The following is a 72,089-nucleotide window of genomic DNA, read 5'->3' as shown; positions in this document are numbered from 1 at the left end:
CCTGTGTCCAGAATCACCCAAATGTCTAGGGGAAAAAAAAAAAGTGAACACAGAGCAGAAAAAAAAAAAAAAATGATGTCAGAACTCTTTCTTTCCCTCTATTGAGAATCATTAGTTTGGCTCCTTGTACTGTTATGTTTGCTAATGACAGGTGTTATGAAGGCAATCCAGAAACACAGTGTGCTTAGCGATCAGAGCGCACACAGTGATCTGACAAATACCCAAAAAAACAAGAACGAGCTCTGAGACGTGGAAACTCTGTAGACTGCACACCTGATCCTATCCTAAACACAACTAAAAGCGGCTGTGGATTGCGCCTAACAACTACCTAGGCAACTCGGCACAGCCTAAGAAACTAGCTAGCCTGAAGATAGAAAAATAGGCCTGACTTGCCCCAGAGAAATTCCCCAAAGGAAAAGGCAGCCCCCCACATATAATGACTGTGAGTAAGATGAAAAGACAAAACGTAGGGATGAAATAGATTCAGCAAAGTGGGGCCCGATATTCTAGGACAGAGCGAGGACAGTAAAGCGAACTTTGCAGTCTACAAAAAACCCTAAAGCAAAACCACGCAAAGGGGGCAAAAAAAAAAACCACCGTGCCGAACTAACGGCACGGCGGTACACCCTTTGCGTCTCAGAGCTTCCAGCAAAACAAAAGACAAGCTGGACAGAAAAAAAGCAACAAAAAAGCAAAAAGCACTTAGCTATACAGAGCAGCAGGTCACAGGAACAATCAGGAGAAGCTCAGATCCAACACTGAAACATTGACAAGGAGCAAGGATAGCAGCATCAGGCGGAGTTAAGTAATGAAGCAGTTAACGAGCTCACCAGAACACCTGAGGGAGGAAGCTCAGAAGCTGCAGTACCACTTGTGACCACAGGAGTGAATTCAGCCACAGAATTCACAACACATATCCCCATTAGTGTGTCATCCACATATCTGTTGTGAATTCTGTTGTCAAGCTCCCTCCTGTGGTCATGAATGGTACTTCGGCTGGTTCTGTCCATGGGCTTCCTCTGGTGGTTGTGAGTGGAGCTGCGACTTCTGAGTTTCCTTCTACAGGTGACGAGGTTAATTCATTAGCTGGCTGCTCTATTTAACTCCACTTAGTTCTTTGCTCCATGCCACCTGTCAATGTTCCAGTATTGGTCTGTTCGCTCCTGGATCGTTCTTGTGACCTGTCTTCCCAGCTGAAGCTAAGTTACTGCTTGTTTCTCTCTGGTTTGCTATTTTTCTGTCCAGCTTGCTATTTTGATTTTGTCTTGCTTGCTGGAAGCTCTGGGACGCAGAGGGAGCGCCTCCGCACCGTGAATCGGTGCGGAGGGTCTTTTTGCGCCCTCTGCGTGGTCTTTTTGTAGGTTTTTGTGCTGACCGCAAAGTTACCTTTCCTATCCTCTGTCTGTTCAGTAAGTCGGGCCTCACTTTGCTAAATCTATTTAATCTCTGTGTTTGTTATTTTCATCTTTACTCACAGTCATTATATGTGGGGGGCTGCCTTTTCCTTTGGGGAATTTCTCTGAGGCAAGGTAGGCTTTATTTTTCTATCTCTAGGGCTAGCTAGTTTCTTAGGCTGTGTCGAGTTGCATAGGGAGCGTTAGGAGCAATCCACGGCTATTTCTAGTGTGTGTGATAGGATTAGGGATTGCGGTCAGCAGAGTTCCCACGTCTCAGAGCTCGTCCTATATTATTAGTAACTATCAGGTCATTCCGTGTGCTCTTACCCACTAGGCCCATTATTGTCCTTACCACCAGGTCTTAACACATATCCCCATCACAGTGTGTTATCCACCGATACCCCATAACAGTGTGTCATTCACAGATCCCCCATAACAGTGTGTCATCCAAAGATCTCCATAACAATGTCATCCACAGATCCGCCATAACAATGTGTCATCCACAGATTCCCCCATACCAGTGTGTCATCTACAGATCATGTACAGATCCTCCATAACACTGTGTTATTGTCACAGGGTTACCACGACAGAGACAAGGCATAAGACCGCTGGGCTGAAAAGAAGCTCTTCACCTTCTTTTTAAATGTAATTTTCTGTTAGCAGTACAGGGGTAATCTGGTAGCTCTGTGAGCCTGGGCTCTCAGCTGTGCACTGTTAGCCACCCCTATCCCCTATATAATCTGGGTCTTGACTGACACACATCATCAGAGCTAGCTTTTGCTGCATGGCTGGGAGGATAGTTTTTTGGTGGTTAGATGATAGGGAGTTTGGTGGATCAGTGACTGTTGCTTGGGGTAGTAAGTTTGATAATTCCTTCTACTTTGTTTTTTCCCCATCCTCTACTCCCTGGTGCATTCATCTGTTACATGTGAGTGAATATTTGTTTGACTGGTATTTTCAGTTGTCCCTGTTCTTTTTGCCTTCTTCGTCTGGTTGGTATACTGTGGTGCATAGCTGCTCCCCTCTTTCCTGGTTACGGGAAGGGAACAGACAGAGTGCAGCTTCAGGACATAAGGCAAGGTATGTGGCCCTGGCATCTTCACCTTCAGAAGTAACCTGGGGAACAGGGCGAGCTAGGGCACCCCTAGCGTTAGACACAAGGAAGGAGCCCCTGGTCACGGGTCACCCAACAACAGAGTCATGACAGTTATCCACAGTTCTCCCATAACAGTATTCATCACAGATCCACCATAACAGTGTGTTATCTACAGATACCATTCTACCATCCACTGAGCTATAAAATCTTGTGACCCATAAAAGCCTCATATGAAAATGTGTACTCCACAAAAGACCCCTTTAAGCCTCATCACAAATGTCCACAAATGTTTACTACAATATTCAGTATCTTTCCACTGATGCGACCATCCAATGACTTGTTGTAGATGCATGCAAGCTCCTGACTTTTGTGCCTGGAAGCTACAGTCCGTGAAACATTTAATGTTTATTTATGTTCAGACATTACATAATTCTAGAGGCACATCTACCAGTCAATATTTTACACATACCATTCCCCCTACCCACCCAATGCACATACTTGTTGCATGGAGGCTGGTATTTGTGTGCTGCTCAGGCCAGCTGTTACATGTGTTCTTTATTCATACAAGATTCCCAAGATATTTTGGTGGGAAATCGAAACAGATTTGGAAGAAGCAGGTTGCAAACAGCCAAGTTGTAACATACAGAAATGTTCAAAGATGAAAATGACACATGCCACAGGACTTAGGTGAGAAAGATTCCCACAGCAAGTGATAAGACCCATCATTAACTTCAAAGAGGGTCTTTCATATGCCGCACAGCTGGACGCAGAGAAAGCAATTCACATTGCACTAAGGTTTTCCATTCAACATTTCAAAATGTTTTTCATTATTTTTACAGACTGGTGGGAGAACATAGATCAATCTGTGTGTAGGGTCTTATAGTGGGATCTGCTTGGCTGGTCTCTAAAAATGTGGTCTGGACTGGGGTAGGTTTAAGATGCTTATTAGGAAATGTGCAAACCATTTCCTTGTGCTGAGTTTTTGGAAGAGAAACTGAGCAGAATCTCTTCAAATACTCATCAAAAACGTGGAGTTTCTGCTTAGTGGCTATGTGCCAATTCCCCCTAGTATCTCCAGTATTAGATGAGATATACTCAGAGGACTGAAGTATGATAAGCGTTTTGTTACCTCAGCACTCCTACTAAATCCAGCATTAGATTAGATAGACAAGGTGAACAGAGGTGTGAGCAGCCTCTTCTTACCTAGTCACTCCCGGTTTTCCAGTATTAGATGAGATAGACAGGGTGGACAGCACTGTGAGCAGCCTCTTCTTACCTCATCAGTCCTGGTATTTCCAGTATGAGATGAGATAGACAGGGTGGACAGCAGTGTAAGCAGCCTATTTATACTTTGCACCTCCAGGATTAGATAACACAGGCAGGTTGGACAGTAGTGTGAGCAGTCCGTGTGCTATAATGGTGCAAACCTGGTAGCAGCCCTTATGTGCTGTAAGTTCGAAGGGCAGCGCAACTGCGCATGCCCGGAAAAAATACTTCCAGCGCAGGCGCTGGGAATGCTAATGAAGCAAGAGGAGGCGGCGCCCGGCGCACATTCCCGGAGTGACGGCTGTGCTGCGTCTGATTAGGGGGAAAGACCTGTCCCCGGGCGATTTCACGGTATGAGGGTGCACATTTTATAAGCGTTTATTTCAGCGTGTGCAGGGAGCATAACTAAAAGAGCCACCTTGTCAGAATGCAGCATTATTGCTGCACAAGGTGGCTCTTTTAGTTACAAATGCCTGAGGAGAGTGACAGGTTCCCTTTTAGAGTGGTTCATTGTACCAGACAAACTGTTAGTGAAGGTGCAGGAGCCAAGGAACAAATGGAGGAGAATGAGGAAGAATAGGTGATGGGCCTGCAACAGTCAGGAGATGAAGAGGAAAATAATCCCCTTTGTGTTGTCCATGGTTTGGCGGGAGTGGACGGAGGAAGCAAGCTTGACTGTTACCCCTCCACCAACACACCATGAATTTGGACCTCATGGATGCGCCCGGCACATAAGCGCCTTCTTGCTGCACTATCTGCAACATGATGCCCGTATTGTTAGGATTAGAAATAGTTCTGACTACTGGGTTGCCACACTGTTAGATACACAGTACAAGAGAACATTTTTCCAGATGCTTCTCCCTGTTATGATCCGTTCCAGGGTTTATTAGTGTCTGTCCTTTCTTTTTGGATGGATCATGTCAAGGGTTAACTTTGCTCTGCCTCATTCTGGGTTCAGGTTTGCTATTTAGCTCCCATAAATCTTGCTGGCAGTGTCAGCTATAGTTCTGCCTTCGGCGTTTTAACCTGACCCTGCTGGTAGCTCTTGATTTGCCCTGCTGTGAACCCTGACTTGTCCTGTGTCTGTTAACTCCTTCTGTCTGCTCTGTCTGCCCTTTTCCCAGTATTTCTCTGTCTGTTTGTCTGCTTGATTCTCCGGTTCTGATCTCCTGGCTTGGCTATGGACTTTGTTACTGTTTGTCCCTATTGTACTGTATATTGCCTGTTCTTGTTTACTGATCTCTGGCTACGTCCTGACTATCCATCTGTCTAATCCTATTATACTGTCATGCTATCTCGTGCTTTTGACTCGGCTTGTCTGACCACTCTCTCGCCACTTGGTGGCATCTGTTCTGCTATCCTGTGTGTGCAGTCTCACTTTCCTCTCAAGATCCCCCTGGTGGAGGTTGTGCTGTACTGCACTGCAGCAGCCTGACACTCCCCCTGGAAAAGGTTGCGCATACTGTAGTTTCAAAACATGCTTGTTGACAATCTTAAAAGTGTTTATCCTCAAGACATCAATGAGGCACATAGTGAGCATTGCAGTTCTAGACTTCCAACCCTGGAAATGTTGAGTCATCAACACAAAACATTAGCAGCAGCTGCAGTGTAAGTGGCATAAGCAATTTCTGTGAATCATTTCACACATTTTTTACCCGTGCACAAGCAAAACAAAGTACAAGTCTGACACATAGTGAATGACTGGAGAGGATGGTGCAGGAGTATCTCAAGCTCTGTATCGATGCCATCAGGGTTGTATGGACCCTTTTGAATTTTGGTCTTCAAAAAAGGAAGAGTGGCCTGAGTTCGACTGTCACGTCTGCTAGGTTTTGTCATGCCCGGCAGTCAGCATTATCTCAGAACGTGCCTTCAGAGCTGCTAGTCGTGTCCTGACAGATAAGTGCGTACGACCGTCTCCTGAAAGTGTAGGTTGCCTAACTTTCATCAAGATGAAACAAGTCATGGATCTCCAATTACTTTTCCACCTAGTCACAGAGTAGGCACACTAGGTGATGGCGTACTTTTCAGTAAGCTGCTTTGAACTCACGTTATTGCAGTCTGTGACAGCTCTGTCGTGGCATCTTTGGCTGCCATTGCTACTGCTGCTGATGTTACTAACAAGTGCCTTTGTGGCGCAACAATTAAAAGGTTTGTCCACAGCAGTTACTTTTACAATTTGCCTTTTTTTTTTAAAGCACCTAATATTCCTACTATTCCTCCACCATTTGCTTCCACTTGAGTCACGATAAGCCGAATTTTTGGTAAATGGAGACTCTTATTCAGGTCTCCTTGTGTGTTGCTTGTAGTGGAAGTGGTCTCAGAGCACCATTATACTATTTCTACTCTGGGGAAATTGATGCCACTTTAGTGGTTTGTGCCAATAATTTTTTAAATGTGGAGACTCCAAGTTGGGTCTCTATCTGGTGGGTTGACTGTCACTCATCCACCTCTTATTGATCAATTAGCAAGCTAGAAATACTGGGCCAGACCCTGTCCCATCCATCCATGCTATACCATTGTAAAATTTCTACTGTGGTTCAATTGATGCCACTTTTCCTGGTGTCAGCCCCTAATTATTGGAAATGCTTGGACTCCAAGTTGGGTCTCCATCATGTGTGTTTCCTGATTTGGCAGGGCTCTCGGAGCACTAGGCCTACACCAGTCACTCATTCACATGTTATTAATCAATGATTATGCTAGAAATTCTAGTCCAAGCGCTGTCCCAGGCTCTGTCCCATGCATATATGCTGTGCAATTATACTATTTGTACTCTGGCTGAATTGATACCACTTTTCCTGGTGTTTGCCCCTAATTTCAGCTGTTTTCACAGTTTTTGAGCTCCCCTAAAGGTTTTGTCTATGCATTTGAATTGAATTCAATGGGGTTTGGATACATTATGAGAACATTGGGAATTTTGCTGATCCTCACTTCAAAGGTTGTCTCATCTCTTCTCCTTACCCGAACATTCCTGGTATATCCAGTATTAGATCAGATAGAAAGGGTGGACAGTGGTGTGAGCAGCCTCTACCTACCTCAACATTCCTGTTATATCCAGTATTAGATAAGATAGATAGGTTGGACAGCAGTGTGAGCAGAGTCTTCTTACCCCAGGGCCTCCATGATCTCTATCATTAGTTCAGATAGACAGGGTGGACAGCATTGTGAGTGGACTCTTCTTACTTCAACACCCCTGGTATCTCCAGTATTAGATCAGAGAGCCAGTGTGGACAGCAGTGTGAGCAGCCTTGTCTTACCTCAGCACTCCTAGTATCTCCAGTATAAGGTCAGATATGTTGGACAGCAGTGTGAGCGGCCTCTTCTTACCTCAGCACCTCTGGTATCTCCAGTATTAGACCAAATAGGCAGGGTAGACACTAGTGTGAGCGGCCTCTTCTTATATCAGCACTTCTGGTATCTACAGTATTAGGGTACATTCACACTGCGTTTTATGGGGGGTTCAGATGTAAGCCCCGATGGAACCACTGAACAGGTGCCAGAACGCAGTGAGAAAGCACCATTAGCACAGATAGACAGGGTGGACAGCAGTGTAAGCAGCCTCTTCTTACTGAGCTCAGCCTCTTGGTTCTTCATACGTCATGTGCTCAAAGGCACTAATGCTTTAGACATTTTAGAACAGGTTTTTGTCTGTGTAAACTTTTTAATAAACTACATTGATTACCTTCCTAGACAAAACTATTTTGATTTGTTAAGGAAAGCAATCTATTAAGGAATTTATTTAAAATTACATTTCTTTCATTTATCTTTTATTCTATTCCAGTCCAACCCCTTTAAGGACTTCAGAGCGATTTAGACTTTTACAGAAAGCTCTTCAGATGACTTTTACTATACTAACAAGATGGAAAACTGTGCATGTCAGTTTCAGTGCATGTCAGTTTCAGTGCGTGTGGATGTGTAGAAAGAATATCTTGTACTGTAGGATGATACCGTTCAGACATAACATCTTGCAGATTTTTGGATTCTTCTTGAAAACTGATACAATATATGGAAAAATCAATGAAAGCGCTTCACGGAATTTCCACAAATTAGCTACAAAGCCAAGAGATTTCCAGAGGACAAATTATCTTAAATGTAGAGAATGTTACTATGATAAAAAATAAAAAATAAAAAAAATGTAGGAAACCAAACATAGGATAGAGTGTAGAAGATGGGATTAACGAGATAAACATGACTTTAGGTTAAGGGACTTTTCCAGCCTTATATAAAAACTAGCTATTGAACCCGTTCTACGCCCGGGTGGCGAGCATTTATATTGGTATATGGTCTCCATCCTGGTATGTGCTGCTCCATCCTGCGCCCCCATCCTGTCATGTGCTGCTCCCATCCTGCGCCTCCATTCTGTCATTTGCTGCTCCCATCCTGTCATTTGCTGCTCCCATCCTGCGCCCGTTCTGTCATTTGCTGCTCCCATTCTGCGTCCCCGTTCTGTCATTTGCTGCTGCCATCCTGCGCCCGTTCTGTCATGTGCTGCTGCCATCCTGCGCCCGTTCTGTCATGTGCTGCGGCCATCCTGCGCCCGTTCTGTCATGTGCTGCTGCCATCCTGCGCCCGTTCTGTCATGTGCTGCTGCCATCCTGCGCCCGTTCTGTCATGTGCTGCTGCCATCCTGTGCCCGTTCTGTCATGTGCTGCTGCCATCCTGCGCCCGTTCTGTCATGTGCTGCTGCCATCCTTCGCCCGTTCTGTCATGTGCTGCTGCCATCCTGCGCCCGTTCTGTCATGTGCTGCTGCCATCCTGCGCCCGTTCTGTCATGTGCTGCTGCCATCCTGCGCCCATTCTGTCATGTGCTGCTCCCATCCTGCGCCCGTTCTGTCATGTGCTGCTGCCATCCTGCGCCCGTTCTGTCATGTGCTGCTGCCATCCTGCGCCCGTTCTGTCATGTGCTGCTGCCATCCTTCGCCCGTTCTGTCATGTGCTGCTGCCATCCTTCGCCCGTTCTGTCATGTGCTGCTGCCATCCTGCGCCCGTTCTGTCATGTGCTGCGGCCATCCTGCGCCCGTTCTGTCATGTGCTGCTGCCATCCTGCGCCCGTTCTGTCATGTGTTGCTCCCATCCTGCGCCCGTTCTGTCATGTGCTGCTGCCATCCTGCGCCCGTTCTGTCATGTGCTGCGGCCATCCTGCGCCCGTTCTGACATGTGCTGCTGCCATCCTGCGCCCGTTCTGTCATGTGCTGTTGCCATCCTGCACCCGTTCTGTCATGTGCTGCTGCCATCCTGTGCCCGTTCTGTCATGTGCTGCGGCCATCCTGCGCCCGTTCTGTCATGTGCTGCGGCCATCCTGCGCCCGTTCTGTCATGTGCTGCTGCCATCCTGCGCCCGTTCTGTCATGTGCTGCTTCCATCCTGCGCCACCATTGTATTATATGCCCCCCGCTCCAGTGTGTATGCCCCCGAATGCTGCTGCCATATAAAAAAAAATAAAAATACCATACTCACCTATCGTCCTGCTCCACTGCAGGTATGTCTTCAAGAAAATGGCGCCGGAAAGCGGAGACTGTGCAGGCGCCGATTCCGGCAGCAGGAATCGGCGCCTGCGCAGTCCGCGCTTTCCGGCGCCATTTTCTTGAAGACACACCTGCAGTGGAGCCGGAGTGTGTCTTCAAGAAAATGGCGCCGGAAAGCGCGGACTGCGCAGGCGCCGATTCCGGCAGCAGGAATCGGCGCCTGCGCAGTCCGCGCCCTCCGGAGCTGGGAGCAGAGGAGCCGGGAGACGGAGCCGCAAGCAGCGCTGGAACCGGGAAAGGTGAGTATACTTACCCTCCCTCCTGGCGGTCCCTGACTCTCCGGTGGAGATCGCGGTATGCGTTCAGTGCTTACGCATACCGCGATCTCCCGGGAGCGTCGCTCTGTGAGGCCCAGACTGCGCCGGCGCTTGCGCTTGCGCAGTCTATAGAGGCTTCGGACAGAGTGACGCTCCCAGCGTTATATTATAGATAAAGATTACTCATTATATGATAAAAAGCTCTACAACTTTCCAAAACACTTTGTGTTTTTTAAGTCACTTCTCTTCTTTGACTTTTGGTATTTGCTGCCATTTTTTGCACCAAATTCTTTAAAATCGCGCACATCAATTTTTGGACAAACTCAAAAATAGTCTCTGGTTGTTTTTACAACTGTCCAGTTCAAAAAGTCTTACGTTTTTCAAAATGTTGCAAAAATTGTGCCACAATAATTAGCGTACTCCAAAGACATTCCAGGGGGGACATAAATACATTTACGCAAAATTTTGCAACTTTTTAAAAATAATTTTACAGGTTTTTCATGTAAATTCTCTTTTTTTTGTCTTGTGGTATTTATTGCCATTTTTTTGCGCAAATTTTTTTAAAATGGCGCACTTGGTTCCTACATTTTTTCACAAAGTTAGAAATAGTCTTTTTATCTGAGTCTAAGGGTATGTGCACATGTTGCAGATTTGCCTGCAGATTTTTCTGCACTAAATCCGCAGCTGTTGGCAGAAAATGCAGGTGTGTTTTTTATGCGTTTTTTTGCGTGTTTTTTATGGTTTTTTTGCGCAGTTTTGATGCGTTGTTTAGGCGTTTTTGTATGCATTTTTGAAAGCTAAATAAAGATATATTAATTGAGCAAAAAAAAGATTTGTGATGTCATGTCTAGAGTTGAGCGACCTTGACCTTTTTAGAGTCGAGCCGGGTTTCGCGAAACCCGACTATCTCAAAAGTCGGGTCGAGTGAAATCGGCCGATTATTGCGAAATGTCGGGATCGACCGAAACACGAAACCCAATGCAAGTCAATGGGGCAGCATAGTCGGCAGTGAGTGGGGGCCAGGAAAACACCTAGAGTGCCCATTTTAATGTCAAAACCATCCATTCTTCTTAATGAAGCTTGTCAAGCGTAATTTACCTTATAATAATTGGAAGGCATTTGAAATTGGGGGTCATTTGGCTAAAGTTGTGTGGGGTAGGGCTGGTTCAAGTAATTAGTGGGCCCAGGAAATCTGGACCACGTCACGGCAGTGGAGCAGGGAGAGGTAAGTATTTCAACTTTGCAAGTGCTGTGATCCTGAGCAAGCAGGGGGGGCCCACTTGTTGGCATTGGCACTGGCACAGGGCCCCTCAAAGTACAGCGGTGTGTTTGCACGGCGGGGGCGCCTCCCACCGGCAGCAACACTTTTGCGTACTATGAGAGGCCCTGTGCCAGTGACGTCGCCAACTAGTATTCCTCCCCCCACCTGATGAAGGAACCTGCACTTTCATCTGCACCTTCCTCTTTGTCCCCGTGTAAGGTGGTATGGTATGCGGGAAGAGCAACCTGACTTTCAGCAGGGTCACAATGTTGTTGTGTAGCATGCACGGGGAATGTTACATTATGGGTCAATGTACCAGCAGACTCATCTATCACTGGCTGGGCAATGGGCACGATGAAGTGGAAACACAGATATAGGCCCAAAGAATAAAGTGGGCTAAATGCAGTTCAAAATTGGTAACACAGGAATAACCAGGGGGCATTGCAGTGGAGGACAACTGGAATGAGAGGCTGACACAGAGAGTAGGGCCAAATCAGTAAGTAGTTGAAATGCAGTTCAAAATTGGCAACCGTAGTAAACAGGCGGCACAGCTTTGTTCAGTGGAGGAGAACAGCAAGGAGTGGCAGACACCGATAGTAGGCCCCAAACCAACTAGTAGGCCAAATGCAGTCTAACATTAACAACTACTTAACGAGAGCCTGAAAATGGAATTTCAGGACAGGAAACCAGGAGAACAGCAAGGAGTGGCAGACACCGATAGTAGGCCCCAAACCAACTAGTACGCCAAATGCAGTTGTTCCATTTAACCACAATTTAATGAGAGCCTGAAGATAGAAGCTCAGGAAAGGCAACCTGGGGAACACCTTGGAGTGTAACACACCATCTCTCTCCACCCCATACCCATTTTGTAGGCCTAATGCAGTGTACTTTTCTACAACTACTAAACGAGAGTCGGAAGACCGAAGCAATGGCAAGGAAACCTGGGGAACACCTTGGAGTGTAACACACCATCTCTCTCCACCCCATACCCAATTTGTAGGCCTAATGCAGTGTAGTTTCCAAGAACTACTAAACGAGAGCCGGAAGATCGAAGCTCAGGAAAGGCAACCTGGGGAACACCTTGGAGTGTAACACACCCTCTCTCTACACCCCATACCCAATTTGAAGGCCTAATGCAGTGTAGTTTCCAAGAACTACTAAACGAGAGCCGGAAGATCGAAGCTCAGGAAAGGCAACCTGGGGAACACCTTGGAGTGTAACACACCCTCTCTCTACACCCCATACCCAATTTGAAGGCCTAATGCAGCGTAGTTTCCGACAACTACTAAACGAGAGCATGAAGATCGAAGCTCAGGAAAGGCAACCTGGGGAACACCTTGGAGTGTAACACACCCTCTCTCTACACCCCATACCCAATTTGAAGGCCTAATGCAGTGTAGTTTCCAAGAACTACTAAACGAGAGCCGGAAGATCGAAGCTCAGGAAAGGCAACCTGGGGAACACCTTGGAGTGGAACACACCATCTCTCTACACCCCATACCCAATTTGAAGGCCTAATGCAGCGTAGTTTCCAACAACTACTAAACGAGAGCCGGAAGATCGAAGCTCAGGAAAGGCAACCTGGGGAACACCTTGGAGTGTAACAAACCCTCTCTCTACACCCCATACCCAATTTGTAGGCCTAATGCAGCGTAGTTTCCGACAACTACTAAACGAGAGCATGAAGATCGAAGCTCAGGAAAGGCAACCTGGGGAACACCTTGGAGTGTAACACACCCTCTCTCTACACCCCATACCCAATTTGAAGGCCTAATGCAGTGTAGTTTCCAAGAACTACTAAACGAGAGCCGGAAGATCGAAGCTCAGGAAAGGCAACCTGGGGAACACCTTGGAGTGTAACACACCCTCTCTCTACACCCCATACCCAATTTGAAGGCCTACTGCAGCGTAGTTTCCAACAACTACTAAACGAGAGCCGGAAGATCGAAGCTCAGGAAAGGCAACCTGGGGAACACCTTGGAGTGTAACACACCCTCTCTCTACACCCCATACCCAATTTGAAGGCCTAATGCAGTGTAGTTTCCAAGAACTACTAAACGAGAGCCGGAAGATCGAAGCTCAGGAAAGACAACCTGGGGAACACCTTGAAGTGTAACACAACGTCTCTCTACACCACGGAAGGGCTGATTCTTAGGAAGGAAGGCTGTTGGAAATAAGCATTGCGCGTCCGAGGGTGATTATATTCTTATTAGGTATATACTCACCCTCGGACGCGCCCTGCTTCTTTATTTGGAATGAATGTTTATTTGCAATGTGGTGTTGACTTTCTCTATTATTTTGGTAATTAATGATTTTATTATTTTCATTGTTTTGCATCTTCTCGGCAATAATATAAAGAAGACGCGACAGGACAACACTCGGTGGATGCCATATCTGCGTTTTCAATTTAAAAAACCTTTCAGTTAAATACTTGCAGGATAAAGTAATTGTAGCTGGTGGCCATTTTTAGTACTGTACCAGATTTTAGTTGTGTGTTTGTTTTTAATGTTAAAATGTCTGCATTTGATATCTCACCAGTATTTTCTTTTTTATAAGCAAAATACTTTTTTTTTTATTTTATGATGTTGGTTCAAGGGGTACACGGGCAGCAGTAGACAGGTCAGTGTAGGCCTAGTGGAAGGAGGGACCGCAGACAGGCTTCGAAGCCCTAACATAATAAATTGGGCTGCCTGTAGGCAGTTTAAAATTGGGTCCAGGGGAACACGGGCAGCAGTAGACAGGTCAGTGGAGGCCTAGTGGAAGGAGGGACCGCAGACAGGCTTCGAAGCCCTAACATAATAAATTGGGCTGCCTGTAGGCAATTTAAAATTGGTTCCAGGGGAACACGGGCAGCAGTAGACAGGTAAGTGGAGGCCTAGTGGAAGGAGGGACCGCAGACAGGCTTCGAAGGCCTAACATAATAAAATGGGCTGGCTGTAGGCAATTTAAAATTGGTTCCAGGGGAACACGGGCAGCAGTAGACAGGTCAGTGGAGGCCTAGTGGAAGGAGGGACCGCAGACAGGCTTCGAAGGCCTAACATAATAAAATGGGCTGGCTGTAGGCAATTTAAAATTGGTTCCAGGGGAACACGGGCAGCAGTAGACAGGTAAGTGGAGGCCTAGTGGAAGGAGGGACCGCAGACAGGCTTCGAAGGCCTAACATAATAAATTGGGCTGCCTGTAGGCAATTTAAAATTGGTTCCAGGGGAACACGGGCAGCAGTAGACAGGTAAGTGGAGGCCTAGTGGAAGGAGGGACCGCAGACAGGCTTCGAAGGCCTAACGTAATAAAATGGGCTGGCTGTAGGCAATTTACAATTGGTTCCATGGGAACACGGGCAGCAGTAGACAGGTCAGTGGAGACCTAGTGGAAGGAGTGACGGCAGACAGGCATCAAAGGCCTAACATCATAACATTGGGCTGTTGGCAATTTAAAATTGGTTCCAGGGGTACACGGGCAACAGTGGTCTGGTCAGTGGAAGTCTAGTGGAAGGAGTGACGGCAGACAGGCATCAAAAGCCTAACATAATAACATTTGGCTGTTGGCAATTTAAAATTGGTTCCAGGGGTACACGGGCAACAGTGGTCTGGTCAGTGGAAGTCTAGTGGAAGGAGTGACGGCAGACAGGCTAAGAAGGCCCAACATAACAAAATTGGGCTGGCTGTAGGCAAGTTTAAATTGGTTCCAGGGGAACACGGCCAGCAGTGGCCTGGTCAGTGTAGTAGTTGTAGAAAGAACGGACCGCAGACAGGCTTCGAAGGCCTAACATAACAAAAATGTCAAAACAATGGTATTGTCAGTGCCAGGCATTGAAGGATGTCAGCGCATAGACTAAACATTGGTGAAGCTGTGAGAGATAATTTTGCTAGTGGTAGAGCACTGTTTGAGCTGGGGGGGGGAACTGTCTTGTGGCCGGCGGTACAGGCCCAGGGCCCCTCATATTACAATGGTGTGTCTGACGTTGGGTGCGCACCACCACCGCCAGAGACACTTTATTGTACTATGAGGGACCCAGTGGCAGTGCCGTCGACCAAAAGCGGGCACACCCACCTCTTCAGACAAACAGCACTCTCACGGGTGCTGGTGCAAAGTGGCGATACCACGGCCCCGTGTGGGGAGTTTGGCCATTTTGTTAGGAGTAAACATGTCATATGCTGGACAATCAGGTGCAGAAAATTACGAGATTGGAAAAGTCATTCAGAAGAGTCCACAGGCAAGACCTTTTCATAGGAAAGTTAGGTGTCAGCCGGGCAAGGTGGGGCAAATGATTTCAAAATCCAGTTGTGGTTCATTTTAATGAAGGTTAGATCATCTACATTTTGGGTAGCCAGACGAGTCCTTTTTTCAGTTAGTATTGAACCTGCAGCACTGAATACTCTTTCTGATAGGACACTAGCTGCCGGGCAAGCAAGCTCCTGCAATGCATATTCTGCCAATTCTGGCCAGGTGTCTAATTTGGATGCCCAGTAATCAAATGGGAATGACGGTTGAGGGAGAACGTCGATAAGGGATGAAAAATAGTTTGTAACCATACTGGACAAATGTTGTCTCCTGTCACTTTGAATTGATGCTGCAGTACCTGTCCTGTCTGCGGTCATAGCAAAATCACTCCACAACCTGGTCAGAAAACCCCTCTGGCAAACGCCACTTCTGATTTCTGCCCCTCTAACACCTCTGGTCTGCTGGTCCCTGGAGCTCGTGTGAGAACGATCACGGGCGCTGTGTGCAGGGAATGCCAGAAGCAAACGGTCAACAAGAGTTGATTGTTTTGTTGCTAATATTAGTTCCAAGTTCTCATGTGGCATAATATTTTGCAATTTGCCTTTATAGCGAGGATCAAGGAGGCAGGCCAACCAGTAATCGTCATCGTTCATCATTTTTGTAATGCGTGTGTCCCTTTTGAGGATACGCAAGGCATAATCCGCCATGTGGGCCAAAGTTCCAGTTGTCAAATCTGCGGTTGTGCTTGGTTGAGGGGCAGTTGCAGGCAAATCTACGTCACTTGTGTCCCTCAAAAAACCAGAACCCGCCCTTGCCACGCCACCAATTTCCAATGACCCCGGGAAAGCTTCCTCATTAAAAATATACTCATCCCCATCATCCTCCTCATCCTCCACCTCCTCTTCGCCCGCTACCTCGTCCTGTACACTGCCCTGACCAGACAATGGCTGACTGTCATCAAGGCTTTCCTCTTCCTCTGGTGCAGACGCCTGATCCTTTATGTGCGTCAAACTTTGCATCAGCAGACACATTAGGGGGATGCTCATGCTTATTATGGCGTTGTCTGCACTAACCAGCCGTGTGCATTCCTCAAAACACTGAAGGACTTGACACATGTCTTGAATCTTCGACCACTGCACACCTGACAACTCCATGTCTGCCATCCTACTGCCTGCCCGTGTATGTGTATCCTCCCACAAAAACATAACAGCCCGCCTCTGTTCGCACAGTCTCTGAAGCATGTGCAGTGTTGAGTTCCACCTTGTAACAACGTCTATGATTAGGAGATGCTGGGGAAGGTTCAAAGAACGCTGATAGGTCTGCATACGGCTGGAGTGTACAGGCGAACGGCGGATATGTGCGCAAAGTCCACGCACTTTGAGGAGCAGGTCGGATAACCCCGGATAACTTTTCAGGAAGCACTGCACCACCAGGTTTAAGGTGTGAGCCAGGCAAGGAATGTGTTTCAGTTGGGAAAGGGAGATGGCAGCCATGAAATTCCTTCCGTTATCACTCACTACCTTGCCTGCCTCAAGATCTACAGTGCCCAGCCACGACTGCGTTTCTTGCTGCAAGAACTCGGACAGAACTTCAGCGGTGTGTCTGTTGTCGCCCAAACACTTCATAGCCAATACAGCGTGCTGACGTTTGCCAGTAGCTGCCCCATAATGGGAGACCTGGTGTGCAACAGTGGCAGCTGCGGATGGAGTGGTTGTGCGACTGCGGTCTGTGGACGAGCTCTCGCTTCTGCAGGAGGACGAGGAGGAGGAGGAGGAGGAGGAGGGGGTGCGAACGGCTACAGCCAACTGTTTCCTAGACCGTGGGCTAGGCAGAACTGTCCCAAACTTGCTGTCCCCCGTGGACCCTGAATCCACCACATTTACCCAGTGTGCCGTGATGGACACGTAACGTCCCTGGCCATGCCTACTGGTCCATGCATCTGTTGTCAGGTGCACCTTTGTGCTCACAGATTGCCTGAGTGCATGGACGATGCGCTCTTTAACATGCTGGTGGAGGGCTGGGATGGCTTTTCTGGAAAAAAAGTGTCGACTGGGTAGCTCGTAGCGTGGTACAGCGTAGTCCATCAGGTCTTTGAAAGCTTCGCTTTCAACTAACCGGTAGGGCATCATCTCTAACGAGATTAGTCTAGCTATGTGGGCGTTCAAACCCTGTGTACGCGGATGCGAGGCTAAGTACTTCCTTTTTCTAACCATAGTCTCATGTAGGGTGAGCTGGACTGGAGAGCTGGAGATCGTGGAACTAGCGGGGGTGCCGGTGGACATGGCAGACTGAGAGACGGTGGGAGATGGTATTGTTGCCGCCGGTGCCCTAGATGCAGTGTTTCCTACTACGAAACTGGAGATTCCCTGACCCTGACTGCTTTGGCCTGGCAAAGAAACCTGCACAGATACTGCAGGTGGTGCAGAAAATGGTGGCCCTACACTGCCGGAAGGGATGTTGCGTTGATGAGTAGCTTCATTGGCCGAGGGTGCTACAACCTTAAGGGACGTTTGGTAGTTAGTCCAAGCTTGCAAATGCATGGTGGTTAAATGTCTATGCATGCAACTTGTATTGAGACTTTTCAGATTCTGCCCTCTGCTTAAGGTAGTTGAACATTTTTGACAGATTACTTTGTGCTGATCAATTGGATGTTGTTTAAAAAAATGCCAGACTGCACTCTTTCTAGCATCGGATACCTTTTCAGGCATTGCAGACTGAGCTTTAACCGGATGGCCACGCTGTCCTCCAACAGGTTTTGACTTTGCCACGCGTTTTGGCCAAGATACGGGCCCGGCAGATGGAACCTGTTGCGATGTTGATGCCTGCTGCGGCCCCTCCTCCTCCGCTTCAGAACTGCTGCCGCCTGCACCCTGTTCCCCCAATGGCTGCCAATCGGGGTCAAGAACTGGGTCATCTATTACCTCTTCTTGTAGCTCGTGTGCAACTTCGTCTGTGTCACCGTGTCGGTCGGTGGTATAGCGTTCGTGATGGGGCAACATAGTCTCATCAGGGTCTGATTCTTGATCAGCACCCTGCGAGGGCAATGTTGTGGTCTGAGTCAAAGGACCAGCATAGTAGTCTGGCTGTGGCTGTGCATCAGTGCACTCCATGTCAGATTCAACTTGTAATGGGCATGGACTGTTAACTGCTTCACTTTCTAAGCCAGGGACGGTATGTGTAAAGAGCTCCATGGAGTAACCCGTTGTGTCGCCTGCTGCATTCTTCTCTGTTGTTGTTTTTGCTGAAGAGGACAAGGAAGCGACTTGTCCCTGACCGTGAACATCCACTAACGACGCGCTGCTTTTACTTTTACCAGTTTCACGAGAGGAGGCAAAAGAGCTAGAGGCTGAGTCAGCAAGATAAGCCAAAACTTGCTCTTGATGCTCCGGCTTTAAAAGCGGTTTTCCTACTCCCAGAAAAGGGAGGGTTCGAGGCCTTGTGTAGCCAGACGACGAACCTGGCTCCACAGCTCCAGACTTAGGTGCAATATTTTTTTTCCCACGACCACCTGATGCTCCACCACTACCACTACCCTCATTACCAGCTGACAATGAACGCCCCCGGCCACGACCTCTTCCACCAGACTTCCTCATTGTTTTAAAAACGTTACCAAACGAACGGTATTTGTTGCTGTCATACAACTTACACGGTGAGCTATAACTTCAGTATGATTTAGCTACCCCTTTACAGGTGGGTGAGACCACAACGAAAATCAGCCACAATGTTACACACTCTGTTGTTGTTGGCAACAAATGAGATGGCACACACGCAGGACTGTCACTGAAGCGCAAATGTAAATATTTATCTCCCACTGATTTGTGTTTGTTTTTTTTAAAAGGGAGACTTCAGAAAAAAAAAAAATTTAAAAAAAATTATTTTTTACAGAAGAATTTATAAAACAAACAAAATGAAATGATTGTTTCAGGGAGAATTTAGGAAAAAAAAAAAAAAAAGGCTTTGTAGGGCCCACTGAGTGAGAGAGGACGCACACAGGAGTCAGGAGTGGCACACAAGCCCAGAGGCCAATATTAATCTCCCACCGATTGATTTAGTTATTTTTTTTGGTAGATTTTGGAACCCAAATCAAGCAAAAAAATTAATAGGCTTTCTATGGCCCACAATTGGGGAGAGAGAGAGAGAGAGATGGCACACCCAGGAGTCAAGACTGGCACACAAGCAGAAGGGGCAATATGAATCTCCCACAGATTTTTTTTTTTTTTTTTTCAGGGAGACTTTAGAGAAAAAAAAATACAAAAAAAATGATTTTTTTTCAGGAATAATTTAGAAACCAAAGAAAATAAAATGATTTTTTCAGGGAGAATTTAGAAAACAAATAAAACAAAAAATAGGCTTTCTAGGGCCCACTGAGTGACAGATGACGCTCACAGGAGTCAGGAGTGGCACACAAGCCCAGAGGCCAATATTAATCTCCCACTGATTGATTTAGTGATTTTTTTTGGTAGATTTTGGAACCCAAATCAAGCAAAAAAATTAATAGGCTTTCTATGGCCCACTATTTGTGAGAGAGATGGCACGCTCAGGACTGGCACACAAGCCCAGAGGCCAATATTAATCTCCCATTTTTTTTTTTTCCAGGGAAAATTTATAAACCCAATAAAAAAAATAATAATAAATAGGCTTTCTATGGCCCACTATCTGTGAGAGAGAGATGGCACGCTTAGGACTGGCACACAAGCCCAAAGGCCAATATTAATCTCCCACTGATTGATTGATTGATTTTTTCAGGTAGAATTATGAACCCAAATCAACCAAAAAAATAAATAGGCTTTCTATGGCCCACTATTTGTGAGAGAGATGGCACGCTCAGGACTGGCACACAAGCCCAGAGGCCAATATTAATCTCCCACTTTTTTTTTTTTTCCAGGGAAAATTTATAAACCCAATAAAATAATAAAAAAATAGGCTTTCTATGGCCCACTATCTGAGAGAGAGAGAGATGGCACGCTTAGGACTGGCACACAAGCCCAAAGGCCAATATTAATCTCCCACTGATTGATTTATTGATTTTTTCAGGTAGAATTTAGAACCCAAATCAAGCAAAAAAATTAATAGGCTTTCTATGGCCCACTGAGTGAGAGATGGCACACACAGGAGTAAGGAGTGGCACACAAGCCCTGAGGCCAATATTTTTCTCCCACTGATTGATGTTGTGATTTTTTCTGGTAGATTTTGGAACCCAAATCAAGCAAAAAAATAAATAGGCTTTCTATGGCCCACTGAGTGAGAGATGACACAGACAGAGATGGCACTCTAGCAGAAATGTCAATCTTAATCTCCCACAAAAAAAAAAAAAAAAAAAAAAGGAACTGTCCTTCAATTACTATCTCCCTGCAGTAATCTCAGCCAGGTATGGCAGGCAGCAATAAGGAGTGGACTGATGCACAAATTAAATAAAAAGTGTGGACAAACAAACAAGATAGCTGTGCAGAAAGGAAGGAACAAGAGGATTTGTGCTTTGAAAAAAGCAGTTGGTTTGCACAGCGGCGTACACACAGCAATGCAGCTATCAGGGAGCCTTCTAGGGCAGCCCAATGAGCTACAGCGCTGAGGAAAAAAAAAAAAAAAGGAGCTTCCACTGTCCCTGCACACCGAAGGTGGTGTTGGGCAGTGGAAATCGCTACAGCACAAGCGGTTTGGTGGTTAATGGACCCTGCCTAACGCTATCCATGCTTCTGACGAAGCGGCAGCAACCTCTCCCTAAGCTCAGATCAGCAGCAGTAACATGGCGGTCGGCGGGAACTCCCCTTTATAGCCCCTGTGACGCAGCAGACAGCAAGCCAATCACTGCAATGCCCTTCTCTAAGATGGTGGGGACCAGGACCTATGTCATCACGCTGCCCACACTCTGCGTTTACCTTCATTGGCTGAGAAATGGCGCTTTTCGCGTCATTGAAACGCGACTTTGGCGCGAAAGTCGCGTACCGCATGGCCGACCACGCACAGGGGTCGGATCGGGTTTCATGAAACTCGACTTCGCCAAAAGTCGGCGACTTTTGAAAATGTTCGACCCGTTTCGCTCAACCCTAGTCATGTCTTGTCCACCCTCCTCTTTTACATTTGTCCAACCCACACTCTATTACACACATAGATAGATAGATAGATAGATAGATAGATAGATAGATAGATAGATAGAAGGAATGAGATAGATAGATGTAGATAGATATATCTATGGATAGATCTAGATAGATATATGGATAGTTAGGCTACTTTCACACATCAGGTTTTTGCCGTCAGGCATAATCCGACGAGTTTTGAAAAAACGGATCCATTTTTTTTCGCTGGATCCGTTATTTTTTTTCTCATAGAGTTGTATGAGTGCTGGATTGTGCCTGATGGCCACATGTTTCATCCGTTTTTTGCCGGATCCGTAAAAAAAATCTGTTACCGGCGGACGGAGAAAACGTACAGAGGAACGTTTTTTCTGTCCTGCGAAAAAAACGCACAGTGTCGGATCTAGTTAAAGGCGTATCAAACTGAGATGTGAAATGATGAGTCCGGCCTCCGAATCCGGTTTTCCATGCATGTTTTCATTGAAATCATGCACATTTTCTGTTCTCTCTGTCTCTCTAAAAAAAAAAACAATCCGTTGCAAATAGTGAAAAACTAATGCAACTGATCCGTTTTTTTTTTGAGAGAGAGAGAGAACGGAAAATGTGCATGATTTCAATGGAAAAAATGCATGAAAAACCGGATTTGGAGGCCAGATTCATCATTTCACATCTCAGTTTCAATCGTTTTTTGCCGGATCTGTCGCTGGGCGTTTGTTCGCCGGACAGAAAAACCGTTCCTCTGTACGTTTTCTCCGTCCACCAGAAACAGGTTTTTTTTACGGATCCGGCAAAAAATGGAAGAAACATGTGCCATCAGGCACAATCCACCGCTAATGCAACTCTATGAGAAAAAAAGCAGATCTGACGGGAAAAAAAATGGATCTGTTTTTTCAAAACTCGCTGGATTGTGCCTGAAGGCAAAAACCTGATGTGTGAAAGTAGCCATATAGATATATGGATAGATATAGCTATATATCTATAGATATAACTATCTATCTATAAATATATCTATAGATAGATATAGCCATAGTTATCCATCTACGGTATATATATAAAGATTTATCTATGGATATATCCATAGATATACACATAGATATATAATAGCAATGCCTCTGTTTATTAATGAATGTTTAATTTAAAAAATGGCGTGGCCTCCTTTCTGCGCCAGAGGGGGAAAGCCGACGGCTGGGGGCCAATATTTGTAGCCTGGGAAGGGGGTAATACCCATGGCCCCCTCCCAGGCTATGAATATCTGCGTAGCCTTTACTGGCTATTAAAATAGGGGGACCCAAAAAAAATGACGTGGGGTCCCCCTATATTTTATAGCCAGAAATCCTGCTGCGGGCTGATATTCATAGCCTAGAGAGGGGCCATGTATATTGGCCCCCTGGTTACAAATACCAGCCCCCAGCCGCCCCAGAAATGGCGCATCTGTAAGATGCACCAAACCCGGTGCTTAGCCTCTCTCTTCCCACTCTCGAGCAGCGGTGGGATATGGGGTAATAATAAGGGGTCAATATCACCTTTGTATTGTAAGGTGACATTAAGCCCGGTTAATAATGGAGAGGCGTCAATAAGACGCCAATCCATTATTAATCCTAGCGTAGCGAAAGAGTTAAAAAATAAATAAAGACACAGCCAGAAAAAAGTATTTTAATATTCTTAATTTAACCATACTTACCATACTCAATTGCCTGCAATAAATTAAAAATAATAAGCCGTATACTCCCGGTCCAACGCAGTCCAATTAATAACGAGCGTCCCACGATGATCTCCCCTATAGAACAGTGACATCAGGTGATGTCACTGCTCTATAGACCTTCAGTGACACACTGTGAGACAATGGCTCCTGCAGTGCATTACTGAGGTTACCTCAGTTCAGGGTCTCACTTTATGGCAATGCTGCGTGGGATTTTCCCATACAGCATTGCCACAAGTGAAACTAGGGATTATTTCTTTACAGTGGCGGAGGAATACAGTACGGAAGGATACCTTCCGTCATTCTATTCCTGGAGCCCCTGGAGAGCGGTGACATCAGCTGATGCTGCTGCTCTCCACGGAAGATCGTCGTGAGACACTCGTTTTAATTGGATATCTGCGGATCAGGGAGTATATTATTTATTATTTTAATATTTTTTACAGGTGACACTGGCTTCGGAGGTCAAGGTGACAAGGTGATGGTGAGTATGTATTCTATGTCTATATATACTGTATGTCTATATGTATGTATTATATGAAATGTATGAATGTACTGTATGCATGTACTGTATGTTATATGTTGTATGTACTGTATGTTTTATGTACTGTTATATGTTGTATGTACTAATATATGTTATATGTTGTATGTACTGTTATATGTTATATGTTGTATGTTATATGTACTGTTATATGTTGTATGTTGTATGTACTGTTATATGTTGTATGTACTGTTATATGTTATATGTTGCATGTTGTATGTACTGTAATATGTTGTATGTACTGTTATATGTTGCATGTTGTATGTACTGTTATATGTTGTATGTTGTATGTACTGTTATATGTTGTGTCACTCACTTGTAGTCCCATCGAATGATGCCTGCACACACACACACACACAACCCGACAGACACGGCAGACCCCCGGCAGCCCGCATAGACCCCCCGGCAGCCCACACAGACCCCCGGCAGCCCAGACAGACCCCCCGGCAGCTTGCACAGACCCTCGCAGACCCACACACACACAAGCAGACCCCATCCGCACACACAGACACGCACAGTCTCCGCCCACACTTTGCCCACACACTCCCTCCTCCCGATCTGCAGAGTTTCCCCCTCAGCAAAACCGCAAATCTTTTTTACATCTGCGGTTTTGCTGTGGATGTGCCTGACTCAATGCAAGTCAGTGGGTGCAGAAACACTGCAGATCCGCACAAAGAATTGACATGCTGTGGAAAAAACAACGCTCCATTTCCGCGCGTTTTTTTCCGCAGCATGTACACAGTGGATTGGGTTTTCTATAGGTTTACATGGTACTGTAAACCGCATGGAAAACTGCTGCAGATCCGCAGCATCAAAAACACAGCGGATCCGCGGTAAAAACCGCAACATGTGAACATGGCCTAAAATAAGTTAATTATTGCAAAAAGTCGCACATTTTGAAATACATTTGCGCAAAATTTTGCAACTTTTAAAAAAGGATTTTTGAATCTGAATTGGATTTTTTTTGCAAGTTTCAGTCTATAAGTGGGACTCAAATTAGCTCTCTTTTAAAAATGTATTTTTAGTGCCACTGTGAAGAAACCAAAGTATATCTTAATTACCCAGACAGCTATGTTTTTGCAAACCAATAAGAACTGACTTTTCATCTGTATATTGGCTTGTGCATTTAAGTGTTTATGTCTGGTGGTTCAAGAAGACAGACTAAGTGTAAGGCTCCTTTCACACTAGCGTCGTACTAGGCCCGTCGCAGTGCGTCGGGCCGACGTACCGACGCTAGCAGTGAATGCACCGCACAACGGGGGCAGCGGATGCATTTTTCCAGCATATCCACTGCCCCACTGTGAGGTGCGGGGAGGTGGGGGCGGAGTTACGGCCGCACATGCACAGTCGGAAATGGCGGACCGTCGGCAGCAAAAAACGTTACATGTAACGCTTTTTGCAGCTGACGGTCCGCCATAACACGGCGCAACCGTCGCACGACGGTTGCGACGTGTGGCAAAGCGTCCCAAAGCAAGGCAAATGCAAGACAATGGAGAAAAAACGCATCCTGCAAGCACTTTTGCAGGATGCGTTTTTTCTACACAACGACGCAGAGCGACGTGCAGTGCACGATGCTAGTGTGAAAGTAGCCTAAGTCTGTAATAGTGACTTGTACATAGTGTGTGTTTATCTTTGTTTATTGATATGTGCTGATATGCTAATTGTACGTTGAAATCTGGAACCAGCTTGGTGACTTCTAAAGCAGAGAAGGAAAGACTGCAAATAGATTTAATGGTCAAGTAGTACTACTTGATCTCATCACCATTGTTTACCTTCTTTTGATGTTGGACTGAAGGACACTGGGTAATTCTAAAAATAGCTTACATGCCTTGGGTATAAAAAGACTCAGAGATCACATCATTAGAGCAGAAGTAACACAGAGCTACCAGCCAGACATTCTGCAAACCACCCAACAGACAAGAGAAAGGACTGTATCCAATTCATCATGGCACCATCACAAGGGACACTGATCTATGATTCTGTAGGAAACAACCTAGGGGTTTTCAGCTCCGGTTGGAAGGACACAGATCTGATCCAGTGACCATCTCTGAACCATGGGTATGTTTGGAGAAAGCTAGGTTTGGGACCCGCTGGTCGCCTGGGTCCATGGAGATGGTCAGATAAGCCAGGTGGTGACTCTTGTGTCAACTGGCTTTAGACCTTGTATGGACTCTATGGACAGTTTTTGGTCATCTCCCTATGCTTGTCGCTAATTCTTCTCTATGTGTGTATCACAAGTGGAATAGCGACCCTGGGAGCTCTGACGTCATGTCAACTGGCTTTTGACCTTGTATGGACTCTATGGACTGTTCTCTGTCATCTTCCTATGCTTGTCGATATCTCTTCTCTGTGTGTATATCACAGGTGGAATAGCAACCCTGGGAGCTCTGATATAACATCTACCATTATCCCGGCGAGACAGCGGAAGAGTAAGACCCTGTCATGTGCACTATGTTGGGGTAATTGCTGAGATTCTTCTGTTTGCTATTGTGTGTTGTGGTTCAATAGAGTATTGCCGCAATGTTTTACCTTAACCCTGTGTTGTCTGTGTAGTGTATTGCCCACCGGGAGATAGAGCGGGCGTTCAGTGATATGAGCCCTGGTCCATGCAGTCTTGCTAAAGACAGCCGGGCCAGCAGACGAGAGCACCAACTGACCCCGTTTCTCCACAGCCACCAATACTCAATAGCTTCTCTGCGATGTTCAAGAGCCTTGGAAATGACTAGAATAATATTTGGAATTGAGAGTCCTCAGTGGTTGATACCTTTTATTGGCTAACTGAAAAGATGGTAAATTGCAAGCTTTCGAGACTACGACGGTCCCTTCATCAGGCATAGACTAATACAAATTCTGAAAAAACACATATTTATGCACAATACAGCCCAGAAATAATGCAATAGATGAGACAGGTGATGTGAAGGAATCACCTTCTGCATGTCTGCTACAGCATAAAGAGTAAAGTCTAAGGGCAATTTGAAACTCTGAGGAAAACAGCTTCACATCACCTGTCTTCTCTATGGCATTTAGTCTCGAAAGCTTGCAATTTGTTACCATCTTTTCAGTTAGCCATTGAAAGGAATCAATCACAGACGACTCTCAATTCCAAATATTATTCTATCTACTGGCTAACACGGTACAAAGATATATATTTTTCCTGTTGAAAATAACTAAGAATTTAAAGGGTTACTCCCAACCTTGAATTCCTTAGTGAATTTTGACCTTCATGAGTAAGTTTCATTTTTCAATTCGGATATGTATCACTTTTTTTACGCATCCTAGTGATTTTGAGACTGTTTTTTCTTGACATATTGTACTTTATGTTAGTGATAGATCGCTAGATATTTTCATGTACAAGACCTAAAATTTTTATGAAAATTTTCCACTAAAATGTTGCTTCAGCCCCATATTTTACATTTTCATGGGGGAATTGGAAAATAATTTTATTTCACAATTTTTTAAACAATTCTAGCAAAGCAACAATACTCTTATGTGGCCAGAAACTATTGTTACGCAGGGCTTAGCTGGCTACTGTGCTTGGCAGACTCTTAGGCCATAACTTGACATAGGGTTGCCCTTGCAACCATCAAAACACTGCAAATGTGTCTCAGTGGTGATGACAGGTTTAACATGGAAGTCCCCATTCTCTATTAACTAGCCAGATGTCGCTATTGACATGGTACCGAGGAGGTTAAATGACCATGACCAGTGCTAGCGTGGGTTGTGGCTGAAGCAACAGGAAGCCATCTGTACTGTACAGCTGACAACCACTCAATATGCACTCACTGGGGGCACTATGTGCTTATTCCACAGTGGCAGAAAAAGGTGGAGCTAAGGGGTAAGACCTAATAATGACCTTCGTGAAAAGACGCATTGGCAATCATTAAGGTGTTAAAGTTATAACCTAAACTTTTGCTGCCACTAAAATGACAAGAGGGTATTTTAGATCTCTGTTCTCAGGATCAGAAGAGTCAGACCTCAACAATCAGCAAGTTTTCACCTGCTGCTAAGTGTTAACTCATATTGCTGAGAATAACCATTTAAGCCAAACCATAACTCCTCGAACTGTTAGAGCAGCCATCGGTAGGTAGGCAGCTGTGTCAGGATTCTTTCCCCTCATCGGTGCGGGGCACGAAACTGATAGGTTAGTTGAGAAACCTTTTATGTAGCTCTTGTGAAAGGGGGTACTATTTATCTGAGCAGAGACTCTCAATGGGCATGTCCTGTGCATTCGCATAACGATTGCGGTCGCACAGGGTGTGATCATGACTGGGCCCATGGTGGAGGAGGACCCACCAACACCAGCACGTAATTCAACTGGATGTATGTCCGAAGATGCAAATTCAGCTGTAAAGTACTGAGGCGCAGAGACCTGACTATTCTCGGCACTACAATACATGCTGCTGGCCAATCTGAGGCCTACAGCTGACTTCAGCTTGCCCATCATGAGTCGTGCATGGAAGTGAAGTTATGTGCTTGGCAGGGAAAGCTGAAGTCAGCTGCTGGCTCTTGCGCCAGCTATAGGAAAGGACCCCATGCGTTGTGGGAGCAGAGGAACGTTAGAAGAATCATTTCATTTTTTTTTTTAAATAAATAAATTGGAATGGAACGGTGAACATTATTACTGGAAAGGGATAAGGATGGGGACATTATACCAGGAAAGGGCCCAGGATGTGGGACATTATTAAAACCAGGGGCCAGGATAGGGGACATTATATGAGGAAGAGGCTTGGGATGGGGGACATTATAACAAGAAGGGGCTCGAGATGGGCGACGTTATACGAGGAAAGGGTCCAAAATGTAGGACATTGTTACAGTAAGGCACAAGGAAGGGAAGACAAAATTATATGGAGGACAAGCACATATGTCTTTAAAGGATCTGTAATGCTAAAAGGGCCCCAACATCTAACCAACATGCAGGTGGGGGCCCAAATCCAAATTTTGCACCTGGACCATCAGATTCTAGTTATGCCACTGGTCCTAGGGGCATGTTCCAAACATCTTCTGGTTGTTTAATTAAGGTAGGGAATCATCTGGCAGACATCTGTGATTGTAAAACCAAATTCACACACTAATATTTTCGTTCCAAGTACCGTAATTTGTTTTTCCACGGATTAATACAATTCAATTTTTTTTTTTTTTACGGATCAAACAATAAAATTTGAAATAATAGTCACCTGTTTTTCTGGATGAAACTTGGATTAATTTTTTATGTGTGAATTTAGTCTGACACTGCATGTGAAGTAGAAAGAAAGGTTTCTATTAAAACTTCAAGTGCTTCCATGCATAGAATTGTGGAGGAAAATAGAAAAAGAAACATGAATAGATGTTTTCGGGTATTTGAATAACATCATTGTCATTACAAAATTCTCTGATGGGGCCCCCAATCATCTATGACTAGCCAAGTTTCCCTGATTTTGGATGTTATTATTATTATTATTTATTGTTATAGCGCCATTTATTCCATGGCGCTTTACATGTGAGGAGGGGTATACATAAAAACAAGTACAATAATCTTAAACAATACAAGTCATAACTGGTACAGGAGGAATGAGGACCCTGCCCGCGAAGGCTCACAATCTACAAGGGATGGGTGAGGATACAGTAGGTGAGGATAGAGCTGGTCGTGCAGCGGTTTGGTCGATCGGTGGTTACTGCAGGTTGTAGGCATGTCGGAAGAGGTGGAAGGATGTTATATATATATATTTTTATTACAGTACTGGGGACTGTAACGGGGTCTACCGTGCTGGAGTACCTCTTTCAGTACTACCCCGTGTTTCAGGAGGTCCACTCTGCTTTGGCTGGAGTCTGAATGAAGGACGCTGGCTGGAATTCCTTGGTTACATGGGCGCATATAAAAGATCACTGCTTCTCCACGTATTTCCAGTGTGTGACGACACTTTACTCACAGGACACAGAATATACATCACACAGGTACAGAGGGCAGGCTCATTGAAAAGCGGCAGGCCAGACATACATTACAATAGCCGCAGGGGGCCGAAGCCTGCCAATATTTACCGTGGGAATTACAAAGGTGGGGGAGGTCAGAAGGGGGATATCTTGTCCCCTCTGCCCAGGGGCGCAGCCTGTGGGCTGATGCATTAGGGACTTGCATCTTACATAGAACCTATTACACATACATATAACTGCACAACATAATCTGGGTGCTGAGGGGTTCCGTAACACGGCTCCCCTTTTCAACAACGCAATCGGCATATCCAGCGCCCCAGAGACCTGGTCATTGCAGTAGTATCGCTCTGCCACTAAGGGGAGTGATGGTACGTCTGATGGCACTAAAGGAGTTCATCTGACCAGGTATCACCAGCACACAGTACACTTCACACTCTGGCCACTAGGGGGAGCAAAAGGTTTTATTTATTAGGCCACTCCTCACACTGGTAAAACTAGGGGTTGGATAGGAAGTTAGGCAGAAGCTGACTGGGTTTTGTTCAGGCAACATCCCGTGCAGGGCCGGAGTCAGCACCCGGCGCACCTGGGCAAATGCCGGGGCCCTGGGGAGAGAGGGGGGCCCACTCATGCTGTCATAGATACAGCTGGGAGAGCAGAGCAGGAGAACATGCTCTCTCCGCCCACAAAGTCACTGCTGGCTGCGTTCTGTTAACCCCTATGTGCCAGCTCTGACACAAGCATCTTCTCACTCAGTCAGTGCAGCCAGGCAGGCACACATAGGGGTTAAGAGAAGGCAGCCAGTGTGACATTGTTTGTGGGTGGAGAGAGCACATTCGCTGGCTGCAGTGCTGAACTTATGAGGCAGATTCCGGAGCTCCTACCAGTGCCTGAGTGAGTGCAAAGGTATATCCAGCAGTGGTTGCACATGGACTTGTGGCTCAGTCTGCTGCTGTCTGTCTCCGCTGCCTAAAAATGTGGGTAATGTCTGGAGGAGCAGCTGGTGGGGTGCAGCCTGCAACCTGCAGCCACCCAGCTCTCCCAGAATACATGCATGCTGCACCAAACCTGCACCAGTGGGGTAGGAAGAAGCTTAACCCCTTCCCATCTGTATGAAGGTTATTGCTAAACCTTAGATAACAATCCGACCCGCATAAATGGGGTTAACCAGATGCCAGGAGGAAGGGGAGCTGCTGTCATGGATAAAACTGAGCTGTGGGCTGTACGTTGGTGCCCCGTGGCCCCAGGCTGATGACTGGAGGGACTCTGCCCAGTGCTGGCATGTGGGTGATTTCTGCTCCGGAGTCTCAGCTTCTCTCCTCCACATCACACTGTGCAGTCACAGCAACATTGGTTGTCTCAGTCCAGGTCCCAGCAGCTGCCACTGCTCCCACCAAGGACATGGCATCACTTAACCCTTCCCCTGCAGCCACCGGCAACAAATCCACATTATTCCTTGATTAAATCAGGTTCTAACCCAATAGAGGAGCAGACATTTCCTGCTGCCATTAGGGTCTGGGAGGGGGTGACATTGGCTGCCCTGCTACTCTGTAGTGGGGGGTGACAAGTGTAACATGGTGTAACGATGAAGGAGAAATGCACAGGATAATAGTGAGCGCGACAGAGGGCAGTGTATGGTATGGAGCAGTCAGGGGGTGGGCTGCAGGATCCCCCCATACTGTACATGACTGCTCGGGACAGGGAGGCATTTAATGAGGTTCTAATGGCGGTGCACTAATTGGGTCATTAGGGTTTGTGGAAAGGATTCAGCATCAGGTCCCTCATTAATGCCCGAGCCGCCTGTTACTTTGTAGCACAGATCTGTTGGGGCCGCAAAACCAAACAACGTTGTTTATGTAGAAAAGTCTTTGTTTCATAGAAAAACTCAAAACAGAAAAGATTTTCTGATACAACAACGCCCTGCTCACGACACTGCACAGCACCTCTCCTGTATATATACACTGCACAGCACCTCTCCTCCTGTATATATACACTGCACAGTACCGCTCCTCCTGTATATGTACACTGCACAGCACCTTTCCTCCTGTATATATACACTGCACAGCACCTCTCCTGTATATATACACTGCACAGCACCTCTCCCCCTGTATATATACACTGCACAGTACCTTTCCTCCTGTATATATACACTGCACAGCACCGTTCCTCCTGTATATATACACTGCACAGCACCTCTCCTGTATATATACACTGCACAGCACCTCTCCCCCTGTATGTATACACTGCACAGTACCTTTCCTCCTGTATATATACATTGCACAGTACCTTTCCTCCTGTATATATACACTGCACAGCACCTTTCCTCCTGTATATATACACTGCACAGCACCTCTCCTGTATATATACACTGCACCTTTCCTCCTGTCCTATATATACACTGCCCAGCACCTTTCCTCCTGTATGTACACAATGCACAGCAACTCTCCTGTATATATACACTGCACAGCACCTTTCCTCCTGTATATATACACTGCACAGTACCACTCCTCCTGTCCTGTATATATACACTGCAGAATTTACAATAGCTGTCACTCATGTAAGAAGTGAAATCTGGCATTGTACTATCCATTTCTCTGCCGTATCTGTGCATCATAAATCGGGGTATGTGTTAAAGGGGGGGGGCCCACTGAGACTCTTTCGTCCGGGGCCCTCAAAAACCTGGAGCCGGCCCTGATCCCGTGGCAGGGGGTGTTGCGGGGGGAAGATTCAGGGGGGTCCCTATCAGGCGTGGGAACCTGGCAGGCACCTAGCGACAAGGATAGAACGTTATGGAGCGGCGCCTGCGCTATCTGCGGCGGCATCCAAAGAAAGGACACGAAGCGAAGGATATTGTGGACAGTGAGAAACAAGATCAAAGCACAAAGGAGAGCCAGTAGGAGTCATGCCCGGAGAATGGCAAAATCCTAATGAGGCACGTATCCGGTGCCCGGAACACCGAGGAAGTAAATGACTTTATGCCTTACTTCAAATACCGCAGGACAGTTAATTATAGGTTGGCTGTCTACCTTACATCACCTAAGCAGACATAGGGGGCAACGCGTGAAGAGGGGCATCTCTAGGGTCCCGGAAGAGCTCCGAGCCTTCCTGTCAAACGGGTGCGTCCTAGCCATAACAAACCTGGGCAACGGAGAATAGAAAGAACTAGAAAGAACTGGAACGAACGAGAATAGAAGTCTGCGAGGTAAGGCCGCAACCTTCGCAGCAATAAACCTCGAAAACCTGACAGATGTACAGTGCCTACAAGTAGTATTCAACCCCCTGCAGATTTAGCAGGTTTAATAAGATGCAAATAAGTTAGAGCCTTCAAACTTCAAACAAGAGCAGGATTTATTAACAGATGCATAAATCTTACAAACCAAAAAGTTTTGTTGCTCAGTTACATTTTTATAAATTTTAAACATAAAAGTGTGGGTCAATTATTATTCAACCCCTAGGTTTAATTTTTTGTTGAATAACCTTTGTTTGCAATTACAGCTAATAATCGTCTTTTATAAGACCTGATCAGGCTGGCACAGGTCTCTGGAGTTATCTTGGCCCACTCCTCCATGCAGATCTTCTCCAAGTTATCTAGGTTCTTTGGGTGTCTCATGTGGACTTTAATCTTGAGCTCCTTCCACAAGTTTTCAATTGTCAAGAGACTGACTAGGCCACTGCAACACCTTGATTTTTTGCCTCTTGAACCAGGCCTTGGTTTTCTTGGCTGTGTGCTTTGGGTCGTTGTCTTGTTGGAAGATGAAATGACGACCCATCTTAAGATCCTTGATGGAGGAGCGGAGGTTCTTGGCCAAAATCTCCAGGTAGGCCGTGCTATCCATCTTCCCATGGATGCGGACCAGATGGCCAGGCCCCTTGGCTGAGAAACAGCCCCACAGCATGATGATGCTGCCACCACCATGCTTGACTGTAGGGATGGTATTCTTGGGGTCGTATGCAGTGCCATCCAGTCTCCAAACATCACGTGTGTGGTTGGCACCAAAGATCTCGATCTTGGTCTCATCAGACCAGAGAACCTTGAACCAGTCAGTCTCAGAGTCCTCCAAGTGATCATGAGCAAACTATAGACGAGCCTTGACATGACGCTTTGAAAGTAAAGGTACCTTACGGGCTCGTCTGGAACGGAGACCATTGCGGTGGAGTACGTTACTTATGGTATTGACTGAAACCAATGTCCCCACTGCCATGAGATCTTCCCGGAGCTCCTTCCTTGTTGTCCTTGGGTTAGCCTTGACTCTTCGGACAAGCCTGGCCTCGGCACGTTAGGAAACTTTCAAAGGCTGTCCAGGCCGTGGAAGGCTAACAGTAGTTCCATAAGCCTTCCACTTCCGGATGATGCTCCCAACAGTGGAGACAGGTAGGCCCAACTCCTTGGAAAGGGTTTTGTACCCCTTGCCAGCCTTGTGACCCACCACGATCTTGTCTCTGATGGCCTTGGAATGCTCCTTTGTCTTTCCCATGTTGACCATGTATGAGTGCTGTTCACAAGTTTGGGGAGGGTCTTAAATAGTCAGAAAAGGCTGGAAAAAGAGATAATTAATCCAAACATGTGAAGCTCATTGTTCTTTGTGCCTGAACTACTTCTTAATACTTTAGGGGAACCAAACAGAATTCTGGTGGGTTGAGGGGTTGAATAATAAATGACCCTCTGAAAAGACTTTTCACAATTAAAAAAAAAAAATAAACAAAGAAATAACATTCTTTTTTTCTGCAGTGCATTTCACACTTCCAGGCTGATCTACAGGCCAAATGTCACAATGCCAAGTTAATTCCAAATGTGTAAACCTGCTAAATCTGCAGGGGGTTGAATACTACTTGTAGGCACTGTATATAGTTGACTAACTGTTCGTCTTCCTGCTCTTTTACTACTTGAACCCGTCTAGGGTTAACTCTTAAAGGGGTCCCTTCGTTTACCCGGGATCCCTATTGTTTTACATTTTTCCTTGCACAAAGTTATCACTGTTTAAAAGACTGCCGAATCATGAACGGTGAATGATTCACAAACTGCTTTGTAAATAGTTTGCACCTTCTTAAAGGTGCCCTCTACTGGTTTTACAAAAGAAAGAAGACTTTGCGAAGAGACTGTTTCTGAATACAGCATAGAAGGTCTTGCTTTCCAAAGGACTTGCAGATAGAGAGAATCTGCACTACCTCAAAGAGACTTAGTTCCCTCTTAAAGGGAATGTTCACATGTTGCACTGAAGTATAATGCTGCCTTAAGAAAGTTAAATTTTAATAATGTTGAGAATTAGGAAATGTTAATAATGTTACTAGAGATTGAGGACAGGAAAATTTGGAAGCCGAATTTCAACATAGTGAACCTGTAGGGGTTAGAGAGTCCTCCTGAGAACCATAGAAAGATAGTTAGTTGCGCTGACAGAAGAGCAGATGGCAGTAGGCCCAGACAAGGAGCTAGGCGGTCCTGCATTTGTGAAGTTAGAAAAGTAAAGAAAAAGTTAAGTTTGTCTTTTAGTATTTTATAGTAAGCCTTTAGTGGGTTCAGCCTATATGCCCTTAAAGGAGAAGTTAAATTATTGTTCAGCATTTGCACTTAGTAGAATACTCGGCAGGGTACCAGAAGTTATTTATAGTCAGAGTGTTATTTAAAATATTTAACCTTGTTTTTGTTTGTACCATTCAAGTGTTCTCACCTCCCATAAAGGGAAGCATCGTTATATTTACTTGTTCCTTGCATTCCAAAAATTTGCATGACTTTTGCTAACATGTATTGTTGTTCTTTTTCCCAGTCCAGGAGTACTGGATTTAACCGAGGGGGAGTGCAGCGTCCCAGAGACCTGGTCGTTGCAGTAGTATCGCTCTGCCACTAAGGGGAGTGATGGTACGTCTGATGGCAGTAAAGGAGTTCATCTGACCAGGTATCACCAGCACACAGTACACTTCACACTCCGGCCACTAGTGGGAGCAAAAGGTTTTATTTATTAGGCCACTCCTCACACTGGTAAAACTAGGGGTTGGATAGGAAGTTAGGCAGAAGCTGACTGGGTTTTGTCCAGGCAACATCCCGTGGCAGGGGGTGTTGCGGGGGGAAGATTCAGGGGGGTCCCTATCAGGCATGGGAACCTGGCAGGCACCTAGCGACAAGGATAGAACGTTATGGAGCCGCGCCTGCGCTATCTGCGGGGGCATCCAAAGAAAGGACACGAAGCGAAGGATATTGTGGACAGTGAGAAACGAGATCAAAGTACAAAGGAGAGCCAGTAGTAGTCGTGCCCGGAGAACGGCAACATCCTACTGAGAACACCGAATGCCTTACTTCAAATACCGCAGGACAGTTAATTATAGGTTGGCTGTCTACCTTACATCACCTAAGCAGACATAAGGGGCAACGTGTGGAGAGGGGCATTTCTAGGGTCCCGGAAGAGCTCCGAGCCTTCCCGTCAAACGGGTGCATCCTGGCCATAACAAACCTGGGGGACGGAGAATAGAAAGAACTAGAAAGAACTGGAACGAACAAGAATAGAAGTTGTGAGGACTATCCCAAATGCTCAGCAGGGAAGCACTACAACACACAGGCGCTAGTGGTAGGCCACGATTTCCATCTGCAAAGGGAACTCTGGATGTGCCTTCGGACCGGCTGGTCTCAAACAGCCCTGTTGACAGTGCTCTGGATTGAGGATCCTGAAGCCTTCAGTAAAGAGGTAAAGAGACTCCAACCCTGTGTCCTCGTTATTGACTGCACCTCACACCATCGCCATCTCCATTATCGGGAAGCCCTGGGAATATACTTCACCTATGGGAAGGTATACCATCTAGCTGCCATCACATCACCCCAGTGGACCCCAAACAGCGTCGGTCACTCTGACCGAATACCACAGGTGGCATCATGAACCCTTAACAAACTACCATCACTCCATTTATTGGATGCCCCTTAGCAGGGTCACGGACCGGGTCCAGCCACCAGAATTGAGACAGAGAGGACCGGTATTGAGTAACCTGTGGCCCTGTGTCTGGGGTCGCTCTATATACACAGTCTGATCCTTAACGGATCGGTTTGGGGATGACTGAAGCTTATGGGGTTGGTACAAGTTCCGTTTGTCGACTTAGTCCATCGGCGTTACCATTTTGTTTGCCGGGTCTACAAGGGATGGTGAATTCCAGAGTTTGTTGGGCTAAACTCCACCGCAGTAATCTGGCGTTGTCTCCGGAGACCCGATTAAGCTAGACTAGGGGATTATGGTCCGTTAGGAGGGAAAACTACATATATGGTTGCAACTTTTTGAGTACCCATACTACCGCCAGGCACTCCTTCTCGATGGCTGCATAGCTTACTTCATTGGGCAGTAGTTTCCGACTCAGGTAAGCTACCGGGTGTTCTTGGCCATCCGGCCCGACTTGGCTCAGTACTGCCCCCAATCCAAACATAGAGGCGTCTGTGTGAACAAGGAAAGGTTTAGTTGGATCGGGTGCGGCCAGTACAGGGGTATTGGTGAGGGCATCCTTTAGCTGACGGAAGGCTTCCTCTCACTTTGGGGTCCAGGTTACCTGGCGGAGTTGGTTCTTACGGGTCAGGTCAGTGAGGGGCTTGGCTACGCTGCTGTAATTGGGAATGAATTTCCTGTAATACCCCGCTGTCCCTAGAAATGCCATGACCTGGGTTTTAGTGCGTGGGGTGGGCCATTTGGCTATGGCCTCAATCTTGGCTGGTTCTGGTCGCTGTTTCCCACTTCCCACCCAATGCCCTAAATACTGAACCTCTGTTTCACAAACGTGACACTTGTTTGGGTTCAGGGTGATTCCGGCCTTGTGGATCCTGTCCAATACTGTCTCTAGGTGATTTAGATGCTCTTCCCATGTTGCGCTGTAGATAGCGATGTCATCCAGGTAGGCACAAGCATAGTCCTGGAGACCATCCAGAAGCCGGTCAGCCAGCCTCTGGAAGGTCGCCGGGGCATTCTTCATCCTGAATGGCATAACTCGAAACTGGAATAAGTCGAACCGGGTGACAAATCCCGACTTGGGAATAGCATCAGGACTAAGGGAAATCTGCCAGTAGCCTTTGCATAGATCGATGGTGGTCAAATACTTTGCCCCCACCAGCCGGTCTAACAACTCATCCACACATGGCATGGGATACGCAACTGTCACCGTTTTCTCATTGAGCTTACGATAGTCTACACAAAACCGTGTAGTCCCATCCTTCTTGGGCACTAACACTACGGGGGATGCCCAGGGACTATCTGACTCTTCAATGACCCCTAAACGCAACATCTCTTGTATCTCTTGTCGCATCCCTTCTCGTACAGACTCAGGGACGTGGAAGGGGGGTTGTCATGGTGGGTCTGATCCTTGGTCTCAACCTTGTGTTGTGCCAGGCGAGTGTACCCTGGTCTCCCCGAAAACATCCTATGTCGCTGCCTCAACAATGCCTCCGCCTGCTGTCTCTCCTGGGGACATAGGGCTTCACCCTAGTGTACCTGGTCCCATGTTTTAGACTGAGTCCTTTCCCCTAAGACATCCGGCAAGGGAAGTCCGGCTAAAACCTCTAATTCAGGTGCACAGATGGCCACTACCTCTTTAGGGCGCTCCCGGTAGGACTTCAGCATATTCACGTGGAACATGCGGATAACCCTGGGGTTGTCACAATCAACGACATTATAGGTTGTGTCAGCTATTTTCCCCACTACCTGGTAGGGCCCCTGCCATGCAGCTTGGAACTTGTTCTGCCTAGTGGGCTCTAACACCAGGACCTTCTGTCCTATTTCCAAGGTGCGTTCTCTGGCCCTCCGATCATACCATACGCGCTGGCACCGCTGGGCCACGTGCATGTTCCCACGTACAGCCTTGGTTAGCTCCTGTAGGCGGTCTCGGAATTCCAGCACATAGGGTACAATAGGTACCCCTTCTATGATGCCCTCCCCTTCCCAGTGTTCTAGCACTAAGTCTAGGGGTCCCCTTACCCGCCTCCCATATACCAGTTCGAATGGGGAGAACCCCATGGATTCTTGGGGCACCTCCCAATAGGCAAACAGGAGGTGTGGCAAAAATTTCTCCCAGTCCCTGTAGGTCCTGGTAAAAGTCCCAATGAGTTGTTTTAATGTCCCGTTAAAGCGTTCACACAACCCATTGGTTTGTGGGTGGTACGGGGTGCTTCTAATGGACTTTACACTGCACAGCTTCCACAGTTGGTTGGTCACCTCTGCTGTAAACTGGGTTCCCTGGTCTGAGATAATCTCCCGGGGAAATCCAACCCGTGAGAAAACCTGGAGCAGGGCAGCCGCCACCGTCTCTGCCAGTATGTTAGGTAACGCAACCGCCTCTGGATACTGTGTGGCATAATCTACCACTGTCAATATATACCTTTTCCCTGACGGACTGGGTTTGGCTAATGGCCCTATCAGATCGACCACTACTCGGCTAAATGTTCCTCCACAATGGGGAGGGGGCGTAATTTGGCCATGCATCGATCTCCCCTCTTGCCAATGCGCTGGCAACTGTCACAGGTCTTGCAGTACTGATGAACATCATAGGTTATCCCTGGCCAAAAGAAGTTTTGTGTCAGACAATGCATGGTGCGACTGACGCCGAAGTGCCTGGCCAAGGGTATGTCATGAGAGATTCGCAGTAACTCCTGCCTATACTTTTTGGGAACTACTAGCTGTCGTTTTATAGTGGGGCTCGTCCCTGTGTGGTGCTGCTCTGTGATCCGGTAGAAGAGTCCCTGCTTCCATACAAACTGTTCCCATCCAGTGCCCCTCTCCCCTCCTGTGCCTTCCCACGATATCCCTCCAATGAAGGATCCTCAATTAACTCCCTCTTAAATTTAGCTGGGGTGGCCCAAGAAATGTGTCTGGCTATGGGAATATGTGTACGGCTGGGATGTCTTACCTGGGCCTCCTCTGAGTGTGATTCCGCCTCCACAGATCGAGTTTGTCTCCGGGTGGTCACAGGATATGTCTCAGCAAGAGGGGCAAATGAGAAGGCAGGCAACATCGGCCCCAGATCATTTCCCAGCAAGATGTCTGCAGGCAAATCCTCCATCAAGCCGACCTCAACAAGGCCATCCCCGACTCCCCAGTTCAGGTGAATCCTGGCAGTGGGCAGTAGATGTATGGCTCCCCCTGCTACACGGACTGCCACTGTCCGGTCCGTCTTCTCTTGGTCCCGGACGAGATGAGGCTTCACAAGGGTCAAAGTTGCCCTGGAATCTCTTAGTCCCTGCATACGTTTCCCATTAACCCACATGACCTGTTGATGCTGTTGTCGATTATCTGCCCGGGCTGCCTGCACGGGGTCTACTTCATGCAGCACTTCCTCCATCACTTCCACCCCCTGGTTAGTCGTAGCCCCCAGTGCCAGGTCAGCTTCGCCTTGGTAGCAGTGTACAGCGGCCCGGCTGAAGGTAGCTGTTCTCGCCTTTGGCCACTGGGTACGCTGAGTCCGGTTGAGACATTGTCTTTGCAGGTGGCCCAGCTGATGGCAGGTGTGGCATCGCGCCCCAGGGGGACTGTAGTTGGCCGGGTTTTTAGCTGGTCCCCCTACAATCTTCGGTGATTTGGGGCCCTCCAGGTCCATGGGCGGACCCCTAGCGACCATCTTTGATCTGGACGACTGAGGCCTCCTGGCATCATGATGTTCATCGGCCAGACGAGCGGCCTCCTCAAGAGTCGTTGGCCGCCTGTCCCAAAGCCATTCCAGTGTCTCGGGGGTTAGTCCATTAAAGAATCGTTCTAACAAGGAGAGCTGGAGGAAGTCCTCCTTAGTGGTTGCTTGGCTCCCTTGTATCCACTGTAGCAGTGACCGCCGTAATTTACAGGCCCATTCAGCGTGGGTATCGGTTACGTGTTTTATAAGTCCGTGGAACTTTTGGAAGTATTCCTCTGGTGTCAGCGCATACCGGGCCAAGATCACTTCTTTGATCCGCTCATAGTCCATACAGTCCTCATCAGGTACCGTGCGATAGGCGTCCGCTGCCCGGCCTGTCAGCTTGCTGGCCAGAATCTGAACCCGTTCCTCCGGCTTCACTTGATGAAGGGCACACTGCCGCTCAAAGTCCTGCAGAAAGCCATCAATGTCTTCCTCTGCCTCCCTCAACTGTCGGAAGGCATTATACTGGATCTTTTTGTGCCTTACTGTTGAAGGTACCTGGTCGGAGGTCAGAGCTCCCCCTGCTCGCTGACTCTTCTCTCTCCGCTCTGCCATCTCCATCTTGGCCAGCTCCACTTTGGGCCGCTCTGCCATCTCTATCTTGGCTAGCTCAATCCTGGTCCACTTGGCCATCTTTTCCTTCAGATCAGTACGCACATCAGCCATCACCTCTCGTATGATCTCTACTGCTGGGTTTGGGCCATAGAATGCCAGTCTGTTCCTTACCTCCCTCTGGAATTCAGTCTCCTCTACGTTCACATTGGGGGGGCGCTGCACTGTCGTGTTCCATGATGGCTGCTATCAAATCCGCTTTTGTTTTGTTGCTGGCGATTAACCCTCGGGCTTCCACCAGATCTTTTAATGTAGTCCTCTTTAACTTCTGGTAGTTGTTTTCCATTCATTCCTTTCCTCCTGTAGACGGGGTAACACATCCCGCTGTCTGCCACCAGTGTAACGGGGTCTACCGTGCTGGAGTACCTTTTTCAGTACTACCCCGTGTTTCAGGAGGTCCCCTCTGCTTTGGCTGGAGTCTGAATGAAGGACGCTGGCTGGAATTCCTTGGTTATATGGGCGCATATAAAAGATCACTGATCCTCCATGTATTTCCAGTGTGTGACGACACTTTACTCACAGGACACAGAATATATATCACTCAGGTACAGAGGGCAGGCTCATTGAAAAGCGGCAGGCCAGACATACATTACAATAGCCGCAGGGGGTCGGAGCCTGCTGATATTTAATGTGGGAATTACAAAGGTGGGGGAGGTCAGAAGGGGGATATCTTGTCCCCTCTGCCCAGGGGTGCAGCCTGTGGGCTGATGCATTAGGGTCATGCATCTCACATGGAACCTATTATACATACATATAACAGCACAACATAATCTGGGTGCTGAGGGGTTCCGTAACAGGGACAATTCACACAATACCTCCCTTTTTCGAAGAAAAAAAAATCCCTTCTAAGCTACCAAAGCCAGAAATATCATGTAAGACAACTTTTGGCCAAAACGGTTGGCGTGACTATGAGATCAATATAGAGTATAATATAATAAATTACCCAGAAATCGCTCAGCAGCGTGGGGTCTAGTCCAGAGTTATTGCAAGCAGTTACCGGCTTGTAGAGGACCCCAGTATGAGTCAGAGAACAAGACAGATGTGGAAAATCGTCTTCCAGGTGCCAGTTGCATGCGATGAGACTGCTATTTAATCTGGAGACTTCACATTTATTAGACAAGAAGCATAATTTCTCATATGTCTCCCCATGACGTGAGATCACTCTACGCCGAAACAGTACGACTACAGACGGTGATAAATACTCTAAAACACCATAATAAAAAAATAATAAAGCGGCCAATCTAACATTATTTTCAAGAAAGTGAGCGAAATGTACTGCATCTGTTGGTATAACGTGGATTGCTGGTTAGAAACGTAGGCTTGATATTTTAGTCTGGCTTTAAAGGGCTAGACATGGTTCTTCCAGTGACAGCACCACAACTGTCCATGGGCTGTGTCAGTACTGCAGCTCAGCCGAAACAGCTACAATACCACATCCACATCCTAAAGACACATACTTTTGGAAGATATCAGCTATGTTTTTTTATGTAATACAATCCAGAGAGATAAATTAAGTTCTCAAGAGCCATATTGGGGCAATTTGGAGGAAATTAATGCTCCTGGCCAGCTAGAGCTTGAATTTTAAAAGGTCATGAGTCCCAACGAAAAACAAGTTTCTGACCTACTGAGAATCATTTATAATACTAGTATCCTCTTATAAGGAAAAAGGATAGTTTCCATATTATATGTGTATGTGCCTTGTACTTTGTGAGTAATTACCCAGTGATATTCCAGAGCTGGGTATGCTCCAGTGGTGGTCCAGGACTAATTTGCCAGAAGTGTAACAGAGTTACTCAGTCATATGGCAAAGCTGGGATTGTTGTAAAGTCCAGGAAGAACTGGCCCGTGGTGTAGCAAAGTTATCCAGTGATATGGCAGAGCTGGGTTCGTCAGAGTCCAGTAAGAACTGAAAGCTGTGTGGCAGAGTTATCCAGTAATACGGCAGAGCTAGGTTTGTTGCAGAGTCAAGGAAGAACTGGCTAGCGGTGAAGCGGATTATCCAGTAATATGGCAGAGCTGGGTTTGTTGCAGAGTCCAATAAGAACTGGCCAGCATTGTAGCAGAATTACACAGTAATATGGCAAAGCTAGGTTTGTCGCAGAGTCCAGTAAGAACTGCCTAGCAGTATAGCAGAGCTATCCACTGATATAGGAGAGCTGGGTTTGTCACATATTGTAGGGAGAACTGGTCAGCGCTGTATGAGATTTACACAGGGATATAACAGAGCTGAGTTTGTCACAGAGCCCAGGCACAAACTGGCCAATGCTGTATCAGATTTAGCAAGTGATACAGCATAGCTGGCCTCTATGTCTGCATCCCCTGTAGCAAAGCCATAGTGAGCTGTATATAACGATCATTTTGCTTTCACACTCTTGGAGCCAAGTCATCAACTCTGTGTAATTTAATGCACAGTCGCAAATTATTATAGACTTTTGTCCAGTCTCCATAATATGAAATAGAAATGTACATGTGCCGGCCACAAGCCACACCACAAGTGCAATAGCTGAGGGTGTGCCGCCACTAGTGCCAGATTTTATCCACTAGGAGTATATATGACCCGGGTTACAAATGACATCTCGTGCGTTTCCCAGTATTGAAAAATATCATCTGTCCATAGAGGGATGATAAGTGTGTGATCGTTAGAGGTGCAACCTCTAGGACACTGACGGATCATAAGTACAGCGGTCAAGGGTGTGGCGGTCCAGAAAGTGCCGTGCAACACCTTTAAAAACATACCAGGTGTTAGGGAGATAGTCTGTTCTAAGCTATGTCCATCAAATTATGGCTGTGCTCACAGGTAGTGAGGGGAGGAAGGGTTGTCACAATTAATTTGAGGCAATATTCCTTTATCGAGGCAAACATATTGCAGTTTTACTAAAACGCAAAGTGCGAACTCAGCCTTGTAGACTATGAATAGATTGCCACTCAACAGGAACACGACACCCATTCTGATCAATAGGGGGTCCTAGTGGTGGGACCATCAGTAATCAGTCTCTAATTACATGTAGATAGCAGATAAATATTGATTTTAGGAAAACTTTTAACATCTTATTACTGAACCAAAAAAAAAATTCTACTGAAAGGTAGTCAAAGGAAACCCCTGCTAACCATTGGATTTGTATGACACTTTTGAGTTGGAAGACCCCTTTAAAATAGGAATACAAGTTGCCGCCATCATGTTTCAATATCTGTAAACATCAAAATCCCTTAAACTCCAACTTTATATGACATATGGAAGCTACTTTTTTCATACATGCTGTCCCCATCATTTGTTTCATATTACCCAATTCCCAGTGCAAAGAAAGTTCAGGAATAAAACTCGTTTAAGCTGTTAATTTTAATTTCAAACATACTCAGTTGTATTTTTAACTTTTTAATTGTTTTTTTTTCTTTTTACATTTTTTTTAAATACCCTAGTCTTTATGTTTTTACTTAATGTCACATGCCGAATTAATTGCCAAATTGTGTTCTCGTTTACAGCTTTAATTAATTGTTTTACTAAAGTCCCAAATATTCCATCTTCTTTATTATTAGATTGGATAAAGAACCAGCTGTTTTGAAAGTTATTTATTAAGAAAAAAAAAAACAGTTTGGAAAGCGGGAATTTACTTTCCCCTGTTGTTTGTGTATCCAATTTAGATCCCCTTTTGTTGTTATTTTTACACATTACCACAACTGTGTCCTTCCTGTGGCTGTTCTATTGGAAAAGCAAAGGACTTGGGTTGATTTAGATGGAAATGCGTTTCATGTGGTATTATAACTGAAATATGGGTTTCTTAGTCTGGAAATATTATTCTTGTGGGGTTTCGGCTGGAAATCTGTGGTATCTGACTAGGCACAAGACTCAGACTTTTTATTGGTATTTTTTTTCTGTAAAACAGAAAACTCAGTGAATGAGTATAGTGATATTAGGAAGGATTTTCTGTACAACTGTTACCCATGGGATACTCCGTCTGATTTAAAGGGATAATGCAACTGATTAGTAATCATATCCAGAATGCAGGGAATTGACTTTGTCTTTTAAATGAAATTGAAGCTATGCTCTATCCATCATGTACGGTAACTCTGCTATGCGACTAGCCTATTCTGCCTGGACTCTGTGACAAACCCAGCTCTGCTATATCACTAGGTAAATCTGATACAGTGCTGGCCAGTTCTGTCTGAACTCTCTGACAGGCCCAGCTCTGCTACATCACTTTGTAACTCTACTACTGTATACTTCTGGTCAGTACTTTCTGGACTCTGTGACAAACCTAGCTTTACTATATTACTGAGAAAATCTGCTATAGAAATGGCCAGTTCTGCCTGAACTCTGTAACAATCCTAACACTGCTACATCACTAAATAAATCTGCTACACTACTGACCAGCTCTTCCCGGGTTCAGTGACAACCCCAATTTTGCTATATCACTAGATAAATCTTTTCAGTGCTGGCCAGATCTGCCTGATCTATGTGACAAACCTACTTTTGCGATATCACTGGATGCAGTGCTGGCCAGTTCTCCCTGAACTCTGAGACATGCCCAGCTCTGTTACATCACTAGGTAACTCTACTACACTCCTAGCCAGGTCTTCCTGCACTCTGTACCAATTTTTGCTATCAACAAAAACACCGCAGGCCAGCTCTTCTATGACTCTGCGGTAAACCTAGCTTTGCTATATCACTGGATAAGTCTGCTACAGTGCTGGCCAGTTCTTCCTGGACTCTGTGATAATCGTAGCTCTGCTACATCACTGGATAAATCTGCTACAGTGCTGGCAAGTTCTTCCTGGATCATGTGGCAAACCCAGCTTTGCTGTACAACTGGGTGGTTAGTCAAAGGCACATATATATCTATATATATAATTGTCTAAGGGTTTTTCCGTCTGTCTGTCTGTCTGTCCTGGAAATCCCGCGTCTCCAATTGGTCGAGGCCGCCAGGCCTCGACCAATCAGCAACGGGCACAGTATCGACGTAGAAACCCGCGTCTCTGATTGGTCGAGGCCGCCAAGGCCTCGAACAATCAGCGACGGGCACAGTGACGATGATGTCATAAAGGACGTAGACATCCCGCGTCTGATTGGTCGAGGCCGCCAGGCCTCGAACAATCAGCGACGGGCACAGTATCGACGTAGATGTCATAATGGTTGCCATGGCAACGATGATGTCATAAAGGTTGCCTCGACCAATCAGCGACGGGCACAGTCTGCCGCAAATTCTGGAATCATCATTGTCCATATACTACGGGGACAAGCATATTCTAGAATACCCGATGCGTTAGAATCGGACCACAATCTAGTATATATATATCTATATATATAATTGTCTAAGGGTTTTTCCGTCTGTCTGTCTGTCTGTCCTGGAAATCCCGCGTCTCTGATTGGTCGAGGCCGCCAGGCCTTGACCAATCAGCGACGGGCACAGCATGGCGACGATGATGTCATAAAGGTTGCCTCGACCAATCAGCGACGGGCACAGTCTGCCGCGTATTCGCCTCGACCAATCAGCGACGGGCACAGTATCGACATACATGTCATAATGGTTGCCATGGCGACGATGATGTCATAAAGGTTGCCTCGACCAATCAGCGACGGGCACAGTCTGCCGCGAATTCTGGAATCATCATTGTCCATATACTACGGGGACATGCATATTCTAGAATACCCGATGCGTTAGAATCGGGCCACAATCTAGTATATATATATATATATATATATATATATATATATATATATATATATATATATATATATATAATGTACACAAATATAAAGTATAAAAAACGTGTTAAACTAATGAACGACAAGTTAAAGAAGGCAATGCAGGAAAGAAACTACACATCCTACATGCAGAAAATGTTCCAAAAACCAACAATAGAAAAAAACCAAACCCATTTATTTAGATAAAATTAATCATCAAATAAAAAATCATTAAACATGATTTGCCCAGTGCTGCTATCTCACTAGGTAACACTGCTGACAAGTTATACCTGGACTCTGTGACAAAACCAGCTCTGATATTTCAACTAGTAACCTCACCTAACCACTGTGCCACCACTGCCTTAGACTATGTTACAGACTCAGCTCTACTTCTTCTTTGAGTTAAGTCTGCTAAACCACTGGACCACTTTTGCCTTGGATTCGCTTTTGGTCAAAATGACTTATTGGGAACAGTTAAGCAAGTTGAAGATGAAATGATCTCTAAAGGGTCTAATTTAAAGTTAACCCCTTCATGACCCAGCCTATTTTGACCTTAAAGACCTTGCCGTTTTTTGCAATTCTGACCAGTGTCCCTTTATGAGGTAAGAACTCAGGAACGCTTCAACGGATCCTAGCGGTTCTGAGATTGTTTTTTCGTGACATATTGGGCTTCATGTTAGTGGTAAATTTAGGTCAATAAATTCGCGTTTATTTGTGATAAAAACGGAAATTTGGCGAAAATTTTGAAAATTTCGCAATTTTCACATTTTGAATTTTTATTCTGTTAAACCAGAGAGTTATGTGACACAAAATAGTTAATAAATAACATTTCCCACATGTATACTTTACATCAGCACAATTTTGGAAACAAAATTTTTTTTGGCTAGGAAGTTATAAGGGTTAAAATTTGACCAGCGATTTCTCATTTTTACAACGAAATTTACAAAACCATTTTTTTTAGGGACCACCTCACATTTGAAGTCAGTTTGAGGGGTCTATATGGCTGAAAATACCCAAAAGTGACACCATTCTAAAAAATGCACCCCTCAAGGTACTCAAAACCACAATCAAGAAGTTTATTAACCCTTCAGGTACTTCACAGCAGCAGAAGCAACATGGAAGGAAAAAATGAACATTTAACTTTTTAGTCACAAAAATTATCTTTTAGCAACAATTTTTTTATTTTCCCAATGGTAAAAGGAGAAACTGAACGAAAGTTGTTGTCCAATTTGTCCTGAGTACGCTGATACCTCATATGTGGGGGTAAACCACTGTTTGGGCGCACGGCAGGGCTTGGAAGGGAAGGAGCGCCATTTGACTTTTTGAATGAAAAATTGGCTCCACTCTTTAGCGGACACCATGTCACGTTTGGAGAGCCCCCGTGTGCCTAAAATTTGGAGCTCCCCCACAACTGACCCCATTTTGGAAACTAGACACCCCAAGGAACTTATCTAGATGCATAGTGAGCACTTTGAACCCCCAGGTGCTTCACAAATTGATCCGTAAAAATGAAAAAGTACTTTTTTTTCACAAAAAATTTTTTTTAGCCTCAATTTTTTCATTTTCACATGGGCAACAGGATAAAATGGATCGTAAAATTTGTTGGGCAATTTCTCCTGAGTACACCGATACCTTACATGGAGTAAACCACTGTTTGGGCACATGGTAAGGATCGGAAGGGAAGGAGCGCCATTTGACTTTTTTAATGAAAAATTATCTCCATCGTTAGCGGACACCATGTCGCGTTTGGAGAGCCCCTGTGTGCCTAAACATTGGAGCTCCCCCACAAGTGACCCCATTTTGGAAACTAGACCCCCCAAGGAACTTATCTAGATGCCTAGTGAGCACTTTAAACCCTCAGGTGCTTCAAAAATTGATCTGTAAAAATGAAAAAGTACTTTTTTTTCACAAAAAAATTATTTTCGCCTCAATTTTTTCATTTTCACATGGGCAATAGGATAAAATGGATCCTAAAATTTGTTGGGCAATTTCTCCCGAGTACGCCGATACCTCATATGTGGGGGTAAACCACTGTTTGGGCACACGGCAGGGCTCGGAAGGGAAGGCGCGCCATTTGACTTTTTGAATGGAAAATTAGCTCCAATTGTTAGCGGACACCATGTCGCGTTTGGAGAGCCCCTGTGTGCCTAAACATTGGAGCTCCCCCACAAGTGACCCCATTTTGGAAACTAGACCCCTCAAGGAACTTATCTAGATGCATATTGAGCACTTTAAACCCCCAGGTGCTTCACAGAAGTTTATAACGCATAGCCATGAAAATAAAAAATAATTTTTCTTTCCTCAAAAATGATTTTTTAGCCTGGAATTTCCTATTTTGCCAAGGGTAATAGGAGAAATTGGACCCCAAATGTTGTTGTCCAGTTTGTCCTGAGTACGCTGATACCCCATATGTGGGGGTAAACCACTGTTTGGGCGCACGGCAGGGCTCGGAAGGGAAGGCACGCCATTTGGCTTTTTAAATGGAAAATTAGCTCCAATCCAATCCAATTAGCTCACCCTAGCCCTAACCCTAGCCCTAGCCCTAACCCTAACCCTAACCCTATTCTAACCTTAGTGGAAAAAAAAAATCTTTATTTTTTTATTGTCCCTACCTATGGTGGTGACAAAGGGGGGGTCATTTATTATTTTTTTTATTTTGATCACTGTGATAGGTTATATCTCAGTGATCAAAATGCACTTTGGAATGAATCTGCCGGCCGGCAGATTCGGCGGGCGCACTGCGCATGCGCCCGCCATTTTGGAAGATGGCGGCGCCCAGGGAGAAGACGGACGGACCCCGGCAGGATCGGTAAGTATGATGGGGTGGGGGGGAGCATGGGGGGGGGGATCGGAGCATGGGGAGGGATCGGAGCGCTGGGGGGTGGAACGGAGCACGGGGGGGTGGAACGGAGCACGGGGGGGTGGATCGGAGCACGGGGGTGGGTGGATGATGCACGGGGGGGTGGATCGGAGTGCAGGGGGGTTGGATCGAAGCACGGGGGGGTGATTGGAGCACGGGGGGAGCGGACAAGAGCACGGGGGGAGCGGAGCACATGACGGAGGGGAGCCGGAGCAGTGTACCGGACAGATCGGTGGCTTGGGGGGGCGATCGGTGGGGTGGGGTGGGGTGGGGGCACATTAGTGTTTTCAGCCATGGCCGATGATATTGCAGCATCGGCCATGGCTGGATTGTAATATTTCACCAGTTTTAATAGGTGAAATATTACAAATCGCTCTGATTGGCAGTTTCACTTTCAACAGCCAATCAGAGCGATCGTAGCCACGGGGAGGTGAAGCCACCCCCCCTGGGCTAAACTACCACTCCCCCTGTCTCTGTAGATCGGGTGAAATGGGAGTTAACCCTTTCACCCGATCTGCAGGGACGCGATCTTTCCATGACGCCACATAGGCGTCATGGGTCGGATTGGCACCGACTTTCATGACGCCTACGTGGCGTCAAAGGTCGGGAAGGGGTTAAAGATGACATATTTCCTTTGTATTTTATGCAATATATATATGCACCGCTCAAAAAATAAAGGGAGCACTTAAACGACAGAATATAACTCCAAGTAAATCAAACTTCTGTGAAATCAAACTGTCCACTTAGGAAGAAACACTGTTTGACAATCAATTTCACATGCTGTTGTGCAAATGACTAGACAACAGATGGAAATTATTGACAATTATCAAGACACGCTCAATAAAGGAGTAATTCTGCAGGTGGGGACCACAGACCACATCTCAGTAACAATGCTTTCTGGCTGATGTTTTGGTCACTTTTGAATGTTGGTCGTGGTAGCATGAGATGGACTCTACAACCCACAAAAGTGGCTCACGTAGTGCAGCTTATCCAGGATGGCACATCAATGCGAGCTGTAGGAAGAAGGTTGGCTGTGTCTGTCAGCGTAGTGTCCAGAAGCTGGAGGTGCTAGAAGACAGGCTAGTACACCAGGAGATGTGGAGGGGGTCATAGGAGAGCAACAACCCAGCAGCAGGACCGCTACCTCAGCCTTTGTGCAAAGAGGAACAGGAGGAGCACTGCCAGAGCTCTGCAAAATAACTTCCAGCAAACCACAAATGTGCATGTGTCTGCACAAACGGTTAGAAACGGACTCCATGAGGATGGTCTGAGTGCCCAACGTCCACAAATGGGGGTTGTGCTCACAGCCCAACACCGTGCAGGACGCTTGGTATTTGCCACAGAACACAAGGATTGGCAAATTCGCCACTGGCGCCCTGTGCTCTTCACAGATGAAAGCAGGTTCACACTGAGCACATGTGACAGATGTGACAGTCTGAAGATGCCGTGGAGAGTGATCTGCTGCCTGCAACATCCTTTAGCATGACCGGTTTGGCAGTGGGTCAGTAATGGTGTGGGGTGGCATTTCTTTGGAGGGCCGCACAGCCCTCCATGTGCTCGCCAGAGGTAGCCTGACTGCCATTAGGTACCGAGATGAGATCCTCAGACCCTTTGTGAGACCATATGCTGGTGCAGTTGGCCCTGGGTTACTCCTAAAGCAGGACAATGCCAGACCTCATGTGGCTGGAGTGTGTCAGCAGTTCCTGCAAGATGAAGGCATTAAAGCTATGGACTGGCCCGCGGAGTTGGTGGATGCTTTAGTCCAGGTCTGGGAGGAGATCCCTCAGGAGACCATCCGCAGCCTCATCAGGATCATTCCCAGGCATTGTAGGGAGATAATACAGGCACGTGGAGGCCACAAACCACTGAGCATCATTTCCTTGTCTTGAGGCATTTTCAATAAAGTTGGATCAGTCTGTAACTTCATTTTCCACTTTGATTTTGAGCATCATTCTAACTCCAGACCTCCGTGGGATATTAGTTGTGATTTTCATTGATATTTTTTAGGTTTTATTGTTCTCAACACATTTCACTAAGTAATGAATAAAGATTTACAACTGGAATATTTAATTCAGTGATATCTAGGATGTGGGATTTTAGTGTTCCCTTTATTTTTTTGAGCAGTGTAATAAATATATATCTGCTTTCTTTATTTTGTATACTATATATATATATATATATATATATATATATATATATATACAGTATACAAAATATACTATCAGTGTGTATATATATCTGTAAATGTAGAGGCTTATTTATTTCACTAAGACTGAAAATTTGCAGCTAAATCCTGATGTCTTGGACAGCTCAAACCAATTTACATCTACAAATACAATTTTGTAGTTTTTTAAAAATGTACTTGTTTCTGGAGCAAAAGGGTTGAAATAATTAGAGTTTGGCTGTGTACAAACAAACAGTAGTATTTATGTTGGAGAAGGGTCATAGGCGTACATTGAAACAGTTTTGGAAATTTAATTTCCCTGTTAGTTGCAAAAAAGATAAAAATATCTATTTTTTTGCTAAGATTTGGTAAAACCCACTAGACTACAAATTTAGATGCAATTTTTGCTGCACTCTTTACACATCTGTAGCCTAAACTGACAATCTACAGCAGGCTCGGACTGGCCTGTCGGGGTACCTGCAAAATGCCTGGTGTACCCGAAAAAGAGAAGAAGAAGGGGAAAAAAATGAAAAATTACAGTTTTTTAAAAAGCGCAGGTAGGGGTGAACGCACGCAGGGTTCATTACCTGACTCACCTCAACACCCAGAGCCGGTATCACCACCCGGCGCACCTGGGCAAGTGTCGGGGTCCTGCACAAACAAGAGGACCCACTCACTATTGGAGACACCGGCATGCTAGGGGGCCCATGAGTCGGAAGAGTCCGATTCTGACTCTCTGTGACATCTCTGGGCAAAGGGCGTGGTAACATCACTACAGCTTGCCCTCTGCGCTGAGCACTGCAGAGCATCAAAAGACGTTGAAGAGACCGGAGCTGTGGGGCACGAGGAAATGTGAGTATTTGATTTTTTTAATACATTATATGAGGACCAGTATATTCTGTATGGAGCACTATGTGGGGCCCATTTTGCTGTATGGAGTAATATATGGAGCCCAGTATACTGTATGGAGTAAATTATGTGGCCCATTATAGTGTATGGAGCAATATATGGGGCGCTTTATACTCTATGAAGCAATATATGGGGGCATTATACTGTACGGAGCAATATATGGGGCCATTATACTGTATGGAAAAATATTTGGAGCCATTGTATACTGTATGGTGCAATATATGGGGCCATTATATACTGTATGGAGCAATATATAGGACCCATTATAATATATACCGTATATACTCGAGTATAAGCCGAGATTTTCAGCCCATTTTTTTGGGCTGAAAGTCCCCCTCTCGGCTTATACTCGAGTCATATACCCGGGTGTCAGCGGCGGAGGGGGAGCGGGGGCTGTGTAATCATACTTACCTGCTCCCAGCGCGGTCCCTGCAGTCCCTGGCTTCTCCGGCGCTGCAGATTCTTCCTGCACTGAGCGGTCACATGGCACCGCTCATTACAGAAATGAATAGGCAGCTCCACCCCCATAGGGGAGGAGCCGCATATTCATTGCTGTAAATGATCGGTGCCATGTGACCGCTCAATTACAGGAAGAAGCTGCAGCGCCGGAGAAGCCAGGGACTGCAGGGACCGCGCCGCAGCAGGTAAGGGGAGCGCAGCGCTATAATTACCTGCTCCTCGCTCCGGCTCCGTCTGCAGCGTCCTCTAGCAGTGACGCTCAGGTTAGAGGGCGCTGTGACGTAGTCAGTGCGCGCCCTCTGCTGAGCGTCAGTGCTGGAGCCGGAGCCGCAGAGGAGCAGGTAATTATTGAAAGCGCCGGCGTCCTGAGAAGAGAGGTGAGTATGTGATTTTTTCTTTTTTTTTTATGGCAGCACCAGCAGCATTCTAAGGAGCACCTATGGGGCCATAAAGGTGCAGAGCATATAAAGGGCACAGCATTATAAGGAGCACCTATGGGGCCATAAAGGTGCAGAGCATATAAGGGGCACAGCATTATAAGGAGCACCTATGGGGCCATAAAGGTGCAGAGCATATATGGGGCACAGCATTATAAGGAGCACCTATGGGGCCATAAAGGTGCAGAGCATATATGGGGCACAGCATTATAAGGAGCACCTATGGGGCCATAAAGGTGCAGAGCATATATGGGGCACAGCATTATAAGGAGCACCTATGGGGCCATAAAGGTGCAGAGCATATATGGGGCACAGCATTATAAGGAGCACCTATGGGGCCATAAAGGTGCAGAGCATATATGGGGCACAGCATTATAAGGAGCACCTATGGGGCCATAAAGGTGCAGAGCATATAAGGGGCACAGCATTATAAGGAGCACCTATGGGGCCATAAAGGTGCAGAGCATATAAGGGGCACTGCATTATAAGGAGCACCTATGGGGCCATAAAGGTGCAGAGCATATATGGGGCACAGCATTATAAGGAGCACCTATGGGGCCATAAAGGTGCAGAGCATACATGGGGCACAGCATTATAAGGAGCACCTATGGGGCCATAAAGGTGCAGAGCATATAAGGGGCACTGCATTATAAGGAGCACCTATGGGGCCATAAAGGCGCAGAGCATATATGGGGCACAGCATTATAAGGAGCACCTATGGGGCCATAAAGGCGCAGAGCATATAAGGGGCACAGCATTATAAGGAGCACCTATGGGGCCATAAAGGTGCAGAGCATATATGGGGCACAGCATTATAAGGAGCACCTATGGGGCCATAAAGGTGCAGAGCATATATGGGGCACAGCATTATAAGGAGCACCTATGGGGCCATAAAGGTGCAGAGCATATAAGGGGCACAGCATTATAAGGAGCACCTATGGGGCCATAAAGGTGCAGAGCATATAAGGGGCACAGCATTCTAAGGAGCACCTATGGGGCCATAAAGGTGCAGAGCATATAAGGGGCACAGCATTATAAGGAGCACCTATGGGGCCATAAAGGTGCAGAGCATATATGGGGCACAGCATTATAAGGAGCACCTATGGGGCCATAAAGGTGCAGAGCATATAAGGGGCACAGCATTATAAGGAGCACCTATGGGGCCATAAAGGTGCAGAGCATATAAGGGGCACAGCATTATAAGGAGCACCTATGGGGCCATAAAGGTGCAGAGCATATATGGGACACAGCATTCTAAGGAGCACCTATGGGGCCATAAAGGTGCAGAGCATATATGGGGCACAGCATTATAAGGAGCACCTATGGGGCCATAAAGGTGCAGAGCATAAATGGGGCACAGCATTATAAGGAGCACCTATGGGGCCATAAAGGTGCAGAGCATATATGGGGCACAGCATTATAAGGAGCACCTATGGGGCCATAATCAAAGGTGCAGAGCATATATGGCACAGCATTATAAGGGGCATCTATGGGGCCATAATCAAAGGTGCAGAGCATATATGGGGCACAGCATTATAAGGAGCACCTATGGGGCCATAATCAAAGGTGCAGAGCATATATGGCACAGCATTATAAGGAGCATCTATGGGGCCATAATCAACGGTGCAGAGCATTCTATATAGCACAGTTGTATATGGAGCATCTATGGGGCAATAATGAACGGTATGGAGCATCTATTTTTATTTTTGAAATTCACCGGTAAATGCTGTATTTTCTACCCTAGGCTTATACTCGAGTCAATAAGTTTTCCCAGTTTTTTGTGGCAAAATTAGGGGGGTCGGCTTATACTCGGGTCGGCTTATACTCGAGTATATACGGTAGATCATTATATGGGTCTCATTATACTGTATGGAGCAATATAGGGGGCTCATTATATTGTATGGAGCAATATATGGGATCCATTATGCTGCATGGAGCATTATATGGGGCCCAGTGTATTGTATGGAGCACTATGTGGGGGCCATTATTCTGTATGGAGAAATATGTGGGCCACTGCACTATATGGAGAACTGAGTGGGACAATTATACTGTATGGACCACTATGAGAGGCCAATTATACTGTATGGGACCCATTAGTCTGTATGGAGCATTATATGGGGCAATATATTGTATGAAGTAATATATGGGGCCCATTATACTGTATTGAGCAATATATGAGACCATTATATACTGCATGGAGCAATATATGGGGGCATTATACTGTGCGGAGTAATGTATGGGGCCCATTATACTGTATTTAGCACCATATGTGGCCATTATACTGTATGGAGCATTATATGGGGGATACTGTCTTCAATGGGGTGAACAAAAGGGGTGTCCTGCTACTGTACAGGGAGGTGCTGTGCGCTTTTTTTCTTCATCTGATGTAGTGTAGAAGTTGGGGAAAAAAGGGAAGAATGTGCTTTGGAAGTGCTGCTCTAGAGAACTTGGTTATTTTCTGCAGAGACAAGTCCTAGTTGAAAAAAGTGATGGCAGTCTGCACTGGATGAAGAAGAAAAGCAAAGATAAATGACTTCAACTACAGATGTCACTAGTGAATCAGTGTGTTACCTATACACTGACAATATACATTGAAACATGTCATGGGTAGTGATGAGCGAGTGTACTCGTTGCTCGGGTTTTCCCGAGTGCGCTCGGGTAGTCTCCAAGTATTTATGACTATTCGGAGATTTAGTTCTCATCGCGGCAGCTGAATGATTTACAGCTACTAGCCTGCGTGATTACATGTGGGGATTCCCTAGCAACCAGGCAACCCCCACATGTACTCAGCCTGACAACTAGCTGCAAATAATTCAGCTGCGGCAATGAAAACTAAATCTCCGAGCAGTCATAAATACTCGGAGGTCACACGAGCATGCTGAGTAAAACCCGAGCAAGGAGTACACTAGCTCATCACTAGTCATGGGTTAACCCCGACAGAGAGGAGCAAGAAGACCGCAGCGTCTGATTTCTCCTACTCCTGCACCAACTAGAAGCATTTCCCCTTCATATTAAAAGTTGTAAATTTATTTTAACAGTGCAGGTGTTCAGAGCTCCTGGAAGCTTTAGTGTATCAAGGAGCTCAGCTGTGCACTGGTAGCCACTCCCATTTCCTATGTAAACTGGTTCCTGACTCCTGACTTGTACTCATTGTCAGAGTAGCTTATGCTGCATGGCTGGAGGTTTTTGGTGGTTGTTATTGGAGAAGGCATTTGTTGCTAGGTTTTGAGTGTGTGGTAATTCCCTTTCTTCTCCTACTTTGGTTTAACCTCATCCTCTACTCCCGAGGGTTTACTTCTGTTGCTTATGGGTATATATTTGTATGATTGGTATTTTCCTTAATCCCTTTCAATATTACCTTGTTAGTCTGGTTGGTGTATTACGGTATACTACTATTCCCCTCTTCCCTGGGTGGGAGAAGGGTACAGACTGAGGGTGGATTCAGAAGCTGAAGCAAGGTGTAATGCAACTGCGGAGCAGTTGCACTCAGCCACCACCAGGGGGCGATGTTATGGGAAAAAGGGTTGCACTTACGGTGTAGCACTTCGGTGCAAAAGTGCAGGCTGACACCAGGAGGTGGCAAAGTAGTCAGACAGGCCGAAGTAAGCAACAAACAGGGAGATGAAGTACCAGAGGTCACAGCAAAGCACAAGGTCAGAGACAAACCAAAAGTCAGAGCCAGATGGGAGCGTGTATCCAAAACGTGAGACGGAAAGAGGAGTGAAGGTACAAGCCAAAGGGCCAAAAGCCAGTCGGGGAACCCAGTACCAGAGACAGAAAAACTGTAGGCGGAGTTCAGAGTTCAAGCCGAGTCATACACTGTAGGGAAATAACCAAACGTACACTGAGTCAGGGATTATGAACAGGTCAGACCCACACACGGGAAGTCAGAGGCAGAAGGATCACTGCTCTAGCCTGGAACCATGAACTATCACTGACAAAGGATACCAAAAATAGCACCAATAAAACATAGCGAGGCAGGAAAAATTAACCCCTCCATGACCAGGCCGGAGAAAGAGAAGCAAGAAGCAAACCCTGACCTGGATCATGACACAAGGCACGTGGCCCCAGCATTCACTATCAGAAGTAATCCAGAATATGACGAGCTATGGCAACCTTAGCATTAGGGACAGGGACGGAGCCTCTGGTCCATGTGACACCCAACAACAGAATCGTGACAGTATACTATATACAGAGCTCTAGAATTCAAGTCCTCTTCCTCTCTGAAGAGGCAATTTGTATATTATTATTATTTATTGTTATAGTGCCATTTATTCCATGGCGCTTTACATGTAAGGAGGGGTATACATAATAAAAACAAGTACAATATTCTTAAACAATACAAGTCATAACTGGTACAGGAGGAGAGAGGACCCTGCCCACGAAGGCTCACAATCTACATGGGATGGGTGAGAATACAGTAGGCGAGGATAGAGCTGGTCATGCAGCGGTTTGGTCGATCAGTGATTACTGCAGGTTATAGGCTTGCCGGAAGAGGTAGGTCTTCAGGTTCTTTTTGAAGGTTTCGATGGTAGGTGAGAGTCTGATATGTTGGGGTAGAGGGTTCCAGAGTAGGGGTGATACGCGAGAGAAATCTTGTATATGATTGTGGGAAGAGGAGATAAGAGGGGAGTAGAGAAGGAGGTCTTGTGAGGATCGGAGGTTGCATGCAGGTAAGTATTTTATTATTATTATACATTTTTATAGCGCCATTTATTCCATGGCGCTTTACATGTGAATGCGGGGCAAATATAGACAAATACATTAAACATGAGCAGATAACAAGGCACACGAGTACATAAGGAGGGAGGACCCTGCCCGCGAGGGTCACAGTCTGCAGGGGGTGGGTGAGGATACACTAGGAGAGGGAAGAGCTGGCTGTGCGGCTGTGCAGTAGGTTGAGGATCACTGCAGGCTGTAGGCTTGTCAGAAGAGATGAGTCTTCAGGTTCTTTTGGAAGGTTTCTATGGTAGGCGAGAGTCTGATGTGTTGGGGTAGAGAGTTCCAGAGTATGGGGGAAGCACGGGAGAAGTCTTGGATGCGGTTATGGGAAGAAGAGATGAGAGGGGAGTAGAGGAGGAGATCTTGGGAGGATCGGAGGTTGCGTGTAGGTAGGTACCGGGAGACCATGTCACAGATGTATGGAGGAGACAGGTTGTGGATGGCTTTGTATGTCAGTGTGAGGGTTTTGAACTGGAGTCTCTGGGCAATGGGGAGCCAGTGAAGGGATTGACAGAGGGGAGAAGCTATATTTAAGTTCCCAGAGCAGCATTACAAGGCCTATAAGTCCTTACATTGGCACATCAAGCATGTCACTCTCTACAAGGAGATACGTTACCCCATAGATTCCAGTCGGAGGCCTCTCCTACACCTAATTCAGATCTCATGTTTCTGCCAATTCTGATTTTGCTTTTCTCCTTACAGTATATTTGTAGTGAGGCTATTTAAATGATCGATATTGACTTTTAAGATTGTTACTTCCCATAGGTGCCACTTGTGTTCAAGTCCTCTTCCTCTATGAAGAGGCAGTTTGCATACCTGATAATGCACTAACCCACAATCATCAAGTTTTATAAAAATTTATTTTAAGGCTCTGTACACTTTTGACATGGAAACATGATTTTTATGTATATTTATGGTTAACCTTAGTTAATAAAATTGAATTAAGTTTCAGACTGCAATTTTCATTTCTTCATTCATTTTCAGATCTCTGATATACAGTTTGCAGATTTTTTTTCTTGTGGGAGTGTATCTCCCATTAGTATAAGCTGAATGTGAAGTCTGTGTGTCTACTAGTAATAAAGGCTGGATACAATGTCTTTGTGTCCTTCCCAGCAATATAGGCTGGATGTGATATCTGTGTGTCCCTCCCAGTAATGTAAGTTGGATGTGATTCTGTGTGTCTCTACCAGTAATGAAGAAGGGATGTGAGAACTGTGTGTCCCTCCCAGTAATGAAGGATGGATGTGAGATGTGTGTGTCCCTCCCAGTAATATAAGCTTGATGTGAGATCTATGTGTCCCTACCAGTAATTAAAGGGAACCTGTCACCTGAATTTGGCGGGACTGGTTTTGGGTCATATGGGCGGAGTTTTCGGGTGTTTGATTCACCCTTTCCTTACCCGCTGGCTGCATGCAGGCTGCAATATTGGATTGAAGTTCATTCTCTGTCCTCCATAGTACACGCCTGCACAAGGCAAGATTACTTTGCGCAGGCGTGTACTATGGAGGACAGAGAATGAATTTCAATCCAATATTGCAGCCTGCATGCAGCCAGCGGGTAAGGAAAGGGTGAATCAAACACCCGAAAACTCCGCCCATATGACCCAAAACCAGTCCCGCCAAATTCAGGTGACAGAGTCCCTTTAAGGATGGATGCGAGATCTGTGTGCCCCTCCCAAATAATATAGGCCCGATGTGATATCTGTGTGCCCCTACCAGTAATATAAGCTGGATGTGGGATCTGTGTGTCCCTACCAGTAATGAAGGATGGATGAGAGATCAGAGTGCCCCTCCCAGTAATACAGGCTGATTGTTATATCTATGTTCTCCTCCCAGTAATATAATCAGAATGTGGGCTCTGTGTGTCCCTAACAGTAATAAAGGATGTATGTGAGATCTGTGTGCTCTTCTCAGTAATTTATGCTGAATGTGATATCTGTATGTCCCTCCCAGTAATATAAGTTGGATGTGAGCTCTGTGTGTCCCACCCACAAATAAAGGATGCATGTGAGATCTGTGTGCCCCTTCCAGTAATATAGGCTGGATGTGAAGTCTCTGTGTCCCCTAGTAATAATAGCTAGATGCCAGTCCTGTGTTTCCCTTCCAGTAATGTAGGCTGAATGTGAGGTGTCCCTTTGAAAAATATACTGTAAATATATTATATATTTGAAATCACCTGCTCTCAGTTTGCTGGAAATGTTGAGGAGAGTGAAGTGTATTGGAGCTGGTAAGTGACCAGCCAAAATGTGAGCTGTAGTTGGGAGAGAAACAAGCTAGAGTTTCTATCTGAATTGAGATGTCATGGGTCAGCTAGGAAAGCTGAGTAGTCTGTGTGTTGGAGCTCAGGGTGAAGGTGATACTGACACTTGTAGGACCCTACTTCTTCTGTGTATAAAGTTTGCTCTGGGTAAGAGAAGAGTGTAATTTGTTCAAATGAGATCATTCTAGATTGTGAGCCCCATTGGGGACAGTGATGATGATGTGTGCAAAACTGTAAAGCGCTGCGGAATATGTTAGCGCTATATAAAAATAAAGATTATTATTATTATACTGACATAGTTGTGCCCTGCTAAATGAACTGTTTATTTGCTATGATACCCGTGTGCTCAGAAGAGGCTGTTTTAGTTTTGAATCCCTTGGAGTTTTATGAAAGCGATAAAACTCCATTTGTTTAGACCAAACCACATTGCCTGTGTGAACGCCAACTAATGCCTACCTGAGAGCTTGAACCCTTACAATACATAACATGAGATTTTGAGATCTTACATTTTAAGTATTTATACATCAGAGGTGCAGAAACTCAAGAGAATAGAGAGAAAAAAAAAACATTTTGAAGGCAAGCCAGAATTGAGAATATTAAGAACAAATGCCGGCAAAAAAATGTGTTCAATTCAAACCTGGACCAAAACTCTATTGCTTGTCTGAAAGAACAAAAAAAAATTAAAATCAACTACTTGATATTAATATATGGATTCTTAACACACGGCCAACATCACAGAACAATCTGTGAACACAAAACAAACTTGCAATTTGTTCTTTCTCTTGGTGAATGAAAGACAAGGATAATTTGAATAGAAGTCATGCGGAACGAGTGTTTGGGACCCATTATTGCCAGACACAATGTTTTTCCACAACCAACACATGCTTGAGGTTCATTAATAATTTACTACAACAGAGAATACCTAGCGATCGACAAGAGGAATCAAGTTGAAGAAAAATAACATGCTTTATTAAATATGGACTAGATAATATATTTATAAAGCATTAACAAGATTGGTCCTGTTTTGTAATAAAACCTGCACAAAACATCTAAATAAGGGATGATACAGACTTGACTCCATAAGAATAATCTGAGAAAAGACAAATCAGGTTTATGTAAATTATCAACTTGGGCGGGAAGAGGTTAAAAAATAACAAATTTACCCAACTGAACTTAATTGTCCCTGCCTGCGCAGTCCCGTGCTGCTTTCCAAAGGGTGGAGAGGAGACAGGCTTCAGAGCAGGTTTCTTTGGAAGTCAGCAGCAGACTATCGGGGAGCAGCAGGGGCGGATGAGGTACAAGGTTAAAGGGAACCTGTCACCCCCAAAATGGAAGATGAGCTAAGCCTATCAGCATCAGGGGCTTATCTACAGCATTCTATAATGCTGTAGATAAGCCCCCGATGTATCCTGAAAGATGAGAAAAAGAGGTTAGATTATAACCTGGGCAGGCGGTCCGATCCAATTGGCGTTGCGGGCCAGGACCTCCCATCTTCTTACGATGACGTCCTCTTCTTGTATTCACGCTGCTGCTCCGGCGCAGGTGTACTTTGTGTGCCCTGTTCAGGGCAGAGCAAAGTAGTGCAGTGCGCAGGCGCTGGGCCTCTCTGACCTTTCCTGGCGCCAGCGCATTGCAGTACCTTGCTCTGCCCTCAACAGGGCAGACAAAGTACGCCTGCGCCGGAGCCGCAGCGTGAAGACAATAAGAGGACATCATCGTAAGAAGATGGGAGGCCCCGCACCTTGCCACCTACCTGTATCCATCTATCTAAAGGCAATGCTGCCAATCAAAGAAACTAGGGTAGAGATGGATGCATAAAAAGTGCAAGGTGTACTGAACTGTTTGATCGTATGACGGGTGCACTTGGGTGTGCTTGTGCTTGTTTTGATAAACTGCTTTCAAGCCACCTAATCTGATCCCCTGACAAAGTTGCCCTTTGCAATTTTTCCATTGTTTAATGATGAACTTTAGAATTAAAGGCAAGGGTTATGGCCATTATTCTATTATAGTTAAAGATGAACCTTATAATTAAAGGCAAAGGCTATGGTCATTTTTCTTATAAGTAAATATGAACTTTGGAATTAAAGGCAAAGGTTATGGGGCGATCGACGCCAACATGATTCAACTTTAATTAAAATCTCCATTTCTGGAAGAGAAATATTGCTGCTTTAAGACAGACACATGGTAACCAAGTGAAGTGGCCCACACAGAAATTAGAGAAGGTGAGTGATATATGAGCCGTCCTGTGCTCTGGGAAAGGAGTGAATTAAAGCAGGCATTGAGGAGGAGGAGGAGAAGGATAAGAGGGAAAGGGGAAGCGGGGGGGTTGGTATCTGGAGAGGACACTTGTTTGGCAAGATCAATGGAAAATAAAAAGTGCACAGAATAAAAAAAATCACTTTAAGTCAGTGAGGAACGGCCAACAAAAACTAATTTGTATTACTGAGATGAGTGAGAGAGTACGAGACAGACAGCGAAAGGGGAAAGGAACAGCGGCAATGGTCTAGAACAGGAAGGACTGCGACACTTAAACTAACACTACAATTTTTTTCCATTCATGTGCATCTAGGTTCATTGAAATGCAGTTTTTATTCTTATAAATCTAAGCTTGTAAATTACATAAGGCAAGAATGAACCACCCGGCCCGGGGTCAGCGCCACACTGTGCAACAAAAATAGCTTTTTAGAGAATTTACCAGGCTATTAATATTGCAAAATCACAATTGTGGATGAGTAACCTCGTTTTCCACTGTATGAAATAAGACAAAAATATCACTTTTGTGACTGATTTGGACATCTAGCCATTAAGACATCTTGCCTTGTAAAACTGTGTTGCAAACCAGGAATGTGGAATTATATTTAAAAGAGGGTTTTCCAGTTTATAAAACTTAATTTCATAACCCCCATTAGGGCATTCTGTCCACGATACTGATCTCTTTCTCCTGTCACCTTCCACAACAGCATCATCGGAGGATGTCTCCCCACCCTAATAGGGGACAGGAAACACACGAGGTTAAATACCCTCCCCTTCCAGCAACTACCAGTGTTTTTCCTGTCCCCTATGGGGCATGAAGAGGTCTTCGATGGTGCTGCTGCGGTCGGCGATCTGGAGCACCCCACGTTACCTTTCAATGCCAGGCAGCTGAGGTCCGGGGCTCCGTTCTCACCCGATGGCGGCTCCCTTCTCCATGCGTGTGTGTGATTCAGGCTCTTCTCACCCCCCCTGCGCTCCCTCAATGGGTAAAGCGGGGCTGTGATGTGCGGCAGGGGTCCTCCTGTAGCTCAGTGGTGTCCTCCTCCTCCGTGCTGCTGGTTTCGTGGAGCGCGCACGCTGGAAGTGACGTTGGCCCGAACTTCCGGTTTACTTCTGGTGCGTTCCACGCTGGAACGAACTCTCACGTCGACAGATGCCTGGCCTTTGGTATCAGCAGTCTTGTGGGGCATGCTCTTTGCGTGCCCCCATTGGACCTGGGGGGAGGAGCACAGAACGACGCTGGAGCCTCAGTTTTCTTTAATATCTTGGTCAAGGATGCCGCCAGGTAAGACTCTATGTTCCCCTGTGACTGTGGACCCACTGACATGGATGGCGACAAATTCTCCCTCTCTGCATCTGCAGAACCCAGCGTTCCCCCTCCTACTTTGCCTGATGAAGAGACTCGTGTAGTCTCAAAAGCTTGCAATTTATTACCATCTTTTCAGTTAGCCATTAAAAGGTATCAACCACTGAGGACTCTCAATTCTAAATATTTTCCCCCTCCTACTGTAAGAAGTGGGTGATGGTCCCTGCTATCCAGGTACTTGTAACATAGTTACTTAGTATACCTTCTCTCTCATAGGGAGAAAAGATCCCTGCCCTGAAGAAAGATAAAAGGAGCCAAAAGTGTGGTATTTGTGACTCCAGGCTCCCTTCCACACATAAGAAAAAACTTTGCCAGCCATGCACGGATGAGGTGTTACGTACGGAGCAGCCCTCCCTCCTGGATAGCATCAAGACCCTCATAAAACAGGAGGTCCAATCCTCTAGGGCTATCTTCTCCCAGGCCCCAGTACCACAGCCCCATCCTCCTAAAAAGCGGAAGGTGGCTCCTGTAGAATCCGAATAAGACTTGGGTGAAATGCATACCTCTGGTTCGGAAGATTTCTGGGAGAATGAGGGTTCCACTTCCACCTCTAAATCAGATAATAAGAAATATTACTTTTCTTTTGAAGACATGGAAGAACTGATTGGTATGGTGAGGGGCACCATGGGGGTTGAGGAAGAGGAAGTAAAACACTCTATACTAGATGAGATGTTTAGGGGGCTGAAACCCAGGGATCAGAAAGGGTTCCCTATACATGAGAACATACAGAACCTTATCCTTCAGGAGTGGGGTCTCCCTGAGAAAGGTCTTAGTGTGCCCTCGGAGCTAAAAAAAAAACGGTTTCCCCTGGACGGAGATGGTTCCTTATGGGAAATCTCTAAGGTAGATGTGCAGGTGTCTAGGGTAGTCAAAAAGACGGCTCTTCCTTTTGAGGATTCTTCCCAGCTCAAAGATCCTATGGACCGAAAAATCGAGAGCTTGTTAAGAAAATCCTGGGACACCTCCACCAAACTGCTTAAAACGAACTTGGCCTCGATGTGCGTTGCCAGATCTCTATTCCTCTGGCTACAGACGTTGGAAAGTCACCTTACTCAAGGTACTTCTAGAGAGGAGATACTGGACTCCCCTCCCCTCCTACAGAAGGTGACGGGGTTCCTGGCAGATGCTTTGGCTGAATCCATCCGGGTGGCGGCAAGATCAATTCATCCAGGAGAGCACTATGACTGAAGTCTTGGAGGGGCAACTTTACTTCCAAATCTAAACTGTGCGCTATTCCCTTTCAAGGCCATTATGTGTTCAGCCCAGCCCTGGATGAGATCCTAGACAAGGCTACGGACAAGAAGAAATCCCTTCCTGAGCAGAAAAGTTCTAGAAAGCATTTTTTTCGCCCCCCCCCCGGAACCAACCTTCACAGAAGGAGTTTAGGGGCTTCTCACTTTGAAGGACCTATCCTATTCTACGGTTCTTTTCACTTTTGAGGACCCGTCCTATTCGAAAGTTCTTCTCACTTTGGAGGACCCATCCCATTCTATGGTCTTTTCACTTTGGAGGACCCGTCCTATTCTACGGTTCTTTGCACTTTGGAGGACCCGTCCTATTCTAAAGTTCTTCTCACTCACTTTGGAGGACCCATCCTACTCTACGGCTCTTTTCACTTTGGAGGACCCATCCTATTCTAAAGTTCTTCTCACTTTGGAGTACCCGTCCTATTCTACGGTTCTTCTCACTTTGGAGGACCCGTCCTATTCTATGGTTCTTTTCACTTTGGAGGACCCATCCTATTCTAAAGTTCTTCTCATTTTGGAGGACCCATCCCATTTTAAGGTTCTTCTCACTTTTGAGGACCCATCCTATTCTACGGTTCTTTTCACTTTGGAGGACCCGTCCTATTCTACTTTACACAGACAAGCTAGGTCATTTGAATGTGCATTGAGTAATGCTAGATTTCCCCTGCACAGGCAGATAAATTGAATACTTAAGGTACCTTCACACATAACGATATCGTTAACGATATCGTTGCTTTTTGTGATGTAGCAACGATATCGTTAAGGAAATCGTTCTGTGTGACAGCGACCAACGATCAGGCCCCTGCTGGGAGATCGTTGGTCGCTGAGGAAAGTCCAGAACTTTATTTCGTCGCTGGACTCCCTGCAGACATCGCTGGATCGGCGTGTGTGACACTGATCCAGCGATGTCTTCACTGGTAACCAGGGTAAACATCGGGTTACTAAACGCAGGGCCGCGCTTAGTAACCCGATGTTTACCCTGGTTACCAGTGTAAAAATAAAAAAAACAAACACTACATACTTACCTTCCGCTGTCTGTCCCCGGCGCTCTGCTTCTCTGCACTCCTCCTGCACTGGCTGTGAGCGCCGGCCAGCCGGAAAGCAGAGCGGTGACGTCACCGCTCTGCTTTCCGGCCGCTGTGCTCACAGCCAGTACAGAGAAGCACAGCGCCGGGGACAGACAGCAGAAGGTAAGTATGAAGCGTTTGTTTTTTTTTTACTTTTAGGATGGTATCCAGGGTAAACATCGGGTTACTAAGCGCGGCCCTGCGCTTAGTAACCCGATGTTTACCCTGGTTACCGGCATCGTTGGTCGCCGGAGAGCTGTCTGTGTGACAGCTCTCCAGCGACCAAACAGCGACGCTGCAGCGATCCGGATCGTTGTCTGGATCGCTGCAGCATCATTTAGTGTGAAGGTACCTTTACTGTCAGGTCTCACCAAAAATCACTGCTGATCACTTCCTTTTACAGAAGAGGGAGTGGGGTGTGATCTGCATGTTTTCAAGAGTCCCTTCTAACAAGAAGAGATTGTTTCTCTGGGAATGGGTTCTCGAATTTTGATACAACAAAATGACCGATTGTTTAAAACAAGTTTTTGCCTTACATGTATTTTTAAAAATATGTCTGGCAATGTGCTTTTTTTTTAAATTAAAAACAAAATGAATAATCATGCAAATTTCACAGAGGCCACATGAGCTTTTTTTAGACTCAAACTTCCTGTCTTTTCAGGAAAAATTTACAGCAGTTTCATTATCTGACTGGTAGCACCTCAATAGAAAATAGCAAAAGATTTACCATTCACAGTAGGTGATGTCGTAGCTGAGCCTACTCCCTTTCAAAATGAGGTTTGCACACGCTCATTAGATGCTTCAATACAAAAAGTAGGATAAGAGTCTGTTCATTGCTGCTAATGAACATGTGAATATAATGAAACTTCAAGACTTTAAAGTCTAAAAAAGCCAAGATTAAAATATTTCTATTTGCTATTTTAATTACAGATCTGGAAAAAAATTGCCATTTTTTAAATAAATTTAACACAAAAACATAATTTATAGTTTTGATGATAGTTGCCCTTCAAGAAAAAAAATGTTGCTGTAGCCTGGATTTTCAAAGTTTTTTTGGATTCATGATTTTGCCCCTTAGTCCTCTGTAACCATTAAAAAAAAAATCTAATAGATCTAATAAACTGCTAATATCTATTCTTTCTCATAGAGAAGGACTATGGTCTCCCAGCTTCCATCCAGCTGGAGAGAGACCCAATAGATGTCATCACTGTATAAACGTTTTACACTTTTCACGCCTCATTCAGATCTAAAGATCAAAATAAAATATATAAGTGTATGTAGTGCAATGAAATAACTAAACATAGAAGATCTAAAGATCAAAATAAAATCTTTATATAAGTGTATGTAGTGCAATGAAATAACTAAACATAGACTGAGGTCGGAGGTGATTCCCCATATGTACTGCAGCAGGCAGCAAACTTTTGCTGACCCTCATGAAAATAATTTACTTTGCCTTGCCCCTGCACTTAGACTGTCAGTGGGACCCACATTGTGCTTTAGACAGAGAATGTTATTCACTTAGCTCAATTTTAGCACTGAGTGCTGTGTTGCTCCTCTCCTCCGGTCAGTCCACCTCTTCTCAACTGGATGCTTGCATCTCTTCTCCACCATCACCTGCCCAGTTCATTTAAGCCCAGCTTGGACACTGCCTGAGTATTCAGGTAGTTCGATAATGCTGCCACTACTCTGCTCCATTATTTCAAATGCCCATCAGTGTTCACAATGCCAGCCCTGCAGCATCTAGTCTCCGATACAACTCCACTGTTCCAGCTCTGCTATATCACGTCTTCAGGACAACAGCTCTGTTCTGTTGCAGTGCTAAATCAGACCAATATTACAGCTGCTATGCTACATCACGTTTCTATAATAACTTTGCTACATCTGCTCTCCAATACAGCTTTTGTGTCCCGCTCTGCTACACCAGGCCACCATTACAACAACTTCATTGGTCCAGCTCTCCCACATCTTGTCTCCACTAATGCAGTTCTGTTAGCTGGGTAATAAGTCGGATGAACTGCTGGCATTAATACAGACCCAGAGGGAATACAAAGAATGCAGTTTGATATGTTTTACTGAAACATGGTTATGTGGCGAGATCCCGGACTCAAGTGTTTCAGTACCAGGATTTCACATGGTCCGGGCGGATAGAGACACTATGAAGAGCGGCAAAAAAAAGGGCGGTGGAGTTATACTCTACATAAACAATGGTCGGTGCAATCAGGGGCATGTGACTGTAAGGGAGCGCCATTGTTGTCCGAACATTGAATTGCTAGCTGTTGGCCTCAGACCTTACTATATTCCTAGAGAATTCTCTCTTGTTATTGCAATAGTGTTGTACATACCGCCAACTGCAAACCATGAGGCCGCAGGTGAAGTGCTGTCAGGAGTCATTGCCCGGCTCCAGATGAAACACCCCAACTCGCTTACTGTAATCTCTGGGGATTTTAACCGGGCTAAAATGTCTACTGCCTTACCTAAATTCTATCAATTTGTTAAATGTACAACATGTGACAAAATTACGTTGGACTTACTCTATGCGAATGTCAAGAATGCTTATTCATCCTCTACCCTGCCGCCCTTGGGGAAGTCTGATCACAATCTTATACTATTGTCGCCAGTCTACCAACCTGTTGTTAGAAAACAGCCTGCTAAGATTAAATCAGTTAGAATGTGGAGTCCAACAAATGAACAGGCTTTACAGGATTGCTTACATCTTACAGACTGGGATGTGCTGCTTGGGACAATGGACGAGTATACAAATGTTAATGAAGTGGTTGGTAGAGTGACTGACTACATTAACTTCTGCACTGATATGTTGGTGCCGACTAAAAAGATTAGGTGTTTTGCAAACAACAAGCCATTGATAACAAAGGAATTGAAGCATTTGCTCAACAGGAAAAAAAAGGCATTTAAACTGGGTGACAAAGAGGAAATTAAAATGATACAGCATGAATTGAAGCATAAAATAAAGGAGGCCCAGGAAGCCTTCAGAATTAAACTTGAAAAGCAACTGTCCCACAATAATACCAGAGAGGTTTGGTCAGGAATGAAATTACTGACTGGGCTTAAAGTGAGGCCTGAAAATGATCCAGGAACAATGGACAAGGCTAATGAGATGAATGAGTATTTCAATAGATTTAGCAGTACATGTGTAATGCCAACTGATAGTGGATGGGAACTGGGTGCAAATTCTGCAACATCGATATTGAAGGATGAGCAGACCAATTTTAGATTATCCGAAAATGATGTGAGGAGGCAGTTTAAGTCACTTAACATTGGTAAAGCTGCAGGGCCAGATGGACTCAGCTCACGTGTCCTTAAAGTTTGTGCAGACCAGCTGTATACTGTCTTTACGCGCCTATTTAATGGAAGTCTACAAACACAGTGGGTACCAGTGTTATGGAAAACTTCCTGTCTGGTGCCGGTACCCAAGACGACTTCTCCTGCAACCCTAAATGACTATCGTCCTGTAGCCTTAACATCTCACGCTATGAAGGCCTTGGAAAGATTAGTGCTTGTTCACTTAAGACCGAGGGTCAATGCTTTTATCCATCCCCTTCAGTTTGCTTACCGACATAGATTGGGGGTGGATGATGCTATCCTTTCTCTGTTACATAGGGTACATTCATTTCTGGAGACTGACGGAACCACGGTGCGAGCGATGTTCTTCGATTTCTAGAGTGCATTTAACTCCCTGCAGCCACTTTTACTACACAAAAAGATGACTGATATGAAGGTTGAGGAGGGGATGAGAAATTGGATAACTGACTACCTATCAGATCGGCCACAGTTTGTACAGATGGGAGCAGTGGTATCAAGCAGATTACTGAGCAGTGTAGGTGCCCCCCAGGGAACGGTGCTTGCGCCCTTTCTATTCACACTGTATACTTCAGACTTTCAGTATAAATCTGAACTTTGCCACCTTCAAAAATTTTCGGATGACTCTGTGGTTGTGGGATGCATTAGGGGAGATCAAGGGGATGAGGAATACAGAAGGGTGGTGTCGAATTTCGTGGATTGGTGCAATGGTAACTATCTGCAACTAAATGTTAAGAAAACCAAGGAGTTGGTGGCCAACTATAGCAGGATAAAGATGGAATGCTTACCGATCACTATTGCTGGTCAGGAGGTAGAGCAGGTGGAGAGTTACAAATATTTGGGGGTCCATTTGGATAGCAAACTGGACTGGAGATGCCACTCAGAGTTTGTCTACAAGAAGGGGATGAGCAGATTATATTTCCTAAGGAAACTGAGGTCTTTTAATGTGTGTAGCAAAATGTTAGAAATGTTCTACCAATCTGTGGTGGCAAGTGCCATCTTTTTTGCAATCACGTGCTGGGGTAGTAGTGTGCGGGCCTCTGATGCTAATAAGCTGAACAAGATTATTAAGAAGGCAAGTTCTGCTGTCGGCTGCAATCTGGACTCTTTTGGGGAGGTAGTGGAGAAAAGAACTCTGAGAAAGTGTATGGCAATTATGAACAATAATGCACATCCATTATATGAGCTATTCATGAGACAGAAGAGCACCTTCAGTAACCGGCTAATACTTCTGAGGTGTAAGAAGGAAAAATATAGGAAATCGTTTGTGCCAACTGCCATGGGAATGTACAACAATAACATTAGAGTTAAACCACCAAGGTGAATGTCTACTTATTTCTCTACATTTCAGTTCACTTGTTGTGTATGTCCTATTCTAATGTATAATGTTCTTCTGTCAACAAACTGTCATGTCAACTATGTAATTCCTTTATGATTTTTATGATTTAAGTCGTGCTGCTGTGATACCATAATTTCCCACGGGATAAATAAAGTGTATCGTATCGTATCGTATCGTATATATGGACTTTGCTAAAGTAACTCTGATCCAGCACTGATAATTCTGGCCTCCACTAATGCAACTTTGCTGCTCCATCTCTGCTACATCTAGTCTCACTCTCCACTAATGTGACTCTGCTGTTCTAGCACAACTACATCTGTCCGGTATTGCAACTGTGCTGTGTCACCTCTGCTATATCTTGTCTCCACTAATGCAACTTTACTGTTTCAGCTCTGCTATATCTAGTTTCCACTAATGTAACTCTGCAGTTCCAGCACTGCTACATTTGGCCTCCACTAATGCAACTCTGCTGTTCCAGCTCTGTTGCATGTTATACACTAATGCAACTTTACTGTTCCAGCACTGCAACATTTGACCTCCACTAATGCAACTCTGCTGTTCCAGCTCTGTTGCATGTTATACACTAATGCAACTTTACTGTTCCAGCACTGCAACATTTGGCCTCCACTAATGCAACTCTACTGTTCCAGCTTTGTTGCATGTTATACACTAATGCAACTTTACTGTTCCAGCACTGCAACATTTGGTCTCCACTAATGCAACTCTGCTGTTCCAGCTTTGTTGCATGTTATACACTAATGCAACTTTACTGGTCCAGCACTGCAACATTTGGCCTCCACTAATGCAGCTCTGCTGTTCCAGCTCTGTTGCATGTTATACACTAATGCAACTTTACTGTTCCAGCACTGCTACATTTGGCCTCCACTAATGCAACTCTGCAGTATATTGTATGTATCCACTCTGCTGTTCCAGCACTGCTATATCTGGTATCCACTAGTTGAACTGTTGTTCCAGCTCTACTCTACTGCATCCGGTCTCCACTAAAGCTACTCTGCTGTTCCAACTCTACTACATCTGGTTTCCACTAGTGCAGCTCCGCTGTCCATTGTCTACTATATCTGGTCTCCACTAATGCAACTCGGCTGTTCCAGCTCTACGATATCTGGTCTCCACAATGGCGACTTAGTCACTCGGCTATGCTCCATCAGTTCAGTACCGACTCATCCACCTGTTAATTCTGCTTCAGATCTTCTCACCCAGACCTGAAACTTCAAGGATCCACCTAACCAGATGAGATGTAGCTGAGATGTTCCTCTGGACTGGAATGGCTTCAGAGGGCATGGTGTACAATCTAACCTATCAACACATGACTCCTATTATTTTTTGATCTTGTGATCAAAACTATAAACCTCTATGATTCGCCATTGCTGGTATATGTCTGGCCTGGATCTTACCCGTTTCCAGTATTAGTCCAGTAGAGTCCAGTATTAGTTAATCGGTATCTCTTTCATGTTCCCATTGACCTTACGTTATTGTATAGCACAACACCTGTCCAGCGTCCAATGTTTTCGGAAGAGATTACAACAGA

This window comes from Ranitomeya imitator, chromosome 2 (assembly GCF_032444005.1).
Source record: "Ranitomeya imitator isolate aRanImi1 chromosome 2, aRanImi1.pri, whole genome shotgun sequence".
NCBI classification, from domain to species: Eukaryota; Metazoa; Chordata; class Amphibia; order Anura; family Dendrobatidae; genus Ranitomeya; species Ranitomeya imitator.
Note: the sequence above shows the minus strand (reverse complement) of the source record.